Genomic DNA, 72089 nt, shown 5'->3' on the forward strand with positions numbered 1-72089 from the left:
TCTAAGATTGTCAGAGAATCTTTAGTTTACCTGGGGATGTTTTGGAAGACATCACACAGCAGCTTCCCAGGTTGGGCACCATGTCTGTCCATATAAGGAGGATCATCACATGCTGATCGTCAGGACGTCTCTGCATAAAGCAAAGTTAGAGGGTGCCCTTTGAGGGCAAGTTTTGTTTGGACTGTCCTTGGGATGCCTTCATCCATAAGGGGCCTGTGGGTAAAAGCATGTTCTCCTGAGGAAGAAATTGACAGGTCAGAAACCAGCTCTGCCTTCTGAATCCAAGATGATTTCCTTTTGTAAACAGCAAGCCTTGGATTCTAAGCAGAAGTTTTGTAAGAAAAACTGACCCTGGGTGGGAAGACAAGTCCTCCTTACAGTGAAGGGGTACCCCCACTCGTGCAGGTAGAGGGATCTCTATCAGCCTTCGTGACCGTATGGATTTAGGAAGTCTCAGATATTTAGGTCTGCAGCGTGGAGTCTACCCAGTCAATAATTGCTTCACTTCATCAGGGGGGTTTCTGCCATCAGTGGATATCAAGAATGCCTATCTGCACATCTTTTTTTTGACAGTCTTACCAACCGTTTCTGCATTTCTCAGTGAAGGAACACTGCTACCTGTATGTAGCATTGCCATTTAGTCTTCTACAGCTTTAGTTCTGGATTGGGGGTACCTCACAACCTGCCTCTTAGGGAGCAATTAACCCTGACCTTGACATCAAATGTCCTTCAGATGATGCACACAGTGAAAAGATTGGTTTGATGCTGAACTTTCAGAAGTCGTCTCTGGCTCCAACATGACGTCTAGAATTTTTAGGCTTACTCTTACTCCTACATGACACAGACCTGCCTGTCCATTTGATCCCGGGTGGAATTTTGAGGTCACTGGAAAGTCCCTTGATTCATATCTGCATGAGGGTGCTGGGAAAGATGGTACAGTAGCTGCCTTCTATGCTGTCCTGTATGCTCCGTTTTACTTTAGGGCTCTACAACTCAATATGGGGCAACTGTTGGAAGTCATTAGATCTGCCCATGCATCTGACTCTCAAGACCAGGTCAGTTCTGGAATTGTGGACTTCCAAGCAGACACTGAAAGCCAGCCTGTTGGGCTGGGAAGGTGTTCTAGGGCAGTGGTCATCAACCCTGTCCTCAGGGCCCACTAACAGGCCAGGTTTTATCTATTACCTTGGGGATATGCAGACTAGAATACTGCAATCACTGAGCAGCAAATGATATCACCTGTGATGTATTTCAGTTATCTTGCAAACCTGGCCTGTTAGTGGGCCCTGATGACAGGGTTGATGACCACTGTTCTAGAGAGCCTCTTGATTCAGGGAACTTGGTTGTTGGGGGAGCAAAAGTTTCTGATTAGCATCCTTGAACTTTGAGCGATTTTTGCTAGTTCTCTTACACGTGTCTATTTGCCTTTGGAGTGTCACTGTTGAAGTGCAGACAATGCCACAGTGGTGCATCTATTAAGGAGATACAAGATGTTGGGTTACTTAGGAAGAAGTGGAACTGATCTTGTCTTGGGCATTACTTTACTTATGGCCATCTCCACTGTACAAATGCACATTTCATTCCCTAATAAAAGCTACTGTGCAAGGTGTTACGCAGATGGTTCCACCTGTGTGGCCCCCTTGCTTTCATGAGACTGTACTTTGGTATTTTTTATTTTTTTTTATAGTCTTCTATGTTTGAACCAGGTCCAGACTGGAAATAAAAACCAGCCCTGGAAATAATTTCATACCAGCCCCGTAGCATCATTATACTAGCCCAACAAGGCAACAACATTATTTTCTTGTTCATAAAATTGAAAACTGTGCATTTTAACCACTTAAGGACCGCCGTATTGCCAATGTACGTCATTACAATGGCACAGGCAGGCACAAGCACGTACATGTACGTGCCTGCCTTCCAGCGGGTGGGGGGTCCGATCGGACCCCCTCCCGCTGGATACGGCGGTCCGGTTCGCTGCAGGAGCGATCCGTGATGAGGGGATGGCCGTTGGTTTCTGGCCACCCCCTCTCGATTGCTCCTGGCCAATGAGAAGCTTCCTCCCACTGTGTATTGTATACACAGGAAGGAGGAAGTGATGTAATTCTCCTCGGGGCGGTCTTTTTGACCGGACTACGAGGAGAAGACAGAAAGTAAGTGCACCAAAACACTACTCTAACACATAGGTACACAGACCCCCCTTTTAACCCTTTCACCCCCTTTTGCCAGTGTCACTAAGCGATCATTTTTCTGATCGCTGCATTAGTGTCGCTAGGTAGCTAGTTTTTTTTTAGGTTCACCGCCAGGTTTTTATAGCGCTAGGTACCCCGATATACTACCCAATAATAGTTTTAACCCCCTGATTGCCCCTAGTTAACCCTTTCACCCCCTTTTGCCAGTGTCACTAAGCGATCATTTTTCTGATCGCTGCATTAGTGTCGCTAGGTAGCTAGTTTTTTTTTTAGGTTCACCGCCAGGTTTTTTATAGCGCTAGGTACCCCGATATACTACCCAATAATGGTTTTAACCCCCTGATTGCCCCTAGTTAACCCTTTCACCCCCTTTTGCCAGTGTCACTAAGCGATCGTTTTTCTGATCGCTGCATTAGTGTCACTAGTGCCGCTAGGTAGCTAGTTATTTTTTTAGGTTCACCGCCAGGATTTTATAGCGCTAGGTACCCCGATATACTACCCAATAATGGTTTTAACCCCCTGATTGCCCCTAGTTAACCCTTTCACCCCCTTTTGCCAGTGTCACTAAGCAATCATTTTTCTGATCGCTGCATTAGTGTCACTAGTGTCGCTAGGGAGCTAGTTATTTTTTTAGGTTCGCCGCCAGGTTTTTATAGCGCTAGGTACCCCCATATACTACCCAATAATGGTTTTAACCCCCTGATTGCCCCTAGTTAACCCTTTCACCAGCGATCACAGTATAAGTGTCACTGGTGACGCTGGTTAGCTAGTTAGTTATTTAGGTTTCCCGTCAGGTTTTTATATAGCGCCAGGGACCCCCATATACTACCTAATAAAAATTTGAACCCCCTGATTGCCCCTAGTTAACCCTTTCACCAGTGATCACCGTATAAGTGTTACGGGTGACTCTGGTTAGTTTGCTTTTTATAGCAACAGGGCACCCACCATTTATTACCCAATAAATGTTTAACCCCCTGATCAGCCGGCGGGTGATATCAATTAGGTTTTAGGGTCAGGGTCTGCGTCGCCCCAGGCAGCGCAAGGTTAGTGCCAGTACTGCTAACACCCACACGCAAAGCATAAACCTCCCGTAGTGGTATAGAATCTGAACAGATCAATATCTGATCTGATCAGATCTATACTAGCATCCCCAGCAGTTTAGGGTTCCAAAAAAACGCATTGTTAGCGGGATCAGCCCAGATACCTGCTGGCACCTGCGTTTTGCCCCTCTGCCCAGCCCACCCAAGTGCAGTATCGATCGATCACTGTCACTTACAAAACACTAAACACATAACTGCAGCGATCGCAGAGTCAGGCCTGATCCCTGCGATCGCTAACAGTTTTTTTTGGTAGCATTTTATATTTAAATCCGGAAGGCAGTGCTTGGTTTTCGGGGTCCCGTACGTGGCTAGGCTCCCAAAAAGTCCCCCACATGTGCTATCCCCGTACTCAGGAGAAGCAGCAGAATTTATTTTGGGGTGTAATTTGACTTGTGCCCATAGCATGTGTGAGCAATATATCATTTAATGACAACTTTGTGCAAAAAATAAAAAAAATTGTAAAATTCCTGCAACTTGTGGCAAAATATAAAATATTTCATGGACTCAACATGCCTCTCAGTAAATAGCTTGGGGTGTCTACTTTCCAAAATGGGGTCATTTGGGGGGGTTTTGTGCTATTTTGGAATTTTTTGGCCTTCGAAACTGTGATAGGTAGTGAGGAGTGAAATCAAACATTTGCACCCTTAGAAATCCTGAAGGCAGTGATTGGATTTCGGGGTGCCGTACGCAGATAGACTGCCAAAAAGTCCCACATATGTGGTATCCCCGTACTCAGGAGAAGCAGCAGAATATATTTTGGGGTGCAATTCCACATATAACTATGGCATGTGTGAGCAATATATCATTTTGTGACAACTTTTTGTAAACTTTTTTTTTTTTTTGTGTCATTATTCAATCACTTGGGAAAAAAAAAAAATATTCAATGGGCTCAACATGCCTCTCCACAACTTCCTTGGGGTGTCTACTTTCCAAAATGGGGTCATTTGGGGGGATTTGTACTGCCCTGCCATTTTAGCACCTCAAGAAATGAGATAGGCAGTCGTAAATTAAAAGCTGTGTAAATTCCAGAAAATGTACTCTAGTTTGTAGACGCTATAACTTTTGCGCAAACCAATAAATATACGCTTATTGACATTTTTTTTTACTAAAGACATGTGGCTGAATAAATTTTGCCCTAAATGTATGACTAAAATTGAGTTTATTCGATTTTTCTTATAACAAAAAGTAGAAAATATCATTTTTTCTCAAAATTTTCAGTCTTTTTCCATTTATATCGCAAAAAATAAAAATCGCAGAGGCAATCAAATACCATCAAAAGAAAGCTCTTCTTGTGGGAAGAAAAGGACGCAAATTTCGTTTGGGTACAACATTGCATGACCGCGCAATTACCAGTTAAAGCAGTGCAGTGCGAAATTGTAAAAAGACCTCTGGTCCTTAGGCTGTTTATTGGTCCGGGGCTGAAGTGGTTAAAGCACATATGAAGAGTGTATTATATATAGATAAGACAGATATGAAAGCATATATATATATATATATTTACCTATGAGCAAACTCCTCTCCAGACTTGCCCCTCAGAGACTGCAAACATAAAAGACGAGATGTCAGAGGCTGCGGACATGCTGCAGGTGTTGGTCTGGTCAGACATTGTGCAGGGGGTTATCAGAGTCTGTGGACATGGTGCAGGCGGTGGTCGGAGGCTGTGGAGTGGTCCAGGGTTCGGTCTTACCAGCTGATGTGACAATGAGGCACTGTCGCTGTGCCAAGACCGAGTGCATCACATTCAAAAATGGTGCGGGCAGTTGGCAACACTGAAGTGGCCCCAGGGCAGGTGGCCTACAGGGAAATCTCACACTATCCCTGTAGGCCAGTCCGGCCCTGGTTTAAACATATTCCGCTGTTGCATCTTGAGCACAAGGTTGTCTTTTTGGTTACTATAACTTATAGAGTTTTAGATCTGGCTATTCTCTGCTGCAATGAACCTTTGCTGATTCCTTATCAGTTTAAGGTGATGTTGAGGCCCTCTATCATTTTTCCTATAGTGGTTTCCTTGTTTCACATGAATCAGGTCACTGTGTTGGCAATTTTTTGTCCTAAACCTAAGCATCCGAAGAAGAAAGCACTTCACTGTTTGGATGTTGTTCAAGTTATTTGGATTTATCTGAAGTCTATGGCTTTGATTCAACAGTCTGCTTCCCTGTTTGTTCGACTGGAAGGTCCATGCAAGGATCAGGCTGCTTCTCAATCCACTATTTCTAGGCGGATTTGTCAGCTCACTTCTCAGGCCTCAAAGGCAGGGTTCCTCATTTCCTGGTCGGGGCCCATTTGACCGGGAGTGTCAGTGCTTCTTGGCGATTCAGCGCAAGCTTTTGTTCAGATTTGTAACACTGCTACCTGTTTTTTTTCTTCACAAGTTTACAAAGTTTATTCAGGTGGGTGTGGGCAAAAGGTCTTGCAGTCAGCTTTGTAGTGGATTTTTTCCTTATTCTGTTTTGGGTGTGTTGTCCTTGTTGCTTTGTTGACCACCCCTTATATTCAGTGCTTTGAGACATTCCAAATAGTCATGAATATAAGGACAACCTGTGTCCTATGATGTATGAATACGAAAGTGGGATTTTTGGTTTACCTGTAAAATCCTTTTCTTGGGGTACATCACAGGACACAGGGGTCCATCTCCTATTTTGTCTGTTTAACCATGCTTGCTAAAAAACTGGGGCTTAGCTGAGCCTGGGCAGGGAATCCTGCCTTTTCTTTGTCTGCTGTGCATTCACCTGAAGGTGGTAGAAAAATTCAAGTAGTTATAAATATGACAACACCCTATGTCCTGTGATGTACTCCAAGAAAAAGATTTTAAAGGTAAATAAGAAAAAAATACTAATTATCTGTATGACATCTGGACTGTAGGCAACACCTTAGATACATCCCCTGAAGTAGCTTCCGTCCACACAGTGTTTCAGTAAATTCCTTTGTCCAGAACTGTGTGCTTTTCCAAATGGTTGGAATAATTTATTCATGAATGAATTGTTGAAAGATGTTTGTGGTGTTTCTGTTAAATGTTGACATTACAATGTTACTAAACATGCCTTAAATGCTTGAAAACTTTGTTCTCTGATTTTTATTGTGATACTATCCTTTACAAAAAATATTTTCATGGTCTCACACAATTCTTTTGGGCTCATTAGCAAAATAATCTGTCCGTTTTGCCAGTCTACTTGAGTTTTAAATAGATTTTATATGCAGTAAATGGCACCAACTCACTCAAATCTCTGTTGGAAAATGACAATAGAGGAACAAAAGTTTGAATCCGGTTGGCTTCTGTTTGCAATGCAGACAAAGCTATGTGAGACACACTGATAAAGGCTGGTTTATAGGCTTACCTAACAGGCTAAGGCTGGCTGGTTTATAGGCTTACCTACAGGTAAGCCTATAATAAGGCTTACATGTAGGCACCATGAATATCTCCTAAACTTGCACAGTTTTAGGAGATATTAACTGTATCTGCATTTGCTGACGTCATCGGCAAATGCGCACTGAAGAAACGGCTCCTCATGCCGTTTCTTCAGTAGCCGTGCCATGACCAGCGGCTCCCATGCACATGCGCAGGAGTGGCATCATTGCGGCGTTGGCTAATCACAGTGCTGGAGCAAGCGAATGCGGAAATAACTCTAGGAGACATGTCGCTGGTCATAGCGGTGTACGGGGACCACTGCAACACCTTCGATCTAAGGTAAGTATTTAATAATGAACTAGTATGTGATGCATACTAGCTCATTATGCCTTTGTCTTGCAGGTTTTTTTTCCTGAGTTTACAACCACTTTAAGAATAAACTGCAGACTTGTTACTCACTAGCATATACCCAAAGCATGCAAAGTCTGCCCTAATAGAAAATATTTGCTTTGCATGTGTTACTCTATAACAGTGTACTTTGTTGTAGATAATCCTAAAGTATAAAAACTCAGCATAGGCTGCAGTTAATAATAATTAGAGCAACCCCTTTTTTTAAAAAAATTAACATTTTGTAAAAGTTTACTTTTATTATGTGTTGTATTTAATTTTCACTCCACATCCTGTTTTGTTAAGTTTGTAGTGAGCATTACTTGTGAACTGCTATAGATGACCATTGTTCCCATTTACACTTACTAAACATGTATTAAAGCCAAATGAAGCTTACAATTTACTAAACCCACAACAGTAAAATCAGTCTATATATGCAGTAAAGCATGCTTGTTATACTCCCTGTGTAACCTAAGGGATTAATCCTCCTCATTGTGTAAAAATGCTGTTTGATCCTGTCTTCTCTGATCATCCCCTTCTTCCATTGTCTCCAGTCCATCTCCTTATAAGATAGAGCCTTTGGAGTCACTCTGAAAATGCTCAGTTTGGTGTGTATTTTTCCTGTGAGGGCACATGTGATCAGCACAGGGCCAATCAGCACAGACCAGAAAGAGGGTCGGGGCTCCTGCAGCCTCATAGGATAGTCGAAGTAGAATAAAAAACTGATCCTACAAGCTTTAAGCCAGACACTGATAGAAGTCACAAGACGACTATATACTGCTAATGAGAAAAGGTATTTATCAGTTTATATTTACTAAAATAATTGCATTTCCATGCTGTGTACTGTGGGAAACCAGATATAGTGAATGCAGAATCCTGGATTTACTCTCTCCTCTATGCTTCCAAGCTTCAAAGCTACCCTAAAGTGGCCTCATCTACTTGCACTGACATGTTTTCTCTAGAACAAACCTATTGTGCACAGGTAAAACGATATCCCATGCACAATGTTTTACAAGTACAAACTCTGATAATCTCCTTGCCTCTGGTCATTTAGAGACAATCAGTAATTTAGTGCCCTGTGGAATCCACACCAATTGCCAATCCTGGTTTTCAGAAGCAGTGAAATTGCTCTTTATAGTTCAAAGGCAAATCATTTGTTAATATGTAAATCATAGGTCTGCACAGCTTATTGCATTAAGGTATGCACCCCAAAGCTCACACATATGTATATATTGACAATGTCAGTAGAGCAGCGGATGGTGTCAATAGGGCAGAGACTGGTGTTAGTAGGCTAGTGGATGGTGTCAGTCGTTTTTATTTTTATGATTTTATTTTTACACTTGTTTTTGGATCCTCTGCTAGGGGGCTTTGGTGCAATATCCCTGTGTGCACACCTATGATGTAAATATGTGTTAGTGTTCCCTGCAAGTTACAGAGCCATTTCAAAGATGCATTTAAAGTTTTAACTATTTACTCAATGATAATTGATTTATATCAGCGAGAGGTAAAAACTCAAACATCACAAAACCTTATATTATTGTGAAATTATGCTTAAAGTGGAATTTCAACTTTACTGAGAAAGTGTCTAAAACAATGAATAAGACTGAGACAGAAGTACAGTTATATCTCAATTGTTTAATAATAACAAAGGGTAAACAGTAAATGCCAGGCCAGAGATGAGTGTAGTAGAACAGCAAGCAGGATCTGGAGCCAGAAGGAATGTCAGCCAAGCAAGCCTTTAACAAGAACACAGGAGAGCGTCTCTAGAGATGTGACCAAGGTGAAGGCAGAGATCATCTGGACTGGATAGCTTAAGTAGGCAGGACTGAGGAGCAGAATATCATCAACAGGTGAGTCACTGTGGAAAGATAGAAGCTGGCAATTAGCCGACAGCTTAGAGGCCAGCTCAGAGAAGGAAGGGCTGAGCCCAGCCCTGACAGAAAGTAATATTACCTCCAGGGATTTTTTTGAATATTTTACTGCAAACCTATAGCTACAACATACACTTTCATTTTATAACATCATTGCTTATTTTTTAGTTATTTTTGACAATACAATATGAGTTTAGTTGAAAGCTCCTTTCATATTGGGTATTCTGTCAGCTGACCATCTCTTTCCATAACTTGGATTCCCAGAATGCTTTTCAGCTTTTCCTTCACTCTTTACTTTAAATTTCTAAGGATTGCATATCCCTGCAAACAGCAATTTCTGTACTGACTCCTAAAACTTCTCTGCAGTTCATAAGGCAGACTCTGAATTATGTGACGCAACAGTGGCCACCCATTGGGCATAGTGAATACGTGTCACAGAATTCAAGTAAATCAATGTGCGGGGATCATCACAATGTAAGTTTACAAACTTTAAAATTGTTCAGACTAATATGAGTAAGCTAGAAATAATTGAAATACAATGTAGACATGAATATATGGTTTTACGTTTTGACTATATAGATATGTTTTAATCAGGGAAATATGAAGTACTGAACAAGAGTTATATGGCACTAAACATTTTACCTAGTGTCCATCTGTATTGGCGCTATGAAAGAGAGACTTTGCCATAGAAATAATGCTGCACAAATACTGTAGCTGCTGTCCTCACCTGGGCAGATGTTTTGCTGGTGATTGCATCCCCGCTGCTGCCATCTTGGATGTGGGAAGCCGGTTGTGACTTCCTGGTATTTCACAGCTTGTTTCCCACTGCACATATGTAAATAGTGCTGTGCTATCCCAATGGACCCGCAGCCTCCTGGGACCTGTGACATGTCCAGGGCAGTCGTGGGGAGGGGGGCGACTTCTGCTCACATCATCTGGGTGATACAAGTGGAAGTGGAGTGGCTACCTGTCCGAAATAGGTACCCACCCCAAAAAAGAAAAATAGCAATTTATAACTTTCCTGAGGCCAGGTGTAAAGAACATTTTGTTTACTTGTTTTGGAACACTGTCAACTATCAAACCTAAATTGAAGAAGCTTTAATTTTCTCACAATGACTTCACCATAGAGTACTGTACTCAATACTGAGACAAAGCCATTTATCCTTGATCAATGTGTATCACTTTTCATAAATCTACGTGTCCTATATTTAGTATGTAAACAAATTTGTATTCAACAGTTTAGTGTACTGCATTTACTTGATTGTTTTCCCTGTTCTTATCTTCAGCCAAAATCAATGGTTCCATGGGTTAGCATATTCTTCAGGCTGGGTTCACAAATGTCTTACTGCGGTTTGCAGTCCGGAGTCCGATGCGTTTCTGTTCACCGGTTCAGGTGTGATTGAGGTGCAAATTTTTGCCTGAATTCGTGCCTGAACCGGACTCAAAAATGCACAGGCCCCTATTCAAAACCACACTGTGGCACACCCTTGACATGTGTGAAATTTCCATTGAGAGCTGGTCACATTCACATGTTATGCAAATTGGATGCTGGTAAAAAAAATATCCAATTCGCATATATGTGAACCCAGCCTTAAGCCTCACGCACACGGTACAATTGTTGGCAAACCGACCGTCTGATTTTTGTCTTAATGGCGTGTGCGAGGATCTTGTCTTGCATGCTAATGGTACACAATTGTCGTGTAACAAACACGAACGTAGTGACGTACTACAAGGTATTTCAGCTCTTGAGCGCCACCCTTTGGGTCCCTTATGCTAATTTCGTGTTTGAGCATTGATTCTGAGCATGCGTGTTTGTACTTTCGACTTTTGTGTGACGGATTTGTGTACTGACCATCCGAAAATCTGACAACAGACTGTTGTCCTCTGAAAATTTACTAGCCTGCCATCCAACATTTGTTGACTGAAAATTGTCAAAAGAAGCGTACTGACCGTCAGATTTTAGGACACCAATCTGTCAACAGACAATCCCCTGCCAACAATCGTACCATGTGTAGGAGGCTCTAGTCATCTAGTTCCCAAAGTGTGACATATGTAAGCTCAGAGTTCATAAAAATAGCCCTGCTAGCAAAATATGATGCCATAGATACGCTTTAACCTGAATCCGCTGGCTTTCTGTTTACATCACGTGATCAGCTATCATTGGCTGACAGCTGATCACTTAGTTTGGGGCCAGGATCGGCCCCTTACTTTGATCAGCCAAGAGACTTACCGATCACAGAGCATGCCGCAGTGGCACGCACGCAGGCAGCTCATGCATGAGAGGACGCATATGGACGCCCTCCCGGCAATTTAGGCCCGTGCTGTAGCTGTCTTTCGGCTAGAGCATGGGCACAAGGAGGTTACAGGCTAAATTCACCTTTTCAGAAAATAGCCTATGCAGTCAAGGAGCGCCAGTAGATATCAAAAATCTGTGCGGCTTTGTAAAATAATTATTCATTTTATTGTTTTATCTGTAGGCCATTTAGGTCATTTCAGAAGCCAGGCTAAAAGAAACTGATAGTTAGCAACCCCCACGTCCTGACATAAAAATGGTTGATTGCTCACTCCCAGCATTGCAGATGTGAAAACCGGCATTTTACAAATCCTAGCAACAGGGTTAGATGTGGGGGTTGCCAACTAGAATTTTGTTAGCCAGGCTTCTGACCCAAATGGCCTACAAGTGAAACAAAATCATGATAACTTTTCAAAGCTGCACACTATTCAATAGTTAATGGGGCCCCTGACTGCATAGGCCATTTTATGGAAAAGGTGAACTTAGCCTTTTAAAGCCCAATTAACCTTTGAGCCCAATTACGGCAAAAGTAAAAGGTTTAGCTTGCAGTGGGGCTGGGCCCGCATTGCAAGGGTTAAATGCTCATATAGTATAGGGGACTGTAATAGCAGTTTTGCCTACACGATCCTCCACACTGTTTGCCAGCGTCTCTTTCCATCCTAACCTCCAGTGCAAGGCTATGGTCCCTGCATAGGTCTTAAAGAGGACCTCCAGGTGCCCCCCCATTTTTTTTTATACGGCTTCCTGCACAATTCAGATATTCGCCCATCCAGTAGATCCAGCATTGTACCGCTGAGATCCTCTCACGCCCAGACACAGCTCCGTCCCGCCGCAGTGTACTCTCTGATGTCATTGAGAGGCCCATTGGCTCTTCCGTGATCAACGGGTGGGCCTCTTGATGACATGCTAATAGGCCTGCCCCTCCTGCTTTCCTTGAATGAAAGGCTAAGCCTCCTGAGATGTGTGACATGTATATCCTGGGAAGCACAGTGGGCAGGATGCGTGTCAGTCGGCTAAGGCGAATACCGTCATTGGGAGGCAAGGCCAGACTTTTTTTTTTATAAAAAAGTTAAACAAAACAAAAAAAGGCCAATACTGCTGCAGGATGGGAGGAGGGGTGGAATGTAAGGAATGTGAGGAAAAGGCTAAAGAACCGCTTTAAAGGTTGTAAAGGCTCAAGGTTTTTTTATCTTCATGCATTCTATAGCAAGCTGCTTGCTATGGGGGCACTTGGCAGGAGGGTGGGGCCAGGAGCCCCGGAGGGGGACCCAAGAAAAGGAGGATTGGGGCTGCTCTGTGCAAATCCAATGCACAGAGCAGGTAAAAGGTAAAAAGGAGGTTACCCCAGCTCCACCGCTGATAAATAAGTTCATAGACTGGAGTCCAGTGCTCAAGCCGGGCCTTTCAACTCACATAGATAGATGCTCAGAACAGAAGGGCTGGCGACTCTGCATGCTCTGGAATAAAAGTACTTTATTGCTGCAGGGTACAGAGCTATGCAGAAACTACTCTGTACCTTGTCGCAATAAAGTACTTTTATTTTAAGAGTACTCTGAGTCGACACAGCAGGTAACTATGACTTGTTTGTTATTAAAAAACAAAACACAAAAACAGCCTTTAATATCACTTTATTGATGTCGGGGCATCTGACTGCTTAAGCAAGGGGAAGAAGAGGCTGCAGAGATTGGTCTAACAGTGTAGAGGAGCTTGCAAGAGAGGATGGTCAGGTAAGTAAAACTGCTTTACCTGGTCCACATACTGTAGACATAAATGAGCAATTAACCCTTGCTGTGTGGGTGCAGCCCCACTGCAAGGGGATACTTTCACATTTCCAGCAGTTCAGCTTCTAATTTGCTAAAAACATTCCAAGTGCAGCAAAACAAAAAGTGTGCGAAGTCTTAAGATTTTTTTCTTAAAAATAAAACAAAAAAACAGCCTGAGTAGAAAAGAACGTGTCCTGCTAGCATGCTGCAGTGTGGAACAATTACTCATAGTGGGGAAACAGTGATCTCTTTGCAGAGCTCCATAATTCCCACTACTGAGTCGCTGCTAGTTCTCTCCAATCAGTGGGGAACATGACCTTGCTTGATTGAAGAGTTTTAGTTCTGACTCAATAGGCGGAGTTCCAGGCCTCTACAATAAGACCACCGTTTCCACATAAAAAGTGATGGTCCTACTCTACAGCTGCTGGCAGAGGACACTGTATGCTTTTCTACTGTATTTAGCTTATTTAAACTGACCATTAGCTTGGGTTTTAGTTCTAGAACATTGTGATAATTCATTATTGTAGGCTGTAGACATTATTGGAACAATGGTACAATGTTTTGAAGTATAGTAGGAAAATATAGTACAGTTTAACGCAGTGCATGTAGAATTTTTGCCTGTTTATTAGACATATCTTTTTAGATGGCATGCCTTTTTATGTTGAATAAATATAAGTGTCAAATTGGTTTATCAAGTGTATCATGTAAACCCTTGTGGTTATTCCAAGCCTAAACTCCCTGTGTGAAATAAAACTTTAAATTAAAAGAAAATTGGTTGCTTTCTAAAATGTTGGGACACATTTATTTGCTAGATACACTCGGATTTATATTTCACAGGAAGTGTATTTACATCCTTGGGCTAGTCATCAATTTTCATTAGTTGTCTTCCAAAAAAGGCACAACACAGTCGGACTTTCTGACGGAAAATGAGCGATCGGACTGTGTTGTCCGAAATTCCGATCATGTGTGGGCTCCATCTGACTTTTTCCGTTGGAATTTCTCATACACAACCGTGCGACCGTGTGTATGCAAGACAAGTTTGGGCCAAAATCCGTCTGAAAAAATCCGACAGATTTTGTCGTCGGAATGTCCGACCGTGTGTACAGGGCATAAGAGATAATAGGTATTCCACTCTATATTGATATGTCCATCCTTGTTACCTTAAGGAATGTATCATAAGCTGGTCAATGTTTGTTAAATTGCACAGTCTGGTAACTGTTTTGCCTCACGAAATGTAAGATTTGATTGGCAAATACGGCTTGTTCTTCATGCAGAGTTTTGTCAGTTGGGTCTCTAAAAAAGTATCGGCCATGTACGTTCTCCAGGAGAGTTGACAGCGTGGAAGGAGCCGACCGGAGGAATTCATCTTCTGTCATTCGCACCTCTTCTAAGACATCTCCACGAGTGAAAACCACCGCCGTGAAATGTTTCCATTCTGGGCCCAGAAGATTCTGCACAAAATTAATACATTACAAAATGCTCTTGTTTATATATTAATAACAATAAATGCTCAATGAAACCCAAGTCTAGCTTGAGGGGACTTTTACCGCTTACCTGAAAATATGTTTAAAAGAGAAGTATGTTTTTTTTGTATAGTCATACTTACCTAGGTGGATGCAACATCAGTCCGATGCTGCAGCTGTCCCCCGGGGTCTCTGAGATTTGAGCCACACTCATTGGAGCGCTAAGCTGTGGAGTGGCGGGGAACGTCCATCTCAGCGGCTCACTGAGACTGCCATCAGTGAAGTCAGCTGGCAAATCAAGACTTCGGAAGTGACGTGCTGCCTCGACTGATGGCAGTGACGTCAGCAGAGAGCGGACTTCAGACCTCTCTCTCTCTGCTGAAAACAGGTCACAGGAGTGCAAAACAAATTTGACCCAGAGGAGAAGCCCAGCCTAAAAATCTCAGGCTGGACTTCTCCTTCAAAGTACAACTAAAGGCAAAACTTTTTTTTTGTTTTGGACAGAGCGGGGAGGGATTAGAATGCTTGTCAGGTTTCTTTGCTGTCTATGCCCCCCTCTCTATTTGTCCTGTTTACCATTATCATTGAAAGTAAAAGAAAATCCCAAATTTTGGGTTGTCTCCAGAAAAGTAATAGAGGGGAAATCATCTAGTGGGAAAACTAATTCTGGTGACCTGGGGGTCCTCAATGAATTCCCTTAATTTCTCTCACTTCCTGTTTTACTATAGGACAGGAAGTGAAGGTAAATCTCCACAATGGAACACAGATGGCGGGAAAAAAAATTCAGACAGGAGGTTATAACCCTCCCTTAGGGAAAGAAGAAAAAGGGCACACCAGCCTTGTGCATTATCCTTAAATTACTTTTAATAAAAATAAGATAAAAAAACTACTCACAAACATGTGGGATAAAGTTCGCAGTACAAATGATCTCCAGATGACAGCAGTTAGTTGACTGACAAACAGACTCCAGATGGTAATAAAGGAAATATCAAGGGCCACTGCTGCTGACGCGTTTCAAAGGGATACCTTCTTCCTCAGAGCCTAGCAGTGTTGTCACCTTCAGCTTCCCATATATATATATATATATATATATATATATATATATATATATATACATATACACACATACAACCAGGAGCATTTGGAGAGGCACCTCCCAGAGGGTTGGGAGGCGCCACCCACATTTGTGGGTGGCTCACAACAAAAGGGTGACGCCCACCAAGTGTTTGAAGACGCCACCCTACTGTCATCTACATGAGTCAATAAATGAACAACTTACTCATACACTTAATACAGTATACACACAGGGAAAGTAGTGTCCAGCAATACAAGTGCCTGTGCATGCACCGGGGGGTATAACCAGAGTCTACAGAGGACAGTGAACAGAATATATATAAAAATTATTATCAATGATAAAGCCAGATGGCAACAGTGGACATTTATAAAAGACATCTGCAATACTAGGCATCCCAAACTCACCCAGTCACTAGATTGCAGGTCACCTCCACACACTACTACCGACCAGGGTGAGCGGGGACAGTATCCCATTAAAAGGCCAATCATTTGTTAATGCACTGCCCCAGTGTATTAACAAATGATGACACTGTTGAATACATGCAAGTTTAATATGAGTTAACACACAGGAGCATTTCAAGTTATGTACAACCAGACTTCCTAGGTTGTTGACTATGCTTTTCTCTGCTGCAGTTAAAGTAGAACTATAGGCACAACTTTTTTTTTTCATGATAGATAGTGTAAGGAAAGTTTATAACTCCTGTGAGTTTTTGTTTCGCCATCTGTGTCCATTTGTGGAGCATTCCCTGCACTTCCTGTCCCATATCCAAACAGGAAGTGAGAGGAAATCCCTGCAAATTCAGGGATTCCTTGGGGATCTCCTTGTCAACAGAACTAGTGACACCTATGGAAGATTTCCTCTCTATTACTTTTCTGGGGACAACCCAAAATGTGAAATTTTCTTTTATTTTTACTTTCAATATTAATGGTAAGCAGGACAAATAGAGAAGCCAAGTTCCCTTAATTTGAAAGAAGCAGCAGAACGTAGGGAGGTCATCACCCTGTTATCTCCACCTGTAAGAAAGCTTCCACTGTTAGACTGATAGCACTTGATGCACGCTGCTACCTCTCATTCCCAGGGTACAGCTAGATATTGAAAACTAATATAATGATGGATAGCGGTACTTATTAACTCTTCTTAAAAAATTTATATCAAAGTGGATTAAATGGCAGTTATTTTTTAATATAAACATCTGGCCTTAAGCTTAAACAACAGTAATTATTCAGAGTCTTTAAAAATGTAATGCATATACTGTCATCTAATAGCTGAATCCTTGTAAAAGTTGCAGCAGATCCCAGTGGTGCATTGTTTTGGTTTTACTCATTAGAACTATTATATACTCAGTATTAAAATTATCATAACTACATAATCACTTTTGTAGTCAACAAAGACTTTAAGTAGACTGTGCATGCAAAATGGTTTGTCATGCAAAATAATTTTCACTGTTGGATAAACGTAAGATTATTTTTTGTTGTATTTTCATTGATTTATGAGTGTAAATCATTATATGCTATAATGGTTAAAACAAATGAACGATATTATTTAAACAGACCACAGTCTAGCACTAATCGGATACTTCTGCTTTTGTTATGTCAAATGTTCATGGTTACTTCTGCTGAGTAGTTGCACACCAGCATCTTCTGCTTTTACAGATATTAATGTATAAAAAGTGTTGTTCAGCAGTTTTAATTTCAGATGTAATGATTCTTTAACCACTTTCAGACTGGACCAATTTGCTGGTCAAAGACCAGACCACTTTTTGCGATTCGGCACTGCATCGCTTTAACTGACAATTGCGCGGTCGTGCGACGTGGCTCCCAAACAAAATTGACGTCCTTTTTTTCCCACAAATAGAGCTTTCTTTTGGTGGTATTTGATCACCCCTGCGGTTTTTATTTTTTGCGCTATAAACAAAAATAGAGCGACAATTTTGAAAAAAACACATTATTTTTTACTTTTTGTTATAATAAATATCCCCAAAAATATATAAAAAAACATTTTTTTCCCTCAGTTTAGGCCGATACGTATTCTTCTACATATTTTTGGTAAAAAAAATCGCAATAAGCGATCATTGATTGGTTTGCGCAAAAGTTATAGCGTTTACAAAATAGGGATAGTTTTATAGCATTTTTATTAATAATTTTTTATCATTTTTTTTACTAGTAATGGCGGCGATCAGCGATTTTTATTGTGACTGCGACATTGTGGGGGACCCATCGGACATTTTTGACACATTTTTGGAACCATTGTCATTTATACAGTAATCACTGCTATATAAATGCAGTGATTCCTGTGTAAATGACACTGGCAGTGAAGGGGTTAACCAGTGGGTGGCAGTGTAGGGGTTAAGTGTTCCTAGGGGCGTGTTACTAACTGTGGGGGGGTTGGGCTTTCATTTAGTGAACACTGATCTCTGCTCCAATCACATGGAGCAGAGATCAGCGTCACTAGTTGCTAGGCAGAATGGAGAAATGTTGTTTACAGTGGCACTTCTCCATTCGGCCGCTCCGTGAGACGATCGCGGGGATGCCCGCGGCGATCGAGTCTGTGGGTCCCACGACCGGACTCACGGGGGTCCCGACCAGCGTGGGAGCCCGATGGCAGGGCGGCAAATTTAAAGGGATGTACATGTACGCCCATTTGCCTGCCCGTGCCATTCTGTCGACGTACATCGTCGTGCGCTGGTCGGCAAGTGGTTAAAGGGTAACTCCACTTTCGCAAGACAAAAAAAATAGCATAGCGAAAAAAATAAATGTAGCGTATACAATTGAGACTCAAGTCATATTGTGATTGAATATTGTTAAAAATGACCTTTCCTTTTAACTCTGCAGCTGTGTGATTTTCTGCTAAATGCAATACAATATGGCTACCTGGTGGTGTTCTGTACACTGATGGTTTACAGAATGCCCCCTAGATATGTTATTGCCTGCTTGTGTGATTGGCTTACTAATTTTCCCAGAAGTCTGCACTAAGATACAAGTCAGATTTTTGGCACCTCCTGCAACAAAAATGTCATATTTTGTGATAGACCCCCAATGAACAATCACGTCTAAAGGGATGCAGGCCCTGCCACTTTCCTCATCAGAGCCCTGCATGTGCAGCACCTGATTGATAATTATAAAACCACTCCCATAAAAATGTACATGGACACAGACAAACAAACAGTTATTCCTTCAGAATAACAAAAAGTAGGAATCCGCAATAAAGTTTGTTAAAATCCTTGCAATGTACATAGATCACCCAGAGGGTAATGTTTTTTTCTGAGCAAGAGTGGAGTTATTCCTTAACCCCTTGGGGCCGAGCATACGCAAATATGCAGCTCCATTGGAATGGGCTTTTTTCTATAGAGTCGCTGTGTTGCGTTTGTTAAACAATATGATTTTTTTATATTAATCAGACATAACATTACATGGGACAGTCTGTTTAGTAGTTGGTCATAGAAACAGAAATCTGATTACTGTTAGGTTTGGCTTGAGTGGATACTTCTCAAACAAATGCTGTTGGATACAATAGGGACGTAGATACCATTGTTTTATTCAGCTAATGGTTCGAGCAGTATATTGTCTCTATAGCTACAGTAAACAGGAAATATATAACCTATGGCATGTATGATGGCAGAGTGCCATCTTGAGGTAGAATTTGAGAGTGCATCTCTAATTGAATGACAGAGATGTCTTTCTGTTAGTCGCTTCTTATGGTCAACAACCTGAGCTATATAAAGGTTGCCAGGCATAAGCTGGCCAGGACTTGCATCATGCCTTAAGACTGAAGAGGAAAAGTCTGTAACCAGCCATTGAAGAAGAAAGATATATGATTTCCAAAGCAACTGCCAACTGGGTCCTCCTCAAAGAGATCTCGAACACACAGTAAACGGAGTTAAGTAGTTTTTGCTTATTTTCTAGTCATCATGCTTGATATATCTGTCAGTCTTGTTATGTATTCCTAATATTGTAATAGTTTTGTATGTACAGAATTTTTGTTAAGTAAAAGCACATTTACACACGGCTGAGGTCCCAGATTCCTTGCTTATACCGCAAAGTAACCTTGCTAGATAGACGCAAGCAAAACAGTCGCCTATTTTCGTATATGACTTTGTGCTGCCCGACGCACTCCCAGCACAAAGACCAGAGTCTGGCTGAATGCCCTGGGCCCCTTACAAACGATCGGGACCTGGAACTCCAAATTCCAGGTCACCTGATCGCTGTAATAGCCTCTGATTGGCTATCACAGTGATCAGTCAAGCCCTCCTCTCTCTGAATGGAGGAGACCAATACATCAGATCTCTCTCTGTCCCTGCAGAAAGAATAAAAAAGGCATGTAAAAAATAATAATAATAATGAACGATAAAGAAATACAAAAAGTACCAAGGTCAAGGTTTGATTTAGGTAAGTGCCAGGGTTAGTGTTTGGGTCAAGGTCAGGGTCAAAAGTTAGGGCAAGTATTTTTTTTTTTTTTTCAAACTAGCATCAATGTCTGTGTTTTCTTAGGTAGAATAAAAAAAGCAAAATGTGCACTGTTGCTTCTGGGTTGGACTAAAGGTACAAACAACAACTAACATACACATATGTGGTATCGCTGCAATCGTCAGGAGCAGTAACATTTATTTTGGGTTGTTTCTTAGTGGAAGGTTATGGGAGTAGCAAGAAATATACAGCTAAATTAAAAAACGTTGGGCCTTCCTTTGTTAATACAAAAAATCAGGAGATATCCATTACCATTTTAACAAAATTAAAGTCCAATTTGTCTTAAAAAAGAAAAAGGCATAATCCACCTGGATGCACAAAGTAGGTGATGATATGTACGGTTTTACTAACACGTCAAAGATGTAAAATTGTATATTTTGGTACAGCGTTGCATGACCACACAGTTGTCATTCAAAGTGTCACAGCGTTGAAAAGCTGAAAATTGGCCAGGGCAGGAAGGAGGTAAAAGTGCCCCGTAGCCAAGTGCGGTAGTTGAAAAGTGCTTGTTCTGGTAGAAAAATGTTCAAAAAATAACAGTAGGATCAACAGGTAAAAAAAAAAAAAACCTGAGGAAGCTTAGAAAAGAAAAACAAAGAGTACTTTGTAAATGCCAGTGACAGACGGCATTATAAATGCCATTTTTTATTTTGCCTTTAGTATGAAAATGTAAATGTAAAAATGACAAAAGCATATACATTCACTTCTGCTAAACAAGCCAAAAACATTTTTTGAGATGACTATAACGTGAGCAGTGCAATATGGGTAACCTTAGTGTTCCCTAGAGCACATTAGTCTCATGCTTTTCCTCAAAACCTTCTATACAATATTTAAAAATCATATTTTATTTGAGGGTGCACATTTTGAAGCTTGCAAGTACTCAAAATGATATGAAATAATACATAGAAGTTGACATAACAGGATGTGATCACGTGTCTCTGCTACTTCTACCATGTGATTAAATGATTGTATCCAGAAAGATGAAAGCACGGCTCGCATTTCATGATCTTTAAAATGTTTTCATTTTTAAACAAATTGTGGAAATTATGAAACCCAATACACTCTGGTTCTGGCACAGAATTGTACAGACACTGCAATAAGAACATATGTTATACTAGAAAGTACACAAACTTTAGAAAAGTTATGATGTTTTACTACATGAAATCTCATATTTTGGACATAAGTATTAAGACATCATTGTAAGTGCCCCACGCTATGCGTTTGAAGTTTTCAAACAGATCATTTAAGCCCTTCATAACACCATTCATTTTGAATTAGCCTCTGCAGTATGATTTTAGTTTGAATCATTAGGGAAAATAAAAGCATTTTAGCCAAAGTAGCATTTAGTCTACTGATCCTGCCCTATACACATATACAAATCTCCTGTGAAGGCCAAATATTCAAAGCTTTCATATAGTGGCTCATTTTTGCCATGTTCTATAGATGAATGTTAGATTCTCGCTTGTTGCTTAACCATTTGCCTATCAAGCACTTTCACCCCTTTTCAGCCCAGACCAATTTTCAGCTTTCAGTGCTGTTGCACTTTGAATGACAATTGCGTGGCCATGCAACACTGTACCCATCTGAAATGTATATCATTTTTTGGAGACAGATAGATAATTTTTCTTCTTCACTGATGTGTGCCTATGAGTCTGCACTGATGGGCACTGATAAGTCGGCACTGATGGGCTGCTCTGATGGGGGCTGATGAGGCTGCACTAATGGACACTGATGAGGCTGCACTGATGGACACTGATTAGGCTGCACTGTTCCAAAATTATGCACAAAGGTAATTTTTCTTCTTCACTGATGGGTACGGATAGGCTGCACTGATGGACATTTCTGAGCCTGCACTTATGTGCAAAATTGTTACAACATTTTGCACATAGGTAATTTTTCTTCTTCACTGATGGGTACGGATAGGCTGCACTGATGGACATTTCTGTGCCTGCACTTATGTGCAAAATTCTTACAACATTTTGCACATAGGTAATTTTTCTTATTCACTGATGGGCACTGATAGGCTGCACTGATGGACATTTATGAGGCTGCACTGATGGGCACTGGTGTGTCTGCACTGATGGTCACTGATGTGGTTGCACTAATGGGCACTAATAAGCTGTACTAATTGGCACTGGTAAGCTGCACACATTGGCAGTGATAGGTGGCACTGATATGCTGCACTGATGGACTTCGATATGCTGCAATGCTGGGAACCGATATGCTGCAGTGATGGGGCTACACTAATATTTAGGGCACTGATGATCAGTGCCCTGATTATCATTGTAAGTGTGCCCTGTCACTGGATCACCGGTTATCGGTTTTCCTTTCCTCAGACTGACAGCATTGAGGAAAGGAATGCCGATAACCAGTATTTGTTTACATGTGATGAGCTGCGATTGGACACAGCTGATCACATAGTAAAGGACTGCCTTGATCGGCCCTTTACCTCAGTATGTGATCAGCTGTGTCTGAAGGACACAGCCATCACAGAGAGTGCCGGGGTGGGGGTTCTGGGAGAGAGGGGTGGGAAAAAAAGGGTTTAAAGCTTAGCTTTGAAAAAAAAGCCTCTTTATAACTTTAGTGACCTAATTTAGCTGTAATGAAGTACAGTACGTCCCAAGTTTTGAAGGCAGTTTGATTCTGTAAAAATCTTCTGTGCAGTGAATACAAGACAGGTCCCTTTCCCGTTGCTTAACTTCTGGTGCTGTAATGGTCCAGGCCATCTGTGCATCTTCATTAACAAGCCTCCCTGATAGAGAGCTGCCTCCCTCCTCTCTCCTCCTGAATTTTTAGTTTAGTTTTTTTTTATTTTACTGCATGTAGCACAATCTGTGAAAGGGGGGGGGGGGGGTCATATGATTGATCTGACTCTCCCTTATTCATAGATCATGATACATGCATTTTAATATGGAACTACACTTCATCTGAGCACCACAAACCAAATATGCTATTTATAACATTTTTAATATTCAAAGCAAACTCGCCTATCCATCCATGACCCCTAGCTTTATTTATTTGATAAATCACTTTGAAAAATACCTCCTAGCATTTCTGGCAGTGGCCATCTTGAGTAAGGGCAGATGATTCATGTAGCATTTACTTCCTGGAATACATCTGCTGCCCTTAGTTTAGGCATGCAAGTAGGAGAGGATGTGCTTAGCTGAGGAAGATACTCCTGCCATACTGAAGACTACTGAGATGTATGACATCATTTGCCTAGGCCTGGAAATCAGGAAGTAACTGAGGAAATGTAAAACAATAAAAAGTTTAAAACAAGCAAATATGATATACTTTCCTGTCCATTTACTAATGCTAGCACCATAAGGATTAGAGTGAGGTTTCACTTAAATCAATGAAACAACTTTTCACATTGGAAGAGGGGGTGGCCCCCTGTCAGGTAGCTTCTCAGACTTGAATCTATAGTAGTAGGAGGCAGGAAGAGGACCTGTCATCCCTGCAGAGAAGATTTCTACAGGATCCAGCTCACTGACAGACTTGGGACATTGGGAACTATTGCAAAACATTGAAGATGGGACTTTCTAGGTTTGCATCAACATCCATTGTGGGGTTCCATCTGCGACTCTGGACACCTGCTAGCTTTTTCTCTTTTTATAGAAATCCAGCATAATGATTATATAGTACCCCCCCCCCTTTTTTTTATATGGTTTTGTTACCAATTGCACGTCAATATCTGTAAGCCCCCAGGGCTCCTTGTGCCATGGGTCTTTCTAAGCAGGCTTGTGACCACCTGAGCTCACACTTTACTACCTAGTTTGGTTATGCTTTCCATCCATCACTGTTACACACGCATTATTTTTTGGTGGTTTGCTCTTCTGTTAGTGGGGTGCAGGTCTTTGTCTGCCTGCCTGATGGGTGTTGGCTAACCACAGCATTGTTTCAGTTTACCTTTTTGTATATATATCTATATATATATAATCTTTGTATGTAAAACCTATGTATATTTTGTTGTTAACTATGTGTCTTAAGGCTCCTGAAGAAGCCCTAGACACGAAACATGTCGAGCTAAGCTACATTATGCCACAATCAGAATACATCAAGGTTTGTGGAATCATATGTAATGGTTCAGGATGGACTGTATTTATCCTTATTGAATACTATTATTGATGTATAATTAGTGGTGTTTAATTTACTCTGCAGACATTAATCATTAGCGTAATTTTTAAATAATTACTGCTTCCTTTTAATCATGTTTAAATAAAGATAATGCATTTTAAATATTGGTTGCTGTTGTGCCCATAAAGTCCAATCTTCAATGATTTGCAATAGTTCCTCGATGGTGCAAATTTCTACCTTGGTATCCACAGCACCATCCTGTAGTGATACTAAATAACTCAATTTCAGACTTGGGACATACGTCATTACAGGTAAGTTAGGTCACTAAAGCTATAGATAGAAATTTGGAATTTTTTAAAAATGTTTAGCCAGGCTTTAACTTTAACCTAAAAGCAGAGACATCAAACAAGAAGTGGAAAAGTATAACGTCAAGAAAACACAAATGAGCAAGAAAATTCTATGATTCGTTCTTGCTAATTATGAACTATATTATCCAGAAGTCCTCAGATAACCAGATAAAACATCTCGCACTCACAAGTCTTTATTCGGAAGGCACGGTATTCCAAAAAGTGAATGTTTAACACAACATGCAGTTCTCTAGCAGAGAGACTCAAGGTTTTCTATCCCAGTGGAGGACACAGATGGCTTGTTTTATTCTCTCAGTCCAACCGAAAAGCTGAGAGGATGATTCAGACAGTAAAAACGCTCTTTTTAAGAAGTCATTCAGTAGAGGTGTTGATCCATACATAGTACTTCTCCATTTACTGTGTGTACCTACTAATGAGGTGTGTGTAAAAAAGTGCAGTACCTAAACCAGCATATATTTTAACTAAAACCTAAAATTGTTGAAAACGCTCACAAAAAATATTCGAAACTAGAAAGGAATTAAAGCAGTATTTAACCCAAAAGCAAGCATTTATTGTAATGCAGCTTACCAATTCTTAGATGTGATGGCTGCATTTGCTTTCTTTTTTTTTATACTTTCTTTCTTCTGTTTTCATCTGGTGATCCAGCCAGTAAGTCTGATGTTTTTCAAAAGAACAGGCTCTCTTGCAGATGTATCAGGTAAATGGATGAGACAAACCATTCAAAACTGACAGGGGTGTTTACAATGGTCAGTTTTATTTATATAAAACCTTTATCTCAAAAGGAAAATATTGCTGTATCTGCTTACTAAGTGTTAGCTGGATTTCAGCTTCAATTTGTTAGTGTATTTAAATTTACTAAAACTCCCCTCCCCCAGACTGTCAATGCTGCTATTCAAAGGTGCCCCCTGTGTTCATTCATCTAGGGTGGGGGCACTCTAAGCCCTTGTACACACGGTCGGAGAATCCGTCGGAATGTGTCCTATCGGACCGTGTCGTCGGATAATCCGACTGTGTGTGGTATGCATCAGACTGATTCCGTCGGAATATCCGTCGGACCCAATTTTCCAACATGTTGGAAATATTTCCCGACCAACTGGGCTGATCGGACATACTCCGATCATTGGTAAAGAATTTTGATCGGACCAAGTGCCACGCATGCTCAGATCAAATTCCTACATCAAAGCTATTGGCTACTAGCCTGAATGTAGTCCCATCGTAACAAAATTACGTCATCACGTTCTGAAAGATTTTTTCGCCAACTTTGTCCGACCGTGTGTATGCAACAGTTTCGGACAAGATCCAACGGACAAAATCCGACGGGCAAAATCCGATGGATTTGGTTGTGGAAATCTCCGACCGTGTGTACAGGGGCTTAGCCCTTGGAAACGGTCGGAGAATCCGTCGGAATGTGTCCTATCGGACCGATTCGTCGGATAATCCGACTGTGTGTGGTATGCATCGGACTGATTCAGTCGGACCCAATTTTCCAACATGTTGGAAATATTTCCCGACCAACTGGGCCGATCGGACATACTCCGATCATGTGTAGAGAATTTTGATCGGACCAAGTGCCACGCATGCTCAGATCAAATTCCTACATCAAAGCTATTGGCTACTAGCTTGAATGTAGTCCCATCGTAACAAAATTACGTCATCACGTTCTGAAAGATCGGATTTTTTCGCCAACTTTGTCCGACCGTGTGTATGCAACAGTTTCGGACAAGATCAGATGGACAAAATCCGACGGGCAAAATCCGACGGATATGGTTGTGGAAATCTCCGACCGTGTGTACAGGGGCTAATACAGGAGGTGTGTTACTGGCTGGATCACCAAGGGAATATAAAGTGAGAAAAAACTGCGCTATCCACAAACAACAAATAAATAATAGCTGCTAGCACCGCAGACTTACTAAAACAAACAAAATGGTGAAATAATAAAAAAGGTGCAGCGCTTAGATTATATATATGACAATATCTAAATAATCTTTTACCAGCGTAAAATCCAAGGGAAAACAAAGAGAAAAAAGCCTAAAAACAGAAAACTAATGCAGCCACCACATCTAATGATTGGAAAGTTCCAATATACATTTTGGTTTTGGGTTTAATACCACTTTAAAATACACAGACATGATGAAAAAAAAAAGTTCTGTTGACATTACAACTAGCAGACAAAGTAAGAATCAATGGTACCATAGACTGTTTATAAAGGCAAAAAAGATTTTTTACCTTAATACATTCTTTCTATTACAGTATGAAAAAAAAACGTTTACAAGTTTGCGCTTACATGAGTATGATCTCGATTCTTCTCTCTTTTTCTCTCCTTTTAGAAGACTGACGGCGGTGAGAGCCATTGGCTCCTGCTGCTGTCAATGAAATCCAGTAAGGAAGGAGTGGGGATACAGGACCAAGTTAAGTGTCTTAAGACGCGTATGTCTGCCCCCATAACAAGCAATTTGCTATAGGGCCACACAGAGAAGAGGAGGAGCTGACTGTGCCAGGGGAACCCCAGAAGAGGAGGGTCTGGGTGCTCTGGGCAAAACCATTGCACAGAGCAGGTATGTGTTACATGTTTGTTACTTACAAAGTCAAGAGTAAACTTATGCTGCGCACACACGATCAGAATTTTGGTCAGAAAAAGCTCTGATGGTTTTTCCTACGGGATTCCGCTCAAGCTGTCTTGCATACACACAGTCACACAAAAGTTCTCTGAACTTTCGACCGTCAAGAACGCGGTGAAGTACAACACTACGATGAACCGTGAAAATGAATGAAGTTCAATGCTTCCTAGCATGCATCTAATTGATTCCGAGCATGCGTAGGAAATTTGTGCGTCGGATTTTGTACAGAGGATCGGAATTTCTGGTCGGAACTTTTTCCGCCCGAAAAATTGAGAACATGCTCTCAATCTTTTGCTGGCTGAAATTCCGCCAGCAAAAGTCTGATGGAGCATAGACACAATCACATTTTCCGACCAAAAGCTCTCATCGGACTTTTGCTGGTGTAATTTCCAATCGTGTGTATGGGGCATTACAATCACTTGATCAGCCAATGTTGTCACTTACTTTAATGAGAAACACTTTTGTTGCCAGCGGTTTAGACATTAGTGGCTGTGTGTTGAGTTATTTTGAGGGGACAGCAAATTTACACTGTTATACAAGCTGTACACTCACTACTTTACATTGTAGAAAAGTGTCATTTCTTCAGTGTTGTCACTTGAAAAGATATAATAAAATATTTATAAAAATGTGAGGGGTGTACTCAGTTTTGTGAGATACTGTATACACTGATCAGCCGTAACTTTAGCAATACTGACAGATTAAGTAAATAACATTGATTATCTTATTACAATGTCATTTGAAAGTTGGTGGGATATGCTGGTCTTCTAGTAAACATGTCGTCCTTGAAAATAAGCTGTTGAAAGCACACATAATTGGCATCACAGTTTTTTGCATATGGTGCTGCATAGCTGCAGCTGTCAGGGGTCTCCACAGACAAACGTGTCTACAATGGGAGCATAAGAACTGGACCGCGGAGCAATGCAAGAAGCTGGCCTGATGAATCACATTTTCTTTTATATTATGTGGATGGCTGGGTGAGTTGAACATCGCAGAAGGCACCAGGATGCACTATGGGAATAAGTCAAGACAACAGAGGCAGTGTGATGCTTTGAGAAACCTTACTACTGAGAAACCTTGGGTCCTGACATTTATGTGGATGTCACTTAACACCTACCCCCCATCTAAACATTGTTTAGACCCCATCATGGAAACGGTATTGCCTGATGGCAGTGGCCTCTTCATTAGGATGATGAGTCCTTCTATACTACAAAAATTGTTCATGAATAGTTTGAGGAACACAGCAATAAGTTCAAGGTGTTCACTAGGCCTCCAATTTCTCCAGATCTCAATCCTGTAAGCAACTGTGGTATGTGCTGAAAAAAGAAGTCCGATCCATGGAGGCTCCACTTTGCAACTTACAGGGCTTAAAGAATCGGCTACTAATGGCTTGGTGCCAGATACCACAGCATACCTTCAGAGGTCTACTGGTGTCCATGTCTCGAAGTGTCAGGGCTGTTTTGGTGCCAAAAGGGGGACCTACTCAGTATTAGGTGGGTGGTTCTAAAGTTAGGGCTGATCAGTGTTTATATATATATATATGTATTTGGGGCTCTGAATCATTAACCAGCTGTGTCTTGGTAAAACAATCTTTAATTTGTCAACAATTGCAAAAAAAAAAACAGCCTATCTTCCGCATAAACAAATAAAACATTCCATAATGCAACTTTGGCTTACTGGCAGCACACACTTGTCCTACTACAGGGTTTAAAGTTCCTACCTGCCCCAGGGGTCTAGAAAAGGTCATAGCAGTTCAGCAGCGTATCAGTAAACAGCAGCCCACAGCCCTCTCACACCCTGGGGTTGATTTATTAAAGGCAAATAGACTGTACACTTCCCAAGTGCAGTTGCACTTATTTTCCCAAGAGCTTAGTAAATGCGGTGAAGCTCTGCTGATTTCCATCATCCTGTCATGTGCAAGCAAAATGCATTTTTTTTTTGTTTTTTTTTGTTTTTTTTTTACTTTCTTTGCACTTATTTAGGTATTTTATACTGCATTCACTAAGCTTCACCACATTTATTAAGTTCTGGGAAAAAAGTGCAAAGTGCATTGGCTGTTACCTTTAGTAAATCAACCCAATTGCATCCTGCTCCACACAACACCTCATCAACCCCTGCTGGTTGCTTCCTGCCCCTTTAGATCTCTCTCGCAGGTGGGTTAATCCTGAGTATTTAAAACTGCTTCTGTTTTTGTCCCCCTTAAAGGGACCACAACCCAAACAATGGTGACACACTACCAATCAGGAGCTATCCCTGGTGTCCTGTATGAACTGTACTAATTTATACAGTATATTAGAAAATGCAGTGGAATCTCCTAAAGAGAAGTCCACAGACTTTCCAGCTCCTAAGGTGGCCCTCCACATTATCTTGCTGGAGAATAACTAAAGGGACTTACAAAACGTCATGACTATGTTTTGGCTTGATCGTGGTGTTAGAAGTGACTGGTACTAGTGGTATTAATGTACATGATGGTGAAAAGGATGATTTTATTATATTGTTCTTCTACAATTTTAGGCATTGCTAGGTCACAATTTCTATAATTTCAGCATTGTTGTGTGCTATTGGAGTCTCCTAGAGTGTTTTTCAATTTATGTGTTATTAGTAGCCTGTCACTTTTCATCAAAGAAGAGTTTCAGTGTGCCCCATTTCATGGATGACCAGAATCCATATCATTCAGAGAATCTGTACAGGCTATAGTAATGCTTAGAGAAGCGCAAAATATTAAGACTATATAGAGCCTGATAATTAATCAAGTGGGGTATTGTAATTTATATTACAAAGTTTCATGGCATGTCCTATTGCCTTGAGCTCTTCGATCACATCCTCTGCCTTTATACTGTTTGCAGCTTAAGGGCTCCCAGCATCTGCAATTATAGTGAAAAACAGCAGCTAAAAAGCCAACTATTACATCATGTAGGGAGTATAATTAAGTAAAAGAAAGGAAATTCCAAATTGCAGATTACTGTAGATCCTTGATGAGTTTCTTTCCGGTTCTGCTGACCATATCTTTACCTTGTAAATACTTCCATGAAAGCATGTCTTTTCCAATAACTTTGTTGGAAATTGGAAGCAAAGTCTGCCACCATCCATCACTGTACTGCCGTCTGGAAACCTGAATGAGCTGAAAGCACTGTCATTTTCCCCTTTCTAGAACCGTAGACAATATTATAGCACAGTAACATAGAGTTATGTTGTATTCTACCCGTTATATATGGCAGCTGTTAATATTTCGTACATCTATTATTCTCCTGTATCTTCCACTATTCAGGCTAAAAACAATCTTCTAGCCTTGACATAAAGGGAGCTGCTCTGTAAAGGGGGCACTGTGATCTAAAAGGGGGCAGCTCTGTAAAGGGGTCACTGTGATCTAAAAGGGGATAGCTCTGTAAAGGGGGCAGGCACTGTGATGTAAAGGGGACTGCACTTTAAATGGGCACTGTAATGATTACAGTGCCCCTTTACAGAGCGTCCCCCTTTATATCACAGTACCCCTATACATTACACTCAGTGGCCCTAGCAATCACAGCCTTCTCCATCACATCGCTGCTCAATTCCAATCTGTGCCTTCTGTGAAACAGGACTCCTACCTTTGGCAGAGGGCAGGGGCTGTTATCAACCCGTGAGTTCTCTCCTGGCTCCCCCCCACCCACCCGACTGACAAAGTAATCCTATTAGCAGGGCAGAAGGGGGGGAGGTGCTGCAGATCTGGACGGAGGATGGGAGCTTGCCAAAATACTCCTGCTCTCTGTCCAGATCTCCAGCTTCTCCCTCCCCCTGCCCTGCTGATGATCTCCTTGGCTGGGCAGGGGAGCCAGTAGAGTACACAGGCTGATAACAGCGTCCTGTGCAGGGGAGGCACAGATGGGAATGAGGCATGGCCGTACAGCAGGAGGTGAGCAGCGACCATGGTATGTAATAGCCCTGTGCAGATCACAGTCGCTGCTCACCTCCTGCTGTGTGGTCCAGTCATCAACAGGCCACAGACCAGCACCAGCCCGCTGCCCGGGGGTTGGGGACTCCTGCTGTAACATTGTTCCTTTATATTTGGGAAGTGAGCCATTTTTCATTAGTTCTGGGATCTGATCCAGTATTATGTAATGTCTTACCTGATAGTGAAGCCCACAGAGGCTTTGTGGACTGTAATGACATTTAAGGTCCATTCACATGAGCCAGCATTTTATAACGCAGTGGCTGTTGTGCGGTCTGGTAAGAATCACCGCTCTGTACTGCACTATTCCTTTCTTTGAAAAAACTTTATTGAAATGTCACATACACATTTCATAAAGTTTATATCATATGGTCATCGTGAGGTACGAGACGGTGCCTCGAGCTGTGGTGAGCTGAAAAAAGTAGTGCACGCACTACTCTTTTTCAATGCACCATGCCCGCACTCCATTGCAGTGATGCGAATTGGGCACACATGAGACAAGGCATTTTTCCTTCTAATATGGTGGGACTGCGCTGGAATAACCTCCCAGCGCAGGCCCATCGCATCTGGTGTGAATAGAGCCTTAGCTTTACTATTCATCATGTATCAATGCGCCATGACTAAGAACTTTATATTGTTCACAGCCACCATGTAGACTAAAACCTGTACTAAAATATGAAAGTTGGAATCTGCACGTTTCATTCAGATTGGTGGTTTGATAGTAATACTGGACATTCTTATTTTAAAGTTGGTGTCTCCAAAATGTCTATCTGATGTCATCTCTAACACTGTTAATTACAGGCATGTACAACACTGCATACAAATGAAAAATATTGCAGTGCTTACATTGCCTTTCCATCCCTAGACCCCAAATCTAATATAAAAAAGATTTGGAAAAGCCGCGCTTAGGAGAAAGTTCAGGTTGCTGCCGCCCTCTAAGTCCTCAGCCCCCTGTTTGGAGGCTGTGGCCGTTTAGCTGTTTACAATATTAATATGGGGCTTTAGGCGCTACCTATACCAATCAAGATGTTTTTCCTGGATTAATGCCCTAAGGCGAAAGAACGTTATAATATACAAATTAGATTCCCCAGTCCAAAGGTGACTTACAGTGTACGAACGATGGGGTTAGTTAATACACCAAACCACAGTGCAAACTGTATATGCACTAGATACTGGGAATGGAGTAATAGCCCAAAAAATCTAATATGTGTGTGCGGATAATTAATTATGAATTATTTAGTATTATAAAGCCAAAGATACAACTTTCTATCTACCTACTACATGCCTCACTTCCATAAATAGGATTTATCGATATAAGGTCTATTGAATTAGTGACACTGTGTGGGCAATTCTTCTGTGCTAAGGGCTCTCTCAACAGTGATTGCAGTGACACTCATAGGATTAACATGACAGCTTTTATCTTTATAATATCATCGAAATGTTCTCGGCAGCACACGCTCCTACCGCATGTGGTTAGAGACATTCCAATCTGATGAAAAGGCCCCAGAGATAAGTAAGTAATAGGGAGCTGTGGGAATCCATGGCCAGGAAAAATATGAGTGATATAAGAATACGTGTGCATATACATTATAGTATTGAAATTCTCATTTAACACTAATGTTGTTTTAAGATATAATATAATTTTCCAGTCATCTTGTGAACCTCTGTGTTTTTGGAAAACCATTTAGGAACAACACCATTACAACGTAAAAGGTCACGAATTTGATTTTCAAACACATCCAGCGTTTTTTGTCTCTGTTTTAGCACCCTAATACCATTTGACAGCGTGTATGTGAATGGTGTAACCTGGCCTGGCCTTACTGGGAATAAGTAAGGTAGAGCTCGTATTAGCCGTTTCATCTGGCAGCAATTAATTTCATACACGATTTTTGAAACACGGACAAGGCAGATCTCTCGATAAGGGATTAAAGATAAAACTGCAAATCTACAGGGCCTTGAAGTGGAATGTACAACAGCTACACATTTCCATGTCTCTATTCTTCAGTTTCTCAAAAGAATTGATAAAGACGTGCACACAAAACAGGCAGGGGAGAGGATTGCTCACCCCTTAGAAAGTGATAGAAATTACTCATCTCATTACAAGAATTACCTCGGCTAATTTGACAGTGTGCTGGTTATCTTCTTCGCAGAGTGGAATGTCTGCCCTTAGGACAAGTAGGGCCATATGTAACCCCTGCGAAAAGTACTGCGAGAGGGCTTTTCTCACTCTCCTCTTCACCTCGTCCTGGCTCAGGCTGCTGTGAGGGATACCAGGTGTGTCCAGCACCTGCAATTTAAGGCCCAGCTCCCTCCCCATCCGACGAATAAAATTGGGCATTCGTATTCTGCACAGTCGGCAGTCTTTGGTCACGGAGTGTGGGAAAAACTTGCTCTCGAATTCGTAACTTCCCAGCAGGCTGTTTCCGAGAGAACTTTTACCACATTTCGTCTTTCCCAGTAGAAGCAGATTAATGGTGATCTCATTATTACCCTCCATTCCTTCTCTGTCAAAATAGAGTAATCACAGGACAGATGTTAATATCAGCAACTTCAGGATTTATGGCTTGCAGGTTATATCCAAAGAACACCTATAAACAACCAGATTCATGCCAAGCTGTTAGATGTAAGACTCTAGGTCATAACAACGCTGCATCCTGAGGACATGTGAAGACTATTTTATGATGCTCTTCAAAAACAATGTAAAAAATATATAGGTCCCCATGCTGCCCCACATTTTACAGCCCAATTCCCACTGTGATTAGAGAGCATACATTGCTCTATGATGAAAAGTGGATATACTATGTTGTGCAGTGTGAGCAAAAGAATAACAGAATATGAAATTGTAATCTTATTACATTTTACCATATCCTAGTGTGTGGACATACTGGAATGCCACGTGTTTTATATAGTGGTGTTTTTACCAAGGCTTTATTCCTAATAATAGCAGAATTAGTTCTAGCATATACCAAACAAACACTAACAAAGTGCTTACCTTACATATTGTAAAATATGTTAGCTAAATTAAAGCACTAAATAATATATATATATATATATATATATATATATATATATATATATATATATATATATATATATATACAGGGGCAGACTGACAACTGATTAAGGGGCCCCCAGGCAATCAGAGATTATGGGGCCACACAGTATACACACACACATTATACAATGGCACAGTATACACAGCCATGCTTCTATAAGATGAGAAGGTACTGGAGAGGTGGGGCAGCTATAATCTCGGGATTTTTAGACCAAAAGGATGTCGGTAAGGGACATTTCAGAGACAGATGTACAAAAAACACAGATTTCTACATACTGTCCCTGTGTTTACTGAGGCTGGCAACCCTGATGGGCCCCCCTAGTGGCCCAGGGGGCCCTCGGGCAGTGCCGAGTGGCCGAATGGTCAGTCCGCCCCTGTGTATATATATATATATATATATATATATATATATATATATATATATATATATACACAGTATATATATTGCGGTTTACCAATTTTTAGTTGTGGTGGTTGCATTTCTTTTCTTTTTTAATCTTTTCTTTTTTTTATTTCTTTTATCCCAAAAGGAAAAAACAATCTGTTGCTGTGACTGCTTATAAAGTGTTAGAAGAAGTTCAGCTTTAATTTGCCAGTCAAGCCCATTTAAATCTAAAGTCCATCTAAATCTGCTAGTGCATCTAACGGTACCTTCTCCCCAGATTGACAATGCTACTGTCCAAGGGTGTCTCCATTGCTCCTCCATCCACAGTGAAGACACCAAAGACAGGATGTATGTTACTGACTGGATTACCAGGTGAAAAAAAAAGCCTAAAATGAAAACTAATGCAGCCAACACAGGTAAACTGCAATATGCAAAATGGGTTTAATACTACTTTAAACGAAATAAAATAATATAAATGACACTACAATTACTAACTTGTATTGTTCTCTGTAGACCTAGAGACCATCCAAATCTGCCACCTCCCCCTCTGTCTAGTAATGGTAAAATAATTAATTCACTAAGACTTCTTTCACACTGTGGACGTTTTTCAGGTGCTACAGCGTTAAAAATAGCACCTGAAAAAAGCGGCTCCATTCACTCCAATGTGAAAGCCCGAGGTCTTTCACACTGGAGCGATGCCCTGGCAGGGTGTGACAAAAAGTCCTGCCAGCAGCTTCTTTGGAGCGGTGAAGGAACAGTGAACTCACCGCTCCTCCACCGCTACACCCCATTGAAATCAATACGGCAGCGCTGTGATACCGCCTGCAAAACGCTGCTCCTGCGGCGTTTTGCGGGCAGATTTAAACCCTTTTTGGCCGTAAGCAGGGGTTTAAAACTGCCCCGCCAGTGGCCAAATAGCGCCACCAGAAAGACGGTAAAGCGGTTTTACCGCTGATGCCCTAGATGGCTTGGTGTGAAATAGGTCTAAGAGACTATTTTGTCAGGTTTTGGTTGGTTTAACGAAAACATAAAGTTCAGGTGCTAAACCATGACCGTACATATCCTACAGGAGTACCTTTTTGTACTTGTAACAAGCCAGCAGCTCTATAGCAACAACACCAGGAGTGATGTAAAGCAGTCATTAGCTTTGATACAACATGCACACATGTGGTTATTGTGTGTTTTTAATCCTATGGATTTGCATAAAGAATGACGGCCCGATTTTAGAAGACTGTCTTATGGGTTTAGAAATATATTGTGGTAAAGTGGTAAAGGTTTGGAATTTGCAGGGATATCAGCATGCCCAAGCGCTTGTTGGGAAATTTGTATTAAGATTTGTTTTTTTTCCAACCAATTTTCTATTCCTATACAAGTCTATGGGAACATGAAACCCACTTGCTTCAGGACAGATGCTGGTTAGATAGAGGTCAACGCCAAGTCAAATGCACCTGCCAATGCTGTCAGTGCTAGGTTCAAGGTTCTTGGGACTAACATAAATATAGGCAAAAGTAAGGGGGTAGATTTTGTTCAATGAAAGTATAAGAAATATGAATTTGGAAGGAACTGACTGATTCACATCATACTGCTCAATAAATGCATGCATCAGTGTGCAGCCCATATCTGTTTGATAAAGCACACCGATAGTGGGCTTATCTAATATGGAGTGAAAAGTACAGGGATTCGTAGCAACCAGCCAAAATCATCTCCGTAACTAGACTAACTAGGAAGGTATGGGTTACTACGATTTTGAAACACGGACAAGGCAGATCTCTCGATAAGGGATTAAAGATCAAACTGAAAATCTACAGGGCCTGACATTGGAATGTACAACAGCTACAATTAGCCCACAATATACTGTAAGTAATATCTGAATGAAGGAAATCTTTTATCAAAAGGTTAGTTCACCTTTATCAAAAAACTGTCTACGGAGATAAGGGGCGTCTGTAGATTTAAGCACACTAAATTGAAATAATGTTGTTGCTACGAGTGTAGGCCAATTATGTACTTTATGATGTCTGACTGAATACTCTGAAGATGTTGCTAAAAGGCCTAGGTGTTATTGCTCCCCTTCACCACAAGACTGAGCTCTCAATCTACATTAGGGGAGAGAAAGAGCATGTGAGGGAGTCTGAACTTGAGAAAATGCTAACTCCTGTGATGGCGGAGGTGAGCAGTAAAGACTAGACCTCACTAAGCAAGCTAGGCTTTGTGAGGTATATAAATGGCCTACACCTATAGCAAGGTCATTATATAACTTTAGTCAGAGCTGCACAGTTTGTTTTATCTACAGAAACCCCTTACCTGCATAGGCAGTTTATTTTTTTGTAAAGGTGAACTAACACTGTAATGTTTACTATTAGATGGCAATGTACACAGAGGTCCAAGGCAGTGAAAAAAAAAAACCCTTTCCTAATCAGTATTAGCCCAGTGTTATGTGCTATTCCATATTTTCATCATATGATTTCTTTTTCCATTTTTTTCATATTTTTCACACTCCAAGGATCTAAAAATTCAGCGAACAAATGCATTAGGTAGTTGTTGCAATTAAACAATCTGTCATATTATAGTTACATATCGTAATATTATTATAATACTGAAATTATAAATGTAAAAAAAGGAGCTATTAGCAGGTGCTCCCATCCATACCGGAAATCATATTTGCATATATATATATATATATATATATATATATATATATATATATATATATATACACTTAGCTAGAAAGGACAAATACATTTCTATTTATTAGTGCATGTGATGATTTGTAGGAAATGATAGTATTTAGGAGATACCTAAAATTAATAAATATATTTAGTTCTTTCTGCTTACCGTGCGTCTTGAACAGTGTGAGATGTAGAGAATGAACTTTAGCACAGAGATGATGCTATCCCTGGTACCATACTCAGGGGAGTACAGAATCTTTGTATTGGTTAATGTGTTACAAAGGGATCAAAGTTTAATGAAGATAAGTATGCATATGTACAGCAGACACTGAGTTTCTCAACCCACTCCTCACAACTGTCAATAGACAATCCAATAACATTTTCCTTCACACAGATAAAAATATAACATGATAATTTGCTTGACAGGATGCCTATTCCATAAATGCTAAAGTGACCGGCTTTATCAAATACAAACACCCATGTCTTTTTGCCATATGAGCTCCATAAACTCTTTTACTATTATTTATTAAATGCTTAAATAAATTATTGTTATTGATTAGCTTATTTATTTTAGGTTATTCTTTTTAATTATTTCAATTTATTTGTTGCTACCTTGGACTTGTTGGTAATTTGGCATCAAAACTGAATACATTTGTGTGTGGATATTGGTTTCAAAGACAACTCACAAGAGTCTCCGCTGCTTAAATAAAACACAGTAATTTTCTCTTTTTCCTCTTTCTCACAAACAATGAGTAGTTTAGGCCATGGGAAGATGAGTCTCTGCAATAATAATTATGTTCAGTGGGTGGATTGCTAGCCACATATGCCTTGGGCAATAGAATCTAAATGCAGCCTTGAAGATTATTGATGAAACTTTATATCTGCTTTTCCTTTTACTTTTTCATGGTTCATTTAATTTGGAACATCATATGTGAACATTCTCTAGAAAACATAATAAAAACCTTGGTAATTTTTATGTATCTGATAGTAAAACCATACAAAGCTTAAAACAGATAAGCATATGTTTTGTATACATACAATATACATATATGTGTGTACATACAGTATGTGTGTGTGAGTTCTTTCTGTGATTCAGTCTTGCAAAAATATTTTTTTGCAATTCACAGACAAAAAAGTTTGACAAAACAAAAAAAAAAGCAATTTGTTCTATGTTTGTGATTGTTAAAGCTCGTACACACTGTAAGAAAATCGGGCGAACATTTTCATCTAATTTTGTACGACTATCGTATAGTGTGTACACAACTTTCTACAGCCGATCCCGACTTTTTGAATGAAAATTTCTGAAGGCACAGGCTCCAAAATGTTTCTCATACGGGTACCGAATGAATGATTTTAGTTTAATGTGTACCGTTTTTGTATGCTTTTTGTACAAGAAAAATCAGAAATGAAAGACTATGCATGATCAGAAACAATAAACAACAAACATAAAATCCTTTGTCATATGAGAATTTTCATACAAATTTTCCTATATCGATTCTGATTTGCTGTGAAACGAGGAAAATCTGACAATTGTTTGCCCGATCTTTTTATAGTGTGTACCCCACTTAAGTTTTGAACAATGGTGTTACTATAGCTAGAAAGTATAACTTTTATTCTATCATTCATTCCATTTAAAATTATGCTAAAATTATAATGCTGGTGCAAAGCATGGCAAATTTATTTAATTATTTACAAATAAAAAAGTATGTTTCCAGTTTTGCACTGTGTTACTGAAAAAAATAAACAAAAAATTAATTAAGGTTTAACTACTAATGAGAAAAATACTAGGAAAATAATAGTTCAAAAGGGAAATAAGGCGTTAATTTAAGGTCCAATTGGGGTAAATTAGGGTTAATAAGAGTTAAATAGGAACACAATTTTCTAAAAAATAACCTGCAAGGGTGAGAACCCCTAAGTACAGCAATGTCTGCACAACTGTCTCTCAAAGGGACTACAACCCAAATATTGGGGAAATGTACCGGCCATCCAAGACACATTTCCGATGTCCTGTACAATATATAGATCCATATATACAACGATCAGCCATAACTTTAGGACCGCCTACCTAATATTGAGTAGGTCCCCCTTCGCCACCAAAACAGCCCTTGCCCATCGTAGTATGCATGCCACTAGACCTGTGTTCTGTGCTATTTGCCACCAAACCATCAGTAACAGATCCTTTAAAGCAGTATTAAACTCTAAACCAAAATGTAACAAATTGCAGCTTATCAATCATTAGATATGGTTCCTACGCAGATGTAATACAGGGCTCTGCCCAGCCTTTGGGTCTTGGTAGAGCCCCTGGGCATACCTGCACAGGAGCAGGTGATTTCAAAGACAGCAAAGCTTTCAAACTTTCCTAGTCGCAGTCTTTGAGTGGTAAACTCCGCTTGTGCGCTTTCAGTATCTGAGCCCAACAGAATATCTGCGCATGTGCAGGGGCAGGGAGATATTTTTGTCTCGGCATTAAATTCAGGATGTGTTGCTTTGCAGCAAAGATAAAGCTTTTTAGAAAAAAATATATTCCAGTTATGAGAGAGGGAGAGGGGAGACAGCGGGGAGCCCAACATGTTCTACAGGGTGAAGGTTCCTTATAGGATGGGTTAGAATGTATATAAACCATAACAAATAACTTTATTTGGTCTAATAAATAAAATATACCATAAAATGTGTTTTGTTAAAACATAAAAATCCATAGCACAATACAGGATATCTTTAGTACCACATTTAATAAATTCAGCTAAAAAATCCCAAGCATGAAAGAATGAGTCCTAAAAATTGGCCAGGGATGCTCCATTGAAGAGACAATATATTCAGGAAAGTATTTAGTAGAGAGATATAAAGATATCTGTGGGAAATGAGTAGTTTTTAAGAAATCAAGGAGATACCGTATTTATCGGCGTATAAGGAAATCACTGAGCCATCGTCTCCTATCCATTTGGCTCTCCGCTCAGCTGTCATGTCACACACACATTCCTGCCTCCACCACCGGCATTGGACCAGTGTTCTGTCTATCACAGAAGCTGGTCCAATGCCAATGGCGGAGGCAGGACTGTGTGTGTCACTGCTGACTGAAAGCCGAGGAAACAGATGACGACTGACGAGATGGTGAGCTGCATTAATGGGGGAGATGGGCACAGAACAGGCTGCAGATAGGAAAAGAACAGGCTGCATATAGGGACAGAACAGGCTGCAGATGGGGACAGAACAGGCTGCAGATAGGCACAGACAGGCTGCAGATGGGGACAGAACAGGCAGCAGATGGGGACAGAACAGGCAGCAGATGGGGACAGAACAGGCTGCAGATGGGCACAGAACAGGCTGCAGATGGGGACAGAACAGGCAGCAGATGGGGACAGAACAGGCTGCAGATGGGGACAGAACAGGCTGCAGATGGGCACAGAACAGACTGCAGATGGGGACAGAACAGGCTGCAGCTTCAAAGTGGTTTATTTAAAAAAAAAAAAATTTCCCTGAAACTTCCCTCTTGTTATACGACGGTGCATATTATACGCCGATAAATGCAGTATATGAGAATGCGGGGCATAGGAGATTGAAAACGGATTAGGGCACCGGTATTATGGCTATGTAGTGAATTGGTTACTTGGGAAAGATCAAGCTTACAAAGTGCTTTTAGTTAATGTGATATGTCGAATAAAGCTTTGATGTAACGTTTAAGAAAACGAATAAAAGAAAAAATACAAAAAAAAATGTGTTTAGCTATATTAAATAAAAGTTGGGAGGTCGTGTAACCTTATAATCATTAATCAAGAAAAAATTACCCACATGCCCCCACTAAGAGGCGACTGTGGGAAATGGGGATTTAAAGTGCAACAAATCACAACTCAAAAATAGAAAATATAAACATTAAAAACGTGAAAAGAAAATTAAAAAAGTGAAGTGCTACCTCAACATACAAACACTTTGCTAAAGTCACATGTGTGGTAACGAAACCCATCAGGGGCAGAGCTTGTGACGTCATCACACTATTGCAGGAAGTATACAATCACCCATGGGGGAAGCAGGGCCAAGGACTTGCAGATGATTTCAAGGATGGATCTGTATATGCTCAAGTTCATCACCTGCATGCACCAGGGCTTTTGCATTCTTAAATGTGAGTGGAAGAGTTGTGTTTTTAATATATTTGTTGTATACAGTACTGCACTATGTTAGTTCCTTCTTTACCCTTATGTTGCCATTGTCTATGAGAGACCATGTTTGCAGGAGCAGGAGTCCATTGATGGGAGCTTAAAGTACATCGAATATTTTCCCTAGGGGAAATGTGCTACTAGGCCTAATTGGGAACCATTCTGGGAGGAGAGTGCATAGTGTGACTGATGGAGGGTCCACTTCTTGTTTGTCACTATTATTCACGGCTGAATATTCTGTGGATTGCACTTATATACAGAAGATTGCACCTACCTACACACTTTGTTTGCACCTATATACAGAAGATTGCACTTACTTATGGACTTTGGTTGCATTATGTAGAAGACTAGGGGTCACTATATATACAATATCTAGTGGGAAAATATATATTTTTTGTATGTTGAGGTAGCGCTTCACTTTTTAAATTTTCTTTTCATTTATTCTGCTTACAAGAGTTGGTGGTAAGCGCCAACCTCTAGTATTTAACTACTGTTTTGTTATTTAATTCACTCCATTACCATTTGTAGTGCAGAAATATCTTTTTTGTAAACCTGAAAACATATTTTTATTTACCAGATTAAAAGTATATAATCTAATAAAAACATTAAATGCCAGCTACGAAGACAGCATCATAATGTATACAATTGAGTAAGTGTGAAAATGAAGAGCAGGTGGATTGATGCGTTTCACTCAGGAAGAGCTTCCTCAGGATCCACTTCGTTTTTCGATCTTTATGATAAAGTAGCTGATAAATCTTTTATCCTTTTACCAGCTACACAGCTGCCACATGTAAGGACTACTAAGCTGCAATATATTTAATTTTTGTTCTTAGGTTTACTTACATTTTAAACATGAATTCTTGGACAAATGCATCACATAGCTTTTGACACAGTTTGTTATTGCTGACTTCCTGTTCAATGAAAGAATGTTATCAGTGTAATTGCCATTTGTATGCATTATTGTAGCTCTACTGATTTACCGATAAGCTCTACTTAAAAAATATTCAACTTTCTGGCATTTTTAAAAATAGGTTTATATGTTTAGCTTTAAGAAAGTCTTCTAATAATTTGCTACACAGAAAGATTATGATGTAAAATGCTTGAAACTTTGGAGTATCATCTTTGTATATGAACATTATTACTTGCACGGGTTGTAATTGTGCAAAATGTTTTTCTGGTAAAATGAAAAGCAGAATGATCAGGAAAAGCTTTTCCTTATTGATCCAAGATATGATATCACTTGATAATCCACTCATTGACATATGTGTAATACAAATTCTACCATGTGGATATTTAAGCAAACATTTAGCAGATGCTAAGGATGAAAAGACAAACATTCTGTATGAAGCATATTTAGATTATTTTTTTAATATTCAGTATTATCACTGATTTTTTATGTTGACTGTATTATATTTACTTGTAGAAAACTGGTCACAGCTGGGCATATGAAACCATGGGGATTTACTATAACTGGAGCATGCAAAATCTGGTGTAGCTTTGCATAAAAATCAATCAGGTTCCAGGTTTTATTGTGAAAGCTTATTTGAACAAGATAAAATTAGAAGCTGAAAGCTGATTGGCTAACATACACAGCTGCATCAGATTCTGACGGCTCCAGTTTTAGTAAATCCCCCCCAATAATTTCAATTATCAGCCTTGAGGTGTATTTAAAGCCAAAACTTTTTTTTTTTTTGGATAGAGTAGGAAATTGTTAGAACCTCTGACAGTTTTTTTTTTGTGTCCCATTGGGGAGAGTTTTCTCTATAATCAACAGGAAGTGAGAGAAAATTTTTCCAAAGCAAAGGAATCCCTCAGACAGTTGACTCAGTAACAAGTATATCTACTGACAGAATGCACCTCTGTTCCTGTTCTGGAAAAAAACTCACAAATAGAGGGGAAAATCGCCAGAAGGGACACAGACAGCAATAAAAATCTGATAGATGTGTTAACTGTTTTCTTCTCCAAAGCTAAAAAACTATTTTGGCTTTACATAAACTTTAAATTACAGTGATATGATTGTGCCATCATATAGATTTACATTTTTACATAGATTTCCCTCTTTTTTTAGTTTACTAAATCTGAGTCTGATATTTTAGCCTGTATCAGGGGGTCATCTTAGTAAAGTTGTGCCTTCTCAACTACTTGACCTAGCATACTACCTTCCAAGACATGAGAGTGCATAGCAATACTATATAAGACTACCCTGCAGGTATATAAATCCTTCTTCCCAACTATTGGGCTATACCCCAAAACAGCCCTGACTGGTCATGACGCCACAAAACCTTTGAAGCTATGCTGTGGCATCTGGCACCAAGCCGTCAGTAGGAGATCTTTTAAGTCCTGTAAGTTGTGAGGTGTGGGGCCTCCATGGACCAGACTTGTTTTTCCAGCACATCCCACAGATTCTCAATGGATTGGAATCTGGAGAATTTGGAGGCCATTGATGAACCATTTTTGTAGTGTAACAGGAGCATTATCCTGCTGAATGAGGCCACTGACATAAGGGAATGGAGAAACCATCTCCTTGAAGTGGTGTACTTGGTCAGCAACAGTGTTTAGGTAGGTGATTCACATCAAAGTAACATCCACGTGAATGGCAGGACTAAGGTTTCCCAGCAGAACGTTGTTCAAAACATCACACTGCCTTTGTTGGCTTGCCTTCTTCCCATGCTGCCATCTGGTGACATCTCTTCCCCAGGTAAGTGATACACACACATCAGGCCATCCATTTAATGTAAAAGAAGATGTAATTCATCAGAGCAGGCCACCTACTTCGATTGCACCGTGGTCTAGTTCTGATTCTTACGTGCCCATTGTAATTCCTTTGATTGTGGATATGGGTCAGCATGGGCACCCTGACTGGTCTGTGGCTACACAGCCCCATACACAACACACTGTAATACCCATTTTGTTTCTGCTTTCAACACATCAACTTCATGGGCAGCATGTTTTCTTGCTGCCTGATATATCCCACTGACTTTCAGATGATTGTAACACGATAATTAATGTTATTCACTTTACCTGTTAGTGATTTTAATAGTATGGTTGATTGGTGTATATTTGCCCTCTGAAACTCCTTTTCAGACAACATGATTAAAACTATACAAAGGGGCGATTTTGTAGTTAAGCCTGTAAAGTCATAAAAGTTTGACTTAATATTCAGATGTTTGCAGCCTATTTGCAACTGGTGTTTTAAGATGACCATGGCATTTCTCACATTATCATTTAGGCAGATGTGAAATGTAATACTTTTATTTCAGGTTAAAATGTATCTGAACACAAAATTTATTTTTTAGCTTCGCATATGGTGGAGAGGGGCTAGAACTAATGTTCTCTTTAAAGAAGCTTATCCTGCTTCTAACTAATACACTGTTTTACTTTCTCCATCAGCTCAAGCCCCAAAGCTATTACCTTTCATATCAATTGACTCTCCCTCCTAGATCGTAAGCTTTAGCGAGCAGGGCCCTCTGATTTCTCTTGTACCAAATTGTAATGTAACTATACTGTCTGCCTTCATTTTGTTAAGCGATGTGCAAACTGTTGGCGCTAGGAGTTTTGTTCATTCCCTACTGTACCCAAAATGAAAAAAATAAAACATTGGTCTCAGATATATATGACATCTTTCCTGTAAAAAGGTATACTTTATGTGTCAGTTTAACAAAAGAATAGTCTAACAGTGCATACGCCGATATTTGCTAATGGCACAAAAAGCTGAGCAGTGTCATTGATAAATATAAAATTAATAAATAAATTGTATGGAAAGTCAAGCAAATAATATTACCTTTAGGGTAAATATGAAATCTTCTAATTACCTTTTACAGAAGATTATTTTGAATGGTACTGTAGCCCCCTCCTCTAGTTAGGCTTCCAGGCTAAAATGGTAGTTTTTGGCTTCACCGCAATTGGTGGAGCAGTGATCTACTGTTTTTGTCTGGCCAGGGTTTCCTAAGTTGGGTGTTTGATTCCTGCCACCTGCTTCTGGAAGAAGCTTCCAGAATTTAGGGCAGGGAGAGTCAAATGACCAGTATAAATATTTATCATGCTCCAGTCATTCCCGGGAAGAAGGCATCCAGAAGGTAGCTGCAGAGGTAATAAATGTCTGGGAGGCCTTTCCAGAGTGTTCTTTTACCTTCAGGGAAGGTTCCAGTTCTCATGGGGCTGCTGCCCCTGGGAGATAGCTGGTGAGACAAGGAATTGCAGTCTGGGTCTCAGAAAGAGTTGTCCGGAGAGCCTGGAGAAGACTGTTTAAGTAGATTTTTTTTCTACAGTCTGGGCCTCAGCAGGAGCTGGACTGAGGGCCTGGAGGAGACTGGTGAAGGATTAGTGCTGGAGGCACAGAAGAAGTCATGGTTTGGAGAAGGATCTTTTGTCTCCCCCACTGAGGATCTCCTTGTGGAACCTGGATGGTAGTAAGCTCCAGAGACAGTGTGCGTAGGACATGATTTGGGGCTTTCATGTGTGACTGCAGTTATGAGGATTTAGTGTGAAGATTGTCCTCCCATTTCTATTATCATTTTGAAGTAAATGAGACCCTAAATCCCTATTCTGTTTCAAGTTACTCAGCAATAAATGAAAAAAAAGACCTCCCCTAGACCAAACCTGTATTGTCAGTGTACATGGAACTGTGCTTGTGACTGGCAGTCTCTGTACCATATAGCATATTCTCAGTGACCACTCCAGGGATTTGCGCTACAGTACCAAGGTTCCAAGCTTTGCATTATTTTTGGGATATTTACCTTTCTGCAAGTTTGACTACTGTATATAATATGGAAAAAATCAAATAAAAAATCAACTTTTAATTTTTTTCTAGGAACACTTTTCTGGAAATGTTTCTCTTTTGAAATGCAAATTTTAAAATCAGCATGGTGAACGGATTTTGACTGATTGCCATTACACAAAGGGTGGCTATAAACAGCAAGATTTTTTTTTCTCAATATGATAAAGATTTAGTGAACTTTCATGATAATTGGCTAATTTTCTACACAAAAATTACAGTGAAATCACTGACAGACTGATTTTGCAGCAGGGCAGAGTGTTGGCCCAAGCTGCACTAATATAATATGCAATAAAATCAATACTTGGAGTTAAGCTTTAGCGCCCATTTCCAGACAAAATTTATATTATAGCCATAGTTCACCTATAGTATAGTTATAAATAGTTTTTTTCAACTTCTATATAACTACTCAATATAAAAGAATTGATTTGAGAAGTAATTTGCATATTTTATTAATATGACGAATTCCACCCTCTTAAAAGAAATATATTGGAAATATTTAAACATTATGTGTGCAAAACGTTTGCTCCATGGCCATATATTTACTAACCAAACTCCTTCTGTCATTGGACATTTGTGTCTAAAATAAAAAGTACTTTGTCAGTCTGGTATTGTGTGTCTGTAAAAAACACTACAGATCAGTTCTTAGGGGTTTTATCATGGTGACAACACAGGTAATAACTAACATTTGATGGAACAGTCAACTCTCTTATATTTTGTTCCACAAGGTGGTGCTGTGCTTCTGTACATGCCTATGTAGTTAGCATAATAAAATAAAACACGTGCTTTCAATTTTAGGATTCAGAAAACTATAAGTACTTTGGTTTTAAGTTTAAGCTGTGTAGGTTCTGGTTTATTAAACTGGAGTAAATAAAACCCCCAAAAACTTGCCCAAAGTGACCGATCAGAATTCTTGTTTCATTTTTATCTTAAAAGAAATATGAATTCTGATGGATTAATTTAAAAACGTCTCCAGACTGGTGCTTGTTCTTTAGTTTTAGAGACCCGAAGACTACAAAACAATTATCACAATTATAACAATCTATCTATCTATCTATCTATCTATCTATCTATCTATCTATCTATCTATCTATCTATCTATCTATCTATCTATCTATCTATCTATCTATCCCTTTCTCTATATATCTTTCTTTTTATCTATCTGTGTCGTAACCATTTGCTATCTATCCTTGATTATGAAATGACTGATATCATCCCAAATAAATAATTCCACAACTTTTTTATTATTAGAGTGGACCTGAACTCAAACACAAATGCTGGTTACGAGGGGGGGGAGTAAGCTGAAAAAAGTTTGGAGAGGTAATGGGGTGCCAAGCCATGACAAGCGTTGTAGGTGAGCAAGAGGATCCTAAAGTCTATGCAAGTGTACGCAAAACCTGATGGGTAGCCAGTGCAAGGACTCCAGGATAGGTGTATCATGATCAGTTGTACAAGACCTAATCAGGATTCTGGCTGCAGAGTTGTGAACATATTAGCCCTTGTACACACGGTCAGACAATCTGACAACAAAATCCGACAGATTTTTTCCAACGGATTTTGTCCAAAACTGGTGTTGCATACACACAGTCGGACAAAGTTGTCGGAAAATCCGATCGTTCGGAACGTGATGACGTCCATTCGCTGCGACGGGACTCCGTTGCTGCTAGTAGCCAATAGCTTTGATCTGAGCATGCGTGGCACTTTGTCCGATTGGAATTCTGTACAATGATCGAAAAAAGTCTGCTTTTGTTGTCGGAAAATTTGAGATCCTGCTCTCAAATTTTTTCAGACGGAAATTCAGACGGAAAAAGTCTGATAGAGCCCACACACGATCGGATTTTCCGACAATATAATCCGATCGGACCTTTTCCGTTGGAATTTCCGACTGTGTGTACAAGGGCTTAAAGTTGATGTATAGTGGATTTAGGTACACCAGGAAGTAGAGAATTGCAGTAGTCAAGCCGAGAGAACACAAATGTGTGTATCAGCTTTTCAACTACAGTGTATGATAGCATAGGATGCAATGTTTCTCAAGTGGAAAAAAGATGTTCTGACAACAAGTGGCTCAAAGGTTAAACTAGCATCAAATATCACCCCTAGATTTTTAAACTTAGACTGAAGCTCAAGTACAATGCCACTTATAGATAAGCTATTAGGACTGGCCTTACGTAATTGATGGGGGGTGCCAATAAGCATGACTTCAGTCTTGTCACAGTTTCATTGAAGGGAATTATGGGCCATCCAAGTTTTTATATCACAAATACCATTAGATAGGAGTGAAGCAGTGTGGATGTACATCTGAGTGTCATGAGCATAGAAGTGATAATTGAGCATGTGTGATCTAAGCAGTTGGCCAAGTGGAAACATGTTAATGCTAAAAAGTAAGGCACCCAAGATTCAGCTCGGAGGAACACGGTACTTGACTGGACAAACTTCAGACTGGAATCCACCAAGAGAAACAAAGTGATAGCGATCAGTAAGATACGACTTAATCCATTTCAAACCCAATTCTGGGACTCCAAATACGGTTTCAAGGAGAGAGAGTAATAGATTGTGGGCTAAAGTATCAAAGGCAGAACTAAGATCCAGTAGAATAAGAATAGTTAGAGTAATGGAGAAACATTAACTGCAGGGATACCACAGGCAGTATTGATTAAGGGTATTTGCCCCGTGACTGACTTCTTTGTGCACAGTATGCAAGGTTCAGTTCCTCTTTGACTCAAAAAATGTAGGAATTTTATGGAAAAAAGTTATTTCAGGCATCTATACTTGGACTTTTTGCATTTGTGCACACAAAATAATAGCTCATGCCACCTCCTTCTATATTTGTATCTAGTGTTTGCAGCCCTCAAAATTTTCACTCGCCTGCTTGCGTTTGGCGAGTGGAAATTGATTGAGAAAGAGCGTGGTCTACCTGGGGGGGGGGGAGCACAGCCGGCAGATGGGGTTGAATGGGAACTGTTCTCCCAGTGATCACCCAAGGGAAGACAGAGGAGAAAGTGAGGAGAGAAAGAGGAGAGCCAGCCGGATCATCACAGAGCAGGGATTGCCCACTGTAACAGCTTTCATTTGAATTGCTGAGCACTCGCTTTCGCACACAGTGCCGCCTCCTGGGCTGGCTCCTTAGAGTTCAGAACACCGGTCCAATGCAGGGACGTGTGAGGTCTCTCAAAGGAACTGGGCCAGGAGGTGGGACTATATGTGATGGGGAGGGCCCGGCAATTCGAATGAAAGCTGTTACAGTGGGCAATCCCTGCTTTGTGATAATCTGGCCGGCTCCCCTCTTCCTTTCCTCTCTCTTCCTCTGCACAGGAGAGGCTGCATTTATGGGCACAGGTGAGGTTGCATTGGTGGGCACTGGTCACGCTGCTTTGATGGGCACAGGTCGGGCTGCATTGATGGGCACAAAGGCTGCATTAGTGGGCACTGGTCACATTGTATTCATGGCCACCGGTCACACTGCATTGATGGGCACAGGTCAGCCTTCATAGCTAGGCACTGGTCAGGCTGCATTTATAGGCACTGGTCACGCTGCATTGATGGGTACAGTTGAGGCTGCATTGATGGGCACAGGTCACGCTGTATTGATGGGCAGTGGTCACACTGCATTGATGGGCACAGGAGAGGCTGCATTGATGGGAACTGGTCATGCTGCATTGATAGGTACAGGTCAGGCTTTATTGATGAGCACAGGTGATGCTACATTGATGGGCACTGGCCACGCTGCATTGATGAGCACAGGGGAGGCTGAATTGATGGGCACAGGTGAGGCTGAATTGATGGGCACTGATGGGCTCGATTGAGGGCCACAGGTGAGGCTGCTGTGATGGGCACTGATGAGACTGCTATTATTTAGTTTTGTAACTTAATTCTGCATAATTTAACCACTTGCTGAACGCTGTCAGCAAATATACGTCGGCAGAATGGCACGGCTGGGCAAAGTAACGTCCCGTATGTTACTTTGAATTTCCCACCATGCACGCGCGCTCAGTGAGCTCTGTGACTGTGCCTTGGGACCCGCAGACTTGATCGGTGCGGGGCTACCCCCGATCGTGTCACAGAGCTGATCAGCATCTCCCCGTTCTGCCTAGTGACAGGACACTGATCGGGAGCAGCGATCAGTGTTGTGTCACTGCTAGCCCATCCCCCAGACAGTTAGAAACACTCACCTAGTACACACTTAACCTCTCCCTGCCCAATAGTGGTTAACCCCTTCACTGCCAGTGACATTTTTACAGTAATCAATGCAATTTTATAGCATTGATCGCTGTATTAATGCCAGTAGTTCCAAAAATGTGTCAGAATTGTCCGATGTGTCCGCAATAATGTCGCAGTCACGATAAAAATTGCTGATCGCTGCCATTACTAGTAAAAAAAAAATTATTAATAAAAATGCCATAAAACTATCTCCTATTTTGTAGACGCTATAACTTTTGTGCAAACCAATCAATAAACGCTTATTGCGATTTTTTTTTACCAAAAATATGTAGAAGAATACGTATCAGCTTATATTTTTGTGGGATACTTATTATAGTAAAAAGTAAAAAATAATACGTTTTTTTTCAAGATTGTCGCTCATTTTTTTGTTTATAGCGCAAAAAATAAAAACCACAAAGGTGATCAAATACCACCAAAAGAAAGCTCTATTTGTGGGAAAAAGGACTTACATTTTATTTGGGAGCCACATCGCATGACCGCACGATTTTCAGTTAAAGCAATGCAGTGCCGAATCGCAAAAAGTGGTCTGGTCAGGAAGGGGGTAAATCCTTCTGGGGCTGAAGTGGTTAAGTGTAATTTCATTAGATAATTTATGAGGGAGTGTTTAGGGGCATAATTAGGGCGGGGCAGGGTAGGAGTATGTTGGAGCAACTGGTGGCGAGTAACCCTTAAAGTGATTGTAAAGTCTCCCTTTTTTTTTAAACAACAATAACAAACGTGTTATACTTACCTCCTCTATGCAGTTTGCACAGAGCAGCCATGATCCTCCTCTTCTAGGGTCCCTCTTTGCTGTTCCTGGCCCCTCCCTCTATGTAATGCTATGCTATGGGGGCACCCGAGCTGAGTTGGAGCTCCGTGTATCCATTCAGACACTGAGCCCTGACCCAGCCATTCGCTTGATATCCCCTGATTGGCTAACTAACTTTGATTGACAGTCGCAGTAGCCATCGGTGCCGCGGCTGTGTCCCAGCCAATCAGGAGAAGAGTTCCGGATGCCCAAGGAAATCGTGGACATTGCTGGATAGAGAAGGGGCTCATGGTAAGTATTAGGGGGTGCTGCACAAACAAGGTTTTTTTTATCTTAATGCATAGAATGCATTAAGATAAAAAACCTTTTGCCTTTACAACTCCTTTAAGGCCTGGCTACATCAGGACTTGACATTTTGAGCCCTGGTGTTGCATGTTGCATTATGAAATAAGGTATTATCTTGCAAAAGATATAATTCTTCATTGTAAACCTCTGACATGAAATATGAACAAATCACATCCTTCTATACTGTGTACCGAGTGTGATTTCCTGCCTCATTTCATCGATTATCTGCATGAGTCACTTCTGACAGTTTTTCCTGACTCCAAGACATAATTGGTGACACTGGAGGAAGCTCCAGCATACAGCCTGCAATTGACAACCACAGCTGTGCATGTTTTCATGTACTGTGAAGGGGGCTCAGTGCTCTCCTTACTGAGCTCTGCAGTGCGCAACCTCAGATCCCCATCCCCTTTTTTTCAGAGCTGAGAGATGCTGTGTAAAATGTGTGTTTCGGAAGGCTGTAGAGAAGAGATGTCTGCAGATAAACAGGTACGACTTATGCAGGAGGATTTGTTTCATCTCTGTGTATCACCTGAGGCTAAACACTTCACTGGGTGAGGTGGCTGGGGTGAGGGTTTACAACAAAATTTATGAAATGTTTGATGATGGTGTTTATCACTCTGTTTATTTACATTTTGTCTGGCCATCATAGCCTTTTGATGATCCCCTAGGCCATGGATATGCAATTAGCGGACCTCCAGCTGTTGCAAAACTACAAGTCCCATCATGCCTCTGCCTCTGGGTGTCATGCTTGTGGCTGTCAGGGTCTTGCTATGCCTCATGGGATTTGTAGTTCTGCAATAGCTGGAGGTCTGCTAATTGCATATCCCTGCCCTAGGCCATCATTTCAAATGTATCTAATCAAAACTGACTGAAATCCTTAACAAATCAACCATTTATCCCATTAGTGTCCTGGTGTGTTTTCTTCAGTTAAATGACTAAAAGAACATGAATTTATTTATCTGTGAATTTGAATATTTGTCAGCTAAAAGCATATGAAACTTAAGCCTAGGCTGACAGACCTGTCTAATGGTTATGTCTAACAAAAGTTCCTTCTTCATCCTCCATTGCCATGATGAGCTACATCCTCTGGCATATGTGTCATCATTTGTTCCTTGTTGAATAATCTAATGAGCAATCAATACATTCCTCTAAACCATTTCTATCACTAAAGCCTGTAGGCACCCAACGTTTTAACGTTGAAAGCATTACATTTTAAAATGCTCCTCTGCTAGGATTTGCCTATTTGTGTAAAGAACATTTTCTTTTTTTTTTACTGCTTTTAACCTTAGCATGACTTTGCGACATCATCAGCCTGCCTCTTTGACTCAGCCAATCAATGGAAGCTTTGTATTCATTGCTAGAATACATTTCTATGAATGGCTGAGCGCCCTTCAGATAGACTCTATTTTGTTCCGAGCATGAGATTGAAGGTCTCCGCTCAAACCAGAACACAGTGTTGTATGTAGCCCCAGCTACATACAGTTTATACAGTACATTGAGGGGCCTCATGTATTAGTGAGTGACAAGATTTGTTTGGGCTGGCTTGGCCCAATTGAACTATGTGAAGTGTAACAAAAGCTGGAGTTCAGCATTAACTGTCTGTCGATTTTGACTAATCTTATCAGGCCGTATTGATTAGCTTTAAGTCGGTCATAGGTGGTAAGAATCCCAGCCGGTTGAGCAGGGACCAGCCGAGATTCAAACCATGCATATGCAGGCTGAATCTATCCAAGTTGATCAATCGATCACCTTGGGTACAACCAGCCTGTTTGATTTTACAAGTGATTATTGATAGCAATTATTATAGCCAGTAGCAATAATTATCATGTTCTCCAGCTTCCTCCCCACCTGCAGAACACAATGGAGCCACGGGAGGGATTCCCCCATCAACACTAACTGTGTTAATGGGGAATAATCAAGCTATTTTCTTTCCTGTAGCCTGTGGTTGCAGGAAAGAAAATTGCTCCATCTATGGCTGGTATTAGTTAATTGGACTTTACATTTCCCATGTTAGGTGTGTCTGTCTCCCCAGCCCACTCCCACTCCATCTCCCTTTCCTTTCATCCCCCGTTTCCCTTAGCCCTCTTTTCCTCTTCTTACTCTTCTATTATGCTTTCCAAATGCTCTTTCTTGGCTTTGCTTTACCCTCCGTGGGCTCATCAAGTTTCATCCCTGATAAGTATGCTGCTTTAGTTGGAGTACTATATCACAAGTAATATACAACAAACAAGCCTTTAAATTACCGTAGATTTGGTTTGATTGTATTCCCTGGTGTGGAACCTCTCTGACTGACGTAGTGGAATTTGAAAATGCAGCAAGCCCTTTTTTTCAGGCTCTTGGTAGTTTGCTTATCTTATTAGATAATCTCAGTGTATTTGTATATACATGCTTACCCTTTACAAATGGGTTGTTATTATTAGACCTGGATTCCATGGTCTAGTATTTGCTATCAAATAAGGACCCAATTCTACTTTCAGTAGAATAATATATTCTTCCTTACATTTGTAGTGTGCCAGGAGTTTCATTTTTGCTCATTTGAAAGATAAGTTGCTTTTGCTTTTAAAGGATGTTATATTAACAAACACTTTATGCACAAAGGGGTATATTTATAATGTGGCAAACAATCTGACCAATCAGCTTTTGGACACCCAGAATATCTGCTGCATTTATAAAGCCCATTTAAAGCAGTATTAAACCCAAAATCAAAAATTTATTTTATAGCAGTTAACAAATTCTTAAATGTCATGGCTGCATTTGTTGTCTTTTTTGGACTTTCTTTCTATTATATTCATCTGGCAATCAAGACAGTAAGTCTGATGTTTTTCAAAAGAACTAGTTCTTTGGCAGATGTAACAGATAGAGGGTTGAGTGTATTTAGACAAACCATTTACCAATGACAGGGGTGCTTAAAATGATCAGCCTTTATTTAATTATGTAAAACCTTTATTCTAAAAGGAAAAAAAAATTGGTGTAACTGCATATAAATTTGTTAGTGTATCTAAATATGCTAGTTCATCTGACACCCCCTTCCCCCCAGACTGACAAAGCTACTGTTCAAAAGGGCCCCTGTGCTCCTTCATTCAGAGTGGAGACACTCTAAGCCCTTGTACACATGGTCGGAGATTCCGTCGGAATGTGTCCGATCGGAGCGTTTTGTCGGATATTCCGACTGTGTGTGGTCTGCATCAGACTGTTTCTGTCGGAATATCCATCGGACCAACTTTTCCACCTTGCCGGAAATATCTTCCGACACAATGCTCCGATCGGACATACTCCGATCATGTGTAGCCTACTCCGCCGGACAAGGTGCCACGCATGCTCACATTCAAATTTCGACATTGAAGCGCTCGTTCAGGTAAAACTACTGCTCGTAATCGATATAGCACATTCGTCACGCTGCAATGTTAAAAATTCTTTCATGAAGCGCATTCACTTGTTCTTTACAATGCTGCAAGAAGGAACTTCTTTTGATGCTCATAGTCACACACACTTCTCCCAAACGTATTTCCTGACTCTTTTTTACTCATTTCGGCAATACAATTTTTGATTTCGTCACATCTACACAATTTTATATTTTGTTTATTCTTTTTTGGCTGCATTCATTTTTTATTTTTTCATAAACATCTCCTTTTTTGACAGTTTGCTCATCTTTCCATTTTTTGGGGTGTGTTTTGTGTGTAAACTTACCACAACAACATTATTATATTTTTTAGATTTTCTTTTTTAATCTACAGGAGGTTGTTTGGTGTTGGTACCCCTTGTTATTCATTTCACTTTTTTTTTTGTAAATGTACCTGCCTGCTCATAAATAAACTGGCCTTTTGGAAGGAAAACACATACGCAAGTATTTCTTCAAACCAAAAAAACCTTTATTTAGGTCTCAATAAAATAAAAAGAGGAAGGCAGCGCTGGAAAAACATGTTACTTTGGTGCAGCCTTTGGCCCCCAGGGCAGACATGAACAAATTAGAATAACAAAAATTGGTGGCCTGAGGAGTACATATTTCAGGGAGAGAAGTCTGGTCCAGAAGTCCTAGAGATCAGGAATATCAGATGCCATCTATGTCCCCAGGATGTGGTTCTTCAAGAGGCTGCATCTTCTGGCAGACCAGACTGAACCCAGACCATCACTCTCTCGTCTTCCTTAGGCACTTCCCTCCAGGCATCCTTCGAGGCTGTGGCTGGGCTCCTGTAGTTGTTGCAGGAGGAGGTGAAGGAGGGCGTTGGTCGACCTCCTGGTTGCCACTTGCCACAGCCTCCCCCCGGCTGAGGTCTTCCTGTGTATGAAAATGGGACATAGTTTTAGTTTTTTGCTCATCAATCACACCATTTTGAGCTCATGACTTTTGCAAATTGAATGTTACCAAATAGAACAGACTATCATTCTGATTCCAGCATTTTTCTATCTCGTCCCAATCATTTTTGGTCACTACTGTCTATTGAGATGTAAACCACTTTGTTAAATCACAACTTACTGATCAATAAGAACATCTAGTTAACATCATTAAATGTAACACAAGAAATATGTTCAACAATGCAATACCTGTCTCAAGCTGGGCCCCACCACATGTTGCTGCCTGGAAGGCCCAGGTTGGACGTTGGAAGCCTCAGTTGGGGGTGAAGGAAGCCTTTAAGGAAGACTGGAGAGTGGTGGCCTGGGTACCCCCTGGTCTACCAGAAAATGCAGCCTCTGGAAGTAAACCATGTTGGGGTAATAAACGGCATCTGGATCTCCTGATCTAAAGGACTTCAGGTCCTTCTTTCTCTCCCTGAGGTAAATACTCTTCATTACACCAATTTTCCTAGTCACATAGGCCATGTCTGCCGTGGGGACCATGATCCGCACCAAAGAAAGAAGTTTCTCCAGCACTGCCTTCCTTTTTCTTCTGTCGTAATAAAACTGGTTGTTGATCTGCCACAGGCAGGGCATCTCCCTGTACAGTTCTAGGAATAGCCCCATAAAATTGGGGTTTTGGAATGGATCCATCTTCACTGCAAGACACAACACAAGACAAACCCTAAAATACTAATAATTCCATGAAAAACCATCCTAATCTTGTCCCAACATCGGCCTAGATAGAAGCAGTCTAGTCTAGTGATGTACCAAGTTCAAAATTTTACCTTCGTTTGCATGATCGTCGCGTCCACGCCTCACTCTGTTCCCAGATTGTACGGATGACACACACGTGTTTTGCGTTTTATATACAGTGCGCATGCGTGAAACTCCGCCCGCCCCTGACCTTCTTTCTAGACTATTCCCCACCCCTTCGCTTTCGGTGCAGTGGGGAGAGCACATGGCGGAGAGAATGTAGGTGCGCAATCACAGTTCCACTAACGAGGAGGAGGGTGAGGAAAGCCCAGAGCCGGAAACGTCCCGATCCAGGAAGAGAAGATTTAAGGCCTCAAATATGTCTTTTGGAGAGATGTTGGAGATGGTGGACATATTGAACAGGACTGACTATGATGGGAAGTATGGACCTTACCCAAACCCAAATATCAGAAAGGCCAAGATCATGACTAAAGTTGTGAAGAGTCTTCATAAGAATTTTGGGATACGCCGATCCAAGGATCAACTGAGAAAACGCTGGTCAGACCTGAAACTGATGGAGCACGATCAGTACAGAAGGATCAAACGTGTTCTTAAAAAAAGTAAGTAGTTGTCGTGTGTTCATATGATTATTCTTGCTTACATACTGCTCCATGTGCTTTGATTTCATGTTGTGCATTTTAAAATGGCCACTTTCAAGTTCATGGTTTCATTCATTCGTAAGAAACATCATTCTGCAGGGAAGTATTCCAGCTTAACAAAGTGTCCACAATAATGTTCTCACCTTTGAACTCGGCCAAAAAAAACAATTGTACAACACTTCCAAGCAATGTTTCATATTCCTAATTCTGCCCTCTGTGTGCTAATTATTCTTTTTTTACATTCTCATAGGGGAGAGAAGACTCGGCAAGTATGAGGACACCAGGGACCACACCCCTCCCAAAGAAGGCCAAATACCAAAACCAGAAGCAGAGGAGCAGGAGGAGGAGGAGGAGGAGGAAGGAGAGATCGTTGAAGTTGGACAAATTGTCACCACAACAGGTGAGTGTCGGAGAACACAGCTTCCGGTAAGCTCATCAATGTATATCACCATATTTTTAATACATGGTGTGTTTTTTTGATTTGTTTTGTAGGTGATGTGGAAGAAGAATCCCATTTTACCAGTGAAAGTGCCCAGATCCTGATTGGGGAGATAATGGGGTGCAATCGGGATTTGGAAAATATACAGCAAAACATCAATGATGTGAAAAATAAAATGAAGAACATTATTGATGTTTTGGGGAGAGTGTGAAACAGCCCAAACTAGCTAGGGTTTTAGTTTTTGTATTTTAAACCACTACTTTTGTATTTTTAGAAAATCCAAATTTGGAAGATGCACAGAGTGTGTAAACATGCGCCATCTCCCATCATGGGGGATCAATGTACGCTTTTTGTGGAAAGTGGCTGAGATGAAGGGGTTGCAGCCCCAAAACATGTACATTGATCCCCCATGATGGGAGCTAGCACATGTTGACACACTGTGTGCATCTTCCAAATTTGGATTTTCCAGGGGTGACACCCCATGTGATGAAAGCAATATCAGCCCAGTTTGTACATACTCATGTCTGATATTGTCTTCACTTTTCAAAGTTGAACTTTGTAAGTTCCTGTGTTCTGTATGTTACGCTTTGATACGTACACTGTTTTTGATACACACAATTTGTTGGTTGTTGTAAAACCCTTTTCTAAACGCACATGTGAATGTGCTTGGATTAAAAAGTTTAATTATCATCAATGTGTGGCTTCCTTTTTCATTGCGCCAAATATGTATTTGGAGTAAAATGTTTGATTGCGGTGAGAATGGGTGTTATTTACTAAAGGAAACTCAACTTTGCACTCCAAGTGCAGTTTCAGGTGTACTTTTGCAGTGCACTTGTAGTGCATAGGGGATGTGCCTTTAGTAAAAAACACCCACAGTGATGTGTTAATTTGGACAATCATGCCATTTTCCTGCCATGGTGCTGAAAATTAGCACGATTTTGGTCAGTAATGCACTACATACATTAGTTACTAAAAACAAGGTGTGTGTGTAGCAGACCCACAACATAATAAGATTATCTGAAGAAGAGACTGTCCCCTCATCTCGCTCTGAACTTGGGTTTGCACTGTTGGTGAAAAAGACACAACAAGAAAAAACATAAATTTACCTAGGAGACAAAGAATAATTTATTGTGAAAATGCCGCTCATTGTCTGGCATATCAATGGCCCCCCTACCCACAAAGTAATCCATGTATTGGGTTCTAACCTCACGGGCGTTTTGGGGGGGCAAGCCAGGATGAGCAGGTTCAAGGCCCGTGAGGTTCTCATTTTCCAGCAAGTCTGCTTCTTGTTGTACAACTGAGACCGCATAGTTCACAAAAAGTCTTTTTAGAAAATTGTGCAGAACACAGCAGGCCAGCACTATATGATTGAGTTTGTATTCCGCCATGTGGATAGGAGTTAAAAAAAGGCGGAACCGGCTGGCCAGTATTCCAAAGGTGTTCTCCACCACTCTTCGGGCTCTGGACAGGTGGAAATTAAAAATCCTCTGGTCTGGGGTGAGGGTCCTCATCGGGAAAGGCCGCATCAGATGGTTCGCCAGGGCAAACGCCTCATCCGTGACGAAGACGAACGGGAGTCCTTCCTGATTCTCCTCTGGGGGTGGCAAGCCCAGACTGCCACTCTGGAGACGCCAGTAGAACTCCATCCGTGCGAACACTCCACCATCCGACATCCATCCATTTTGCCCCACGTCCACATACAAAAACTCATAGGTTGCAGACACCACCGCCAACATCACGATACTATGAAACCCCTTATAATTATAATAGTACGATCCCAAGTTGGGTGGTAGGACGATGCGGACGTGCTTCCCATCAATTGCTCCTCCACAATTGGGAAAGTCCCAACGACTGGCAAAGTGGGAGGCCACAGTCTGCCATTCCTGTGGCGTCCGGAGATAATTCCTGAAATCATCAGGATTATTCTCCCGGATCTCACGGAGCAAAGGCATGTGCGAGAACTGGTCACGCATGCGCAACCAATTCTTGGTCCACAAACGCCTCCCCTCTCTGTTCATGGACCGGGCTTGTGTCAAAGTATGAACCCCAACACGAAGCCCCTGCACAGCACAAACTCTACGACGAGTACGTAGACAAAACATGGTTTCAAAACGGTCGGCTGGTCAGAATGGACAACAGAAAGCACCGATAAACAGCAATGGCTGAAAGAACGAACTGAATAGCAGAAGCAAGCAGACAATAAGAAATGAAAACCAAAGTGTACTATACCAAGATATAGTCCACAATGAGAAACAAATACTTACTGACTGCACGCACTGATTATCAGATACGCAAAGACAAGCAGAAACTGAAGAGCAGTAGCGATCTGAATCACTAATCTGAAAAGCGCGAATCGTCTCTCACCAAACTTCTACTAACACGCGATACACACGAGATCAGCAGAAGGAGCCCAAATGGTGCCGGACGTGGTGCTGAACTTCCCTTTTGTAGGCCCGCCGTACGCGGCTTACGTCACCGTGTTCTTGGCAACCGGAAATTCCGCCAACTTGGTCCGGCCGAGTGTATGCAACATCACTTCCAGACCCCGTCCGGAATTAATCCATCAGAATAACTCCGACAGATTTGGTCGTCGGAATCTCCGATCGTGTGTACAAGGGCTAATACAGGAGGTGTGTTACTGGCCAGATCACCAGGAGAAAACAGAAGGGAAGAAAGTCTAAAAAACGAATGCAGCCACCACATCTCATGATTGGTAAACTGTAAAATATAACATTTTTGGTTTGGGGTTTAATACCGCTTTAACGATTATATTTAGGTGTGCTTGCTGGGCTGAGTCTCATCACTACTATTTACTAGACATGTGCATTTGTTCTCGTCCGAATGCATTTTCATCAAATTTCTGGGATTTTCGTGTTCGTTTTAACAAAACGATAACGAACATGCAGAATCCGAAATCCGAAAGACCCGCCATAAAAAAATGCTTTATTTTCGTGTCCATTATATTTTCATATTGTTGTGACAACAGTTCGATATAGATGATAGATAGAAGATTTGACATAACGGTGACAAACAATAGTGATCTGTGTTTATCGAACCTGCGGTCGAATGACCCCAGCAGTCTCTACAGGGCAGGTCTCCTCCACCTCCTGTGCAGCCTCAGCAGCTGTTGATTAATATAGAAAAGAACATTACAATCTGCAGTGTACAACAATTTTACACATTAGCAGGGGTGTTGCTAGGTCTACAAAAGAACTGGGGCTAGAGCCCATAGCAGCATAGTAAAAGTCATATGCTTGGGTGGGCATACACATGTATATACAGTAATATACGTGTGTGTGTTTGTGTGTATATCCCCAGAGAGCCCCCACTTACATCAGGGTCCCTAGAGAGCCCCCCCTTACATCAGGGTCCCCAGAGAGCCTCCTCTTACATCAGGGTCTCCAGAGAGCCTCCTCCTTACACCAGAGTCCCCAGAGAGCCTCCCCCTTGCTTCAGGGTCCCCAGAGAGCCCCCTACTTACATCAGGGTTCCCAGGGAGCCCCCCAAATCAGGGTCTCCAGAGAACCTCCCCCTTAAAATCAGGGTCTCCAGAGAGCCTCCCTTACATTAGGTTCCCCAGAGAGCCTCCACCTTGCATCAGGGTCCCCAGAGAGCCCCCCACCTACATCAGGGTCCCCAGAGAGTTTCCCCGGATTTGGGGCTATAGCCCCAAAAGCCACCTCCTAGCGATGCCACTGCACATTAGTACAAGAACATTGAAACATGTATGACCAGCGGATACAAGCAAGATTATACTAACTCAGCCGCCTCCTCCTGAGTCTCCCCCTCTGACTGGATGACACCTATTTAATATAAAGGTGAAATCATGTTGAATGTTACAATGTTCAAGCTTCAAATTTCTATAAATAAATACTGTATATAGATACAATTAATTATCCATTAGCATGGCAATACAGGGCAGGTCACTAATGTTTATCTACAAGGCAGGGACATGCAATCTCTAGAGGCAGGTGAGGCAAAATAAAAAAATCTCTAAAAATAGAAAAAGAACGAGGCACTTAGCTGTCCTGGTTCCAGTGGCGAGTGCTAGGCGCGCCGCCGTCGCCAAACCGGTGCCTCGGTTCAGATAGAGCGGAAGCATTCTGTCAGATTACTCAAGTTACACAATTGCTTGCGTTACCTGTCAGAACGTTGCTAAGGCTCTATCTGTCACTGCTTCAGCGAGAAGCAGTGATGGTAGAATTGACAACGGAACACTGGACAAATGGGCCCACTGTATTAGTGTCACTACTACAGTACTTACTGCATGATGATGAAGTGGAGGACTCCTGCTCTTCCACCCTTCGCCTCCAGCGATGCTGGGCCTGGATACAATCTTTAAATAAAATCAAACACAACATGGTAAATGACAAAAAAAAGAAAAAAAAATGTCCTACACAATGCAATGCGGACACCAACCTTGATGCACCAGGAGCTGGGTGATCTCATCCTTCCCTACACCCGCTAGGAGCTCCGCCTCCTGGGGGAGGAGAGGCACCTGCTTCCCTCTGCTCCCCGCCTGCCTGCGTTTACGCACTATGGCGCTGCAAAACAAAAAGAGAAGAGAAATGGGTTCCATAATTAAACTACAATTGTAATCTGAAAATTACATCAACACATGAAACAATTGAAGAATGAACCCATAGAATGAAACAATGCAAATGGATTTTTTGGATTAGGTGCATTTTTTCATGTAGCATAAGATATGCACATTTTTTTATTAACCCAAATTATTTTTGGAAAAATGAAAATCGTATGCTTTTTGGTGAACAATAATGCCCTGTACACACGGTCGGACTTTCCGACGACCAAATCCGTCAGATTTTTTCAGACGGATTTTGACCCAAACTTGTCTAGCATACACATGGTTGCACAAAGTTGAAAGAAAAGAAAATCCGATCGTCTGAACGCGGTGACATAGAACATGTACGACGGGACTGTAAATAGGCCAGTAGCCAATAGCTTTCGTCTCGTAATTTATTCTGAGCATGTCCGTCAGAATTTTGTACATGCTATTGGAATTTAAACGATCGGATTTTGTTGTCGGAAAATTTTAGATCCAGCTCTCAAACTTTGTGTGTTGGAAACTCTGACGGAAAAAGTCTGAGTCAGCCCACACACGATCGGTTTTTCATACAACACGATCCGATCGCACATTTCACAGGTCCGACCCTGTTTACAGGGCATAAAACACCCAAACATTTGGTAAAATCTAAAAGACAGGATTGTGCCGAGTAAATAGATGTCCAGTCCACCTTCTCTAATTACACGCTTGTGTGAACTGTGTATGGTGTAAATTTCCTTTCTTTTTTCCTTTGCAAAGCATTAACCACTTGCGGATGCGGACCCACTCATTGTAAACATACGTCGGGTCCGCAGGCTGGTTAAGCCCAACCGCCGTAACACAACAATTTTATTTATTTTTTAAAAAATGTAACTCCTTTTTTTTTTGTTTCAATAACAAAAAAAACAGCCGGTGATCTAATACCCCCCTAAAAAAAGCTCTATATGTGTCGGGAAAAGGGCGTAAAATTTCATTTGGGTAGTACATCGCAGAGGTGCACAAATGTCAGTTAAAAACGCAACATGCTAAAAAGCAGAATATGGCCTGGTCAGAAATGGGGCATATCCTACAGGTGGTCAAATTAAACTTAAAAGCACTTACTGCTCATCAGTTTAGTGATAAGAACAAATAACAGCCATGGAAATATTCCTCTCACAACGATCGTGGCAATAATATGAAACGTGTGAACTATGGTTTCATGTGTAGGCTAGGCACAACTATGCGCAAATTAGATTTTTCACAGGAGGGAAGATGATTTGAAAATGATTTTTTCTTTTTAAAAAAAAAATTCACTTAACTTTACTGACATCACATGTGATAGCAATAATATATGTTTGTGTGTGGGGGGGGGGGGGGGGGGGACTTGTTTTGGGGCATAATATGGGATTTTTAAAATGTAAAAAAATGTAATAATCAGACACGTTACCGCTTTGTCGCTGATTTTTTTTACGACAGGCAGACGGGTCACACTGATGGTGCTGCATCTCCTCAACTTTTCGGGAGATCTCCTCTCACTTCTCCCACTTCCACTTCAAAGTGGTCTCCCTGGAGAGGGTGCCACACAGCTGCATCCAGCAAGGAAGCCTTTCCCTTACAAGGACCTGGGACTCAATGTGAGTTCACAAAAGGTTACGCTTCCTGCTGGTTGCAGCATTTTTTTGATAGTGGTGGTGCTGCTGCCTCCATAGAAGGGCCAGGAATCTCCATGAGGTTGAACTGCTTGTAGCCACAGTCGAATGCTGCCATCACACTTGAACCTGAACCATTAGAAGTGCAGAGTGAACAGGAAGGAAGTTATATGCTTGAATTTTGATACAACACAATTCCATTGGCTGACTGTTGGGGTAGACCATTTAACATGAACAGAATCAAACAAGTATCGTATCATTCGATAAGATCAAAAATATGTATAGTACCGTTCAACATGAAGATTTGAGAAAGCAGCTAAAAATATACGATCGGTGCAAGCGGACATTTACGATCAAATGCTTCGCCCATCTTCTTAGAACATCCGAAAGACACCATAAGCCTTCAATTGAAAGATTCGACCTTAATTAATTCCAATTTTTGGACTAATGCAAGGGAACAAAATAAAAAATCTTCTGCTGCCGTGTCTCTATGATTTCCACTCTCTCTGTTTTCTCTTTACCTTCTTTCTTTTCTCTTCATTATCCACTGATACAGTGTTCCAGCTTTCAAATGTAGCATATGGAGGATGATTTGTAGAGGTAAGTAAACTTTTCCTTCAGCATATTTTATGGTCTCTGTTATAGCCAGTTACATTTTAATGGAACAGCAAATTCATCTGGTTCTTAATGTATTTGTACTTGGGAGTTCCAAACTGAATTGCAGGATATGACTGAAAATCTTCAATAAACATAAAAAAACTCTTCTGTAAATTAAGTCAGGACACATTAGTAGAGTATTTTTCACTTTTTAATACATTTTTAATTTGTGAGCAAAATAAATTACGCAATTTATCAACAAACACTTCTGGGTCTAGTTATATATTATTATTATACAGGATTTATATAGCTCCAAAAGCTTACGCAGTGAGTTACAACAAGGGCAGATATTGCAATACAATTCAAGACAGGGGGGAATCAGAGGGCCCTGCTCGTTAGAGCTTACAATCTAGGAGGGAGGGTCAAGTTATACAAAAGGGTAATAGCTGTGGGGGATGAGCTAATGGAGAAAATGGTGCAGTTAGATAGAGGCAGGATAGGCTTCTCTGAAGAGAAAAGTTTTCAGGGATCGCCTAAAAGTAGATACATTTGGAGACATTCTGACAGATTGTGGTAGTGAATTCCAGAGGATGGTCGAGGCTCGGGAGAAGTCCTGGAGGCGGATATGGGAGGAGGTGATGAGGGAGCTAGAGAGTAGGAGGTCTTGGGAGGAACAAAGAGGGCGATTAGGTTGGTATTTTGAGACTAGGCTAGTAATGTAGCTGGGGGCAGAATTGTGGAGGGCTTTGTAAGTAAGTGTTAGTATTTTGAATTTAATTTGTTGTGCAAGTGGCAGCCAATGGAGGGATTGGCAGAGAGGGGTAGCAGACACTGTGTGGTTTGTAAGGTGGTGGAGTCTGGCAGCAGCATTCATGATGGACTGAAGGGGGGATAGTCTATTTAAAGGTAAGCCAATGAGGAGGGAGTTGCAGTAGTCCGGCTAGAGATAACCAGAGAGTGAATCAGGAGCTTTGTGGTTTCCTTGGTTATAAAGGGACGTAGTTTAGAGATGTTGCGGGGGTTGAGGTGGCAAGCTTTGGAAAGTGATTGGATGTGGGGATGAAATGAGAGTTCAGAGTCCAGGATAACACTTAGCACCCTGACATGTGGGGATGGGTGGATGGTTATGCCATTGCTCTTGATAGAGAAGTCAGGGGAGTAGCACGTGGGGGAGGAAATATTATTAATTCGGTTTTGGACAAGTTGAGTTTGAGGAAGTGGTGTGACATCCATACAGATATATCTGTTAGTAAGTTAGTGATGCGTGAGGAGACTGATGGAGTGAGTTGAGGGGTGGAGAGATAGATTTGTGTGTCGTCAGTGTAGAAATTATATTGAAAGCCGTGAGAGGCTATCAGCTGACCCAGGGAAGAGGTGTAGATTGAAAATAAAAGAGGTCCAAGAACAGAACCTTGGGGGACTCCAACAGAGAAGGGAAGAGGAGTGGAGGAAGTAGAATTGTAAGTGACACTGAAGGTGGCGTTGGGATAGGTAGGATGAGAGCCACTGAAGAGCACAGTCAGAAAGGGAGTCAAGTTTTTGAGGAGGAGGGGGTATTTAACCGTGTCAAAGGCAGCTGAAAGGTCCAGAAGTAGGTGTACAGAATAGTGTTTGTTGGTTTTTGCAGTTAGGTCATTTGTGAGTTTTAAAAGAGCAGTTTCTGTGGAGTGTTGAGGGCGAAATCCAGATTGAAGGGGATCAAGAAGGTTATTTTTAATGAGGTGGTCACTCAGTTGGTTGTAAAGTTGGTTGAGAGTGATCGGTGCATGTTTTAGAGCATTTGGGAAAATGCCAGAGGTGAGGGAGAGATTGTAGGATAGAGTCAGATTGCGACCGTAGTGTTTGAGAGGGAATAGGATCCAGGGGGCAGGTGGTTAGGTGGGCGTTAGAAAGGAGTTTAGCAACTTCGTCTGTAGTAGCAGTTTTGAATAAGGGGAGTGTCAAGAGTACCTGTTGTAATGGGGTCTTAACTGGGGGAGATACCTGTAGAATGGAGATTTCATCACGGATTGTATCAATCTTGTTTTTGAAGCGATTAGCTGGGCAGTGAGTAAGTCAGTGGGTGGAGGCAGTGGAGGACGAAGTAGAGAGTTGAAGGTAGAGAAAAGGTTACAGGTTCTGGATCAGAAGGTGGTAATACGAGTTATAAAATAGGTCTGCTTGGCAGTGTGGAGGAGAGAGTAGTATTTTTGGAGAGCAGAGTTGTATTGGTTGAAGTCTTTGAGAGACTTAGCCTTGTGCCACAGATACTCAAGAGCACGACTACGTTTTTTGAGAATTTTAGTGTCATCTGTTTGCCAGGGTTGCAGGGGTCAAGGTCTGATTCTGCGTGTTGTGAGGGGAGCGAGCTTGTCCAGGGTGGAGGACAGGGATTTATTGTAGATGGAAGTGGCTTGGTTGGGGCATGACAGGGGGGAGATTTTGTCATAGAGGTGGTCAGTAGCAGAATAGAGGAGAGAAGAGTTGAAGTTTCGAAAGTTTCTACGGGTGATGGTTAGGCAATTGGAGGGAAAGGTGGTGGTGGACAGGTAGAGAAAGAAACTAATAAGGTAATGGTCAGAGAGAGGAAAAGGATTATTTGAGAAGTTGCATGGAGTGCAAAGGTAGGAGAATACAAGGTCAAGGGTGTTGCCATCAGAGTGAGTAGAAGCCTGTACCCATTACTTCAGGTCAAATGAAGAGGTTAGACTAAGTAGTTTAGAAGTAGCAGGAGTGTTTGTATTAGCAGGGATATTGAAATCACTGAGAAGGATTGTGGGCATTTCTAAAGAGAGAAAGGCAGAGAACTCATCAAGGAAAGTCGAAAATGGTCCAGGGTGCCGGTAGATCACAGCAATTCTTAGGGAAGTAGGAGAGAATAGACGTATACAGTGAGCTTCAAATGATGAGGGAAAGAGAGGGAGGGGAGTGAATAACCTGGAAGGTGCTTTGGGGGGATAAGAGGAATGCCACTCCACCTCCCTTGCGTCCATTAGGCCTAGGGGAGTGAGTCCAGTGAAGACCACCCTGGGAGAGGGAAGCAGGAGAAGGGGTATCAGATTCATGGAGCCAGGTTTCAGTGAGAGCAAGTAGATTAAAGGAATTAGTGACAAAGAGGTCATGAACAGCGGTGAGTTTGTTGCAGACAGAGCGAGCGTTCCAGAGGGCACAGGGGAGTCTGGTGTTGGGAAGAAGAGGAAAGGAGACTAAATTGCGTAGATTGCGACTACTGCCAGAGGGTGTAGGGTGATGGTGATGGGTGTGTTGGGTACAGTTAAATAAGGGAGCCCCAGGGTTAAGGGAAATATCTCCAGCGGTTAGGAGAAGCAGAAAAGTAAGGGAGGTAATATGAGAATAGGATTTGTATGAGATGACATACTTCAGTATCCTGGGGTGTTTGTTAGCAAGTGGGCTTAGAGTTATAAAGAGGTGATGAGCGAAGAAGTAGGGAGAGGGAAGAAGCTAGAGTTATATGTACAGATTGTGGGGTGGAGGGGGGGGTGAAGAAAAGTGAGTGTGAGAAGAGAGGCTGCAATTGTGAAAATTAGTAGAGGTAAAGAGTGCATGTTTCAGAGAGGAAGGTGAGTTCATTTGGAAATTAGGTCACCTGCAGTCTGCTGTGGATTGCTTTGTGCAAATCGCTGAAGTGCAAGAGCAGAAGTGCCACTTATTTAAAGAACCCCACTTCTTTGGAAGAACCCCTGTATGTGCAGCCCCCTGTATGTGTTCCCCCATAAAGAAGGCCTTGTTTTTATACTGTGTTGGGTGTGGGTTGAATCTGGCAATTAATCAATTAGGAGGTAATAATAGGCGCACAGCTAGCAGAGCAAATCTTTTCACATCACATTCAAATTGCAAGATTGCCAAAATTGTAAAGATAAGGGAACCCATAATTTAGGTAAGACTTAATAGCTAAATAAACATTGAAATAATGTGAGCATGGCTACAGAGTGAGTTGAAACAGTGGTGACAAACAGATTTACCAAATATGCATGTGAGCAGTCAGTCAATGTTCAGTTTGAAGTAGATGGGGGTATAAACGCAGATTTACCAAATATGCATGTACAGTATCTCACAAAAGTGAGTACACCCCTCACATTTTTGTAAATATTTTATTACATAGTAGTAGGTGAGGTTGAAAAAAGACACAAGTCCATCAAGTCCAATCTATGTATGTTTATTATATCTTTTCATGTAACAACACTGAAGAAATTACACTTTCCTACAATGTAAAGTAGTGAGTGTACAGCTTGTATAACAGTGTAAACTTTTGTTTTTGTCATTTCTGTAAATCAATGTCTAAACTCCTGGCAAAAGAATGAGTACACCGCTAAGTGAAAATGTCCAAATTGGACCCAATTAGCCATTTTCTCTTCCTTGTGTCATGTGACTCGTTTGTGTTACAAAGTCTCAGGTGTGAATTGGGAGGAGGTGTGTTAAATTTGGTGTAAGCATTCTCACTTTCTCATACTGGTCACTGGAAGTTCAACATGGCACCTCATGGCAAAGAGCTTTCTGAGGATCTGAAAAAAAGAATTGTTGCCCTACATAAAGATGGCCTAGGCTATAAGAAGATTGCCAAGACCCTGAAACTGAGCTGCAGCTTGGTGGCCAAGACCATATAGCGGTTTAACAGGACAGGTTATACTCAGAATAGGCCTCACCATGGTTGACCAAAGAAGTTGAGTGCACGTGCTCAGCATCATATCCAAAGATTATCTTTGGGAAATAGACATATAAGGGCTGCCAGCACTGCTGCAGAGGTTGGTAGGGGTGGGGGTCAGCCTGTCAGTGCTCAGACCATATGCCACACGCTGCATCAAATTGGTCTGCATGGCTGTTGTCCCGGAAGGAAGCCTCTTCTAAAGATGATGCACAAGAAAGCCTGCAAACAGTTTGCTGAAGACAAGCAGACTAAGGGCATGGATTATTGGAACTATGTCCTGTGGTCTGGTGAGACCAAGAAAAATGTATTTGGTTCAGATATTGTCAAGCATGTGTTGCGTCAACCAGGTAAGGAGTACAAAGACAAATGTGTCTTGCCTACAGTCAAGCATGGTGGCGGGAGTGTCATGGTCTGTGGCTGCATCAGTGCTGCTGGCACTGGGGAGCTACAGTTCATTTAGGGAACCATGAATGCCAACATGTACTGTGACATACTGAAGCAGAGCATGATTCCCTCCTTTCGGAGACTGGGCTTACGGGAAGTATTCCAACATGATAATGACCCCAAACACACCTCCAAGACAAGCACTGCCTTGCTAAAGAAGCTGAGGGTAAAGGTGATGGACGGGCCAAGCATGTCTCCAGACCAAAACCCTATTGAGCATCTGTGGGGCATCCTCAAATGGAAGGTGGTCCACCAGCTCAGTAATGTCGTCATGGAGGAGTGGAAGTGGACTCCAGTGGCAACCGATGAAGCTTTGGTGAACTCCATGCCCAAGAGGGTTAAGGCAGTGCTGGAAAATAATGGTGGCCACATAAAATATTGACTTTTTAGGCCCAATTTGGACATTTTCACTTTGGGGTGTACTCACTTTTGTTGCCAGCGGTTTAGACATTAATGGCTGTATGTTGAGTTACACTCACGACTCACTACTTTACATTGTAGCAGTGCAATTTCTTCAGTGTTGTCACATGAAAAGATATAATAAAATATTTACAAAAATGTGAGGGGTGTACTCACTTTTGTGAGATACTGCATGTATATATATATATATATATATATATATATATATATATATATATATATATATATATATATATATATATATATATTAATTATATATATTATTGGGATCAGTCTTAGTCCCTAGGGTTCAATATTGAGTTGGTCCGCCCCCGCCCCCTTGCAGCTTCAACTCTTCTGGGAAGGTTGTCCACAAGATTTAAGAGTGTGTCTATGGGAATGTTTGCCCATTCTCCTAGAAGCACATATAGCGCTTGGTTGCTACTAGTAACTAACATCCACCATGTCACCCTGCTGCCGGACCTCCAGCTATCACTTCTGAGACAATGAACAGTCATTTGCGTTGTTTTTGTTTTGTTTAATGGGGGATATAAGTTGGGGGAAAGGAAATATGGGATGCCCATACAACAATTGCTTTGCCATCATATTTAAGAATTAGAACAAAAAGTACTGATGTACAAATAATATCTACAGACACTTCCCCTGCATAACACCATGCAGACTATTTCTCCTCCTCTGTGTATCTCCTGCACAAACTTCCACTGTAGATCATTATTCTTCATTATTCTTCCTGTCATCATCCTCTTTTGACAAAAGAGACCACTCTGAACAGTCTCAGTTGCTGGCTAGAATTGGTTGCACTGTTACCAGGCCAGAGGTCTGTAGTACCTCTCCCCGGCGGCCTAGTAATTTAGTAGCATGTGCTGGTTGGTGGACTACTGCTCCCAGATAGTTCAGCCTGCAAATCCTGTGCCCTCAGGCCGCAGCGATTTGACACTCTCCCCACAGTCTCTCCTCTGACCTCACACCCAGATCGTCACTGTGGTCCACTCAACAGCCTTCTCCTGCCCCGAGTCCACGATGGAGAACTTTAACTGGACATACGTTCCAGCAGCTTCTCCAGCCCCTCTGTTCCAGAACACTTCATCCATGTAAAGATAAAGCTCCTTCCCAGCTCTCCCGGGCTCCTCCGCTAGGCCTTGAACCCCCCTGATGGGGATGGGGCCCCTGCTGCTGCCTAGTACTCCATTCTCCACATCTTCCGGCCGACAACTCCTCCCCATTGGGCTGTCACCTCAGCTTATATGGGAGGCCTGTCCCCTGCCAATTCCAGTTGGGGATTGGTCAGGGCTTCTCACATGAGCTGCCTGCCACTCCAGTCTTAGGCCCTGCCCCTCTTCCAGATCATTAATCCTGGAAGAAGGGGAGGTGCCTCAGAACTAAAGAACAGGTGGTCACACCCACTGCTGCACTAACCACTCCCTGCCCCCCAGAACAGAACAAGCAGGCCTAGCCTACCTGCGCTGACAGTTTCACTTACAAAATCCTCACTCTAGCTTCTACCCATGGTAGAAGGTGCTGCACACATTTGTGAGGCCAGGCACCTGATGTTGGACAAGAAGGCCTGCCTCACAGTCTCCGCTCTAATTTATCCCAAAGGTGTTGTTTTGGGTTGAGGTCAGGACTCTGTGCAAGTCAGTCAAGTTCCCCCTACCACAAACTTGCTCATCCTTGTCTTTATGGACCTTGCTTTTTTGCACTGCTCCAAATCATTTGGTGGAGGGAAAAGTTCCAGTGAAGGGAGATAGGCCGCTGCTGCTGTGATTACTCACAGCAGAAGCCAATCTACGGGTGTCGGGCACTGGATGTCCACCGGATCGTCAGGCAGAGACACAGAACAGAGCTCTGCCTATGTAAACAACGTAGAGTTCCATTCTGACAGGGGGAGGGGGGGGGGGGTAATGGATTTTGTGTCCCTGACCAGCAGGGAATAAAATCTGTAACTTCCCTTAGTTAAAACACCCAACACAGTACATAAAAATGCTGTCTAGGCCTACAGTTAACCCTTTGATCACCCCAGCCAGTGTCATTAGTACAGTGACAGTGCATATTTTTAGCACTGATCACTGTATTCGTGTTACCGGTTCCCACAGTGTCAAAAGTGTCAGTTAGTATCTGAGTGTCTGCCGCAATATTGCAGTCCCGCTATAAGTCGCTGATCGCCGCCATTACTAGTATAAAAAAAATTCCAGTATATATACCATAGTTTGTAGATGCTATAACTTTTGCGCGAACCAATCAATATACGCTTAATGGGAATTTTTGACCCCTGGTCACGAGCATCGCCACCCCCACAGGTGCAGGTGCATGCGTGCGCCTGCTATCCCACTTAAAGGAGCCGATGTATAGCTACGACAACTCGTGGGATCATACCGACCTGCCACAGTATAA

The 72089-nt window shown here is 41.4% G+C and overlaps 1 protein-coding gene across 3 annotated transcripts; it reads right to left on the bottom strand.

Moving 5' to 3' along the window:
* Nucleotides 1-8637: 8637 nt before the first annotated feature.
* Nucleotides 8638-37302, bottom strand: GIMD1 (GIMAP family P-loop NTPase domain containing 1). Of its 3 annotated transcripts, XR_013272293.1 has the most exons (5): nucleotides 37208-37302; nucleotides 33046-33439; nucleotides 14110-14400; nucleotides 9621-9860; nucleotides 8638-8880 (listed from the first exon to the last, which is right to left on the bottom strand). XR_013272293.1 is itself a non-coding variant. In XM_077476680.1 (4 exons), exons 2-3 carry the CDS (start codon nucleotides 33430-33432, stop codon nucleotides 14134-14136), a joined length of 654 nt encoding a protein of 217 aa, XP_077332806.1. In that variant the 5' UTR covers nucleotides 33433-33439; nucleotides 37208-37302; the 3' UTR covers nucleotides 8638-8880; nucleotides 14110-14133. The 3 variants fall into 3 exon arrangements, 2 of the variants coding, with proteins under 2 accessions (XP_077332806.1, XP_077332805.1); XM_077476680.1 differs by lacking the exon at nucleotides 9621-9860; XM_077476679.1 differs by lacking the exons at nucleotides 8638-8880; nucleotides 9621-9860 and having other exon boundaries at nucleotides 12798-14400.
* Nucleotides 37303-72089: the final 34787 nt, after the last annotated feature.

This window comes from Lithobates pipiens, unplaced genomic scaffold (assembly GCF_037356315.1).
Source record: "Lithobates pipiens isolate NorthernLeopardFrog02 unplaced genomic scaffold, aLitPip1_a1.2 Scaffold_13, whole genome shotgun sequence".
Classification (NCBI taxonomy): domain Eukaryota; kingdom Metazoa; phylum Chordata; class Amphibia; order Anura; family Ranidae; genus Lithobates; species Lithobates pipiens.

Bases quoted from the DNA above. Each gene is read 5' to 3' on its own strand.
- GIMD1 (XM_077476680.1), bottom strand. From the start codon at position 33,432: ATGGAGGGTAATAATGAGATCACCATTAATCTGCTTCTACTGGGAAAG. The intron at 14,401-33,045 runs GTAATTCTTGTA...AATTTTGTGCAG, and splicing joins ACACTGTCAAATTAGCCGAG to AATCTTCTGGGCCCAGAATG.